At 32.4% G+C, this 70,360-nt stretch overlaps 8 protein-coding genes across 12 annotated transcripts; 3 read left to right on the forward strand and 5 right to left on the reverse strand.

Annotated features, from left to right (window-relative positions):
• Positions 1 to 4,508: 4,508 nt before the first annotated feature.
• On the reverse strand, positions 4,509 to 7,521 carry LOC114193761 (AP2/B3-like transcriptional factor family protein). Its single transcript, XM_028083691.2, has 4 exons — positions 7,265 to 7,521; positions 6,126 to 6,801; positions 5,258 to 5,442; positions 4,509 to 5,107 (listed from the first exon to the last, which is right to left on the reverse strand). The coding sequence occupies exons 1-4, from the start codon at positions 7,376 to 7,378 to the stop codon at positions 4,772 to 4,774; spliced, it is 1,311 nt and encodes a 436-aa protein (XP_027939492.1). The 5' UTR covers positions 7,379 to 7,521; the 3' UTR covers positions 4,509 to 4,771.
• Positions 7,522 to 23,820: 16,299 nt separating this feature from the next.
• LOC114194497 (uncharacterized) lies at positions 23,821 to 27,924 on the reverse strand. 3 transcript variants are annotated; one of them, XM_028084762.2, is made up of 5 exons: positions 27,782 to 27,924; positions 25,521 to 27,538; positions 25,216 to 25,439; positions 24,911 to 25,153; positions 23,821 to 24,706 (listed from the first exon to the last, which is right to left on the reverse strand). In XM_028084762.2, exons 2-5 carry the CDS (start codon positions 26,970 to 26,972, stop codon positions 23,968 to 23,970), a joined length of 2,658 nt encoding a protein of 885 aa, XP_027940563.1. In that variant the 5' UTR covers positions 26,973 to 27,538; positions 27,782 to 27,924; the 3' UTR covers positions 23,821 to 23,967. The 3 variants fall into 3 exon arrangements, with proteins under 3 accessions (XP_027940563.1, XP_085521861.1, XP_027940561.1); XM_085665735.1 differs by having other exon boundaries at positions 24,881 to 25,153; XM_028084760.2 differs by having other exon boundaries at positions 24,869 to 25,153.
• A 1,378-nt stretch (positions 27,925 to 29,302) lies between these two features.
• On the reverse strand, positions 29,303 to 33,165 carry LOC114194498 (B3 domain-containing protein Os01g0723500-like). The gene is made up of 7 exons (XM_028084763.2): positions 33,013 to 33,165; positions 32,663 to 32,891; positions 31,611 to 32,154; positions 31,216 to 31,391; positions 30,304 to 30,793; positions 29,874 to 30,043; positions 29,303 to 29,726 (listed from the first exon to the last, which is right to left on the reverse strand). Exons 2-7 carry the CDS (start codon positions 32,747 to 32,749, stop codon positions 29,412 to 29,414), a joined length of 1,782 nt encoding a protein of 593 aa, XP_027940564.1. The 5' UTR covers positions 32,750 to 32,891; positions 33,013 to 33,165; the 3' UTR covers positions 29,303 to 29,411.
• Positions 33,166 to 35,662: 2,497 nt separating this feature from the next.
• Positions 35,663 to 39,943, forward strand: LOC114193592 (uncharacterized). 3 transcript variants are annotated; one of them, XM_028083463.2, is made up of 10 exons: positions 35,663 to 35,921; positions 37,245 to 37,304; positions 37,416 to 37,524; positions 37,618 to 37,699; positions 37,825 to 37,910; positions 38,228 to 38,331; positions 38,463 to 38,593; positions 38,677 to 38,770; positions 39,227 to 39,282; positions 39,599 to 39,943. In XM_028083463.2, exons 2-10 carry the CDS (start codon positions 37,260 to 37,262, stop codon positions 39,693 to 39,695), a joined length of 804 nt encoding a protein of 267 aa, XP_027939264.1. In that variant the 5' UTR covers positions 35,663 to 35,921; positions 37,245 to 37,259; the 3' UTR covers positions 39,696 to 39,943. The 3 variants fall into 3 exon arrangements, with proteins under 3 accessions (XP_027939264.1, XP_027939262.1, XP_027939263.1); XM_028083461.2 differs by having other exon boundaries at positions 35,667 to 35,921; positions 37,102 to 37,304; XM_028083462.2 differs by having other exon boundaries at positions 35,669 to 35,921; positions 37,105 to 37,304.
• Positions 39,944 to 41,138: 1,195 nt separating this feature from the next.
• LOC114193246 (signal peptidase I) lies at positions 41,139 to 43,307 on the forward strand. Its single transcript, XM_028082968.2, has 3 exons — positions 41,139 to 41,363; positions 41,460 to 41,771; positions 42,320 to 43,307. The coding sequence occupies exons 1-3, from the start codon at positions 41,268 to 41,270 to the stop codon at positions 43,067 to 43,069; spliced, it is 1,158 nt and encodes a 385-aa protein (XP_027938769.2). The 5' UTR covers positions 41,139 to 41,267; the 3' UTR covers positions 43,070 to 43,307.
• Positions 43,308 to 50,155: 6,848 nt separating this feature from the next.
• On the forward strand, positions 50,156 to 56,673 carry PDE135 (Xanthine/uracil permease family protein). Its single transcript, XM_028084619.2, has 14 exons — positions 50,156 to 50,476; positions 50,875 to 50,972; positions 51,079 to 51,255; positions 53,948 to 54,048; positions 54,163 to 54,238; positions 54,433 to 54,492; positions 54,574 to 54,758; positions 54,854 to 54,950; positions 55,161 to 55,247; positions 55,361 to 55,419; positions 55,527 to 55,618; positions 55,708 to 55,785; positions 55,875 to 56,035; positions 56,181 to 56,673. The coding sequence occupies exons 1-14, from the start codon at positions 50,323 to 50,325 to the stop codon at positions 56,397 to 56,399; spliced, it is 1,644 nt and encodes a 547-aa protein (XP_027940420.2). The 5' UTR covers positions 50,156 to 50,322; the 3' UTR covers positions 56,400 to 56,673.
• A 2,246-nt stretch (positions 56,674 to 58,919) lies between these two features.
• LOC114194276 (putative disease resistance protein At4g33300) lies at positions 58,920 to 62,333 on the reverse strand. The gene is made up of 5 exons (XM_028084402.2): positions 61,582 to 62,333; positions 60,716 to 61,110; positions 60,243 to 60,598; positions 59,921 to 60,132; positions 58,920 to 59,835 (listed from the first exon to the last, which is right to left on the reverse strand). Exons 1-5 carry the CDS (start codon positions 62,279 to 62,281, stop codon positions 59,024 to 59,026), a joined length of 2,475 nt encoding a protein of 824 aa, XP_027940203.2. The 5' UTR covers positions 62,282 to 62,333; the 3' UTR covers positions 58,920 to 59,023.
• Positions 62,334 to 64,688: 2,355 nt separating this feature from the next.
• Positions 64,689 to 68,132, reverse strand: LOC114194683 (putative disease resistance protein At4g33300). The gene is made up of 5 exons (XM_028085047.2): positions 67,306 to 68,132; positions 66,705 to 67,096; positions 66,153 to 66,508; positions 65,842 to 66,047; positions 64,689 to 65,614 (listed from the first exon to the last, which is right to left on the reverse strand). Exons 1-5 carry the CDS (start codon positions 67,979 to 67,981, stop codon positions 64,788 to 64,790), a joined length of 2,457 nt encoding a protein of 818 aa, XP_027940848.1. The 5' UTR covers positions 67,982 to 68,132; the 3' UTR covers positions 64,689 to 64,787.
• Positions 68,133 to 70,360: the final 2,228 nt, after the last annotated feature.

A 70,360-nucleotide genomic window follows, 5' to 3' on the forward strand; every position in this document is an offset into this window, starting at 1 on the left:
GTATAAATAACTTTTATTTACTACAATATAAAAATTTAATGTAATTTCTATGAATATTTTTTTGTCACTATCCAATATATATTGAAGTTCAAAAGATACAAAATCTATGTCAAAATTTTATTATTATGTTTATTATTTGTTCTTTGTGTCATTTTGATCAAGTGATGTATTATAACTTTTATTAGTGTATAAAAAAGAGATTCATTGTAATTTAAAAAATTGAAGTAAACAAACATTTAAAATATATTTTAATTTGAATATTTGTTTTCCTTTTATTATTTGTTCTTTGTGTCATTTTGATCAAGTGATATATTATAACTTTTATTAGTGTATAAAAAAGAGATTCATTAGAATTTAAAAAATTGAAGTAAATAAACATTTAAAATATATTTTAATTTGAATATTTGTTTTCCTTTTATATTTTTTTAAAATATTTTTTAATTTTATCAACTAAGTTCATCAATGTTGTAGTTTGCAAATTTAATAAATGTTTTGGTTCACATGAAATTTTATTTGGTATTCTAATATAAAATGTAAACAATTATAATTTATTTTAAGGTATTTGGCATCGAAGAAAATCCTCCTAATATTGAATATTTCATAATATTATGTTTTTTTCACCGTAATTTTTTTTCTTTTATAAAAATTAATATTGAAGTAGTTAGAACACGGGTACGGGTATGAGATTATACCCGTTACCCGATGGGGATGGGGATGAGAAAAAAGTTTGATACCCGTTGAATTTGGGTATGGGGATGGGGATAAATTTTTTATGCGGGGATGGGTATGGGATAGCGAAACTCGTCCCCGCCCCGCCCCGTTGCCATCCCTAAATATAATACACCAAACGATAATAAATGATCATTATTTATTGTGTTTATTAATTATCACAGTCTTACGTGACTAAGTATTCAATTAATTAATTAATTAAACAACAAAATGGCGACATAGAAAGAAAACAAAAACGGGGTCCCTTTCACCAAGAATAAGCCAAGCCTGTTTCCCATGACGTGTGAAATTACTATTTTTAACGTTTTTAATTATTTTTGTGTTCCAAACGCGTCATATTCCTTTTTCCTTTATGATAACTAAATATGAAGATAAATCCAGCAAGAGTACCGAGAAAACAACAAATCCATGACAACTTTGTTTGGCTTTGCACCACCATTACTACATTACTTCCATTTGTAGCTTCATAAATTTTTATGCCAATGTTTAATACAAACTTAATTAATTGCTATACAAATGACCGTTTTAAGAAATCAATTAATTAGGAGACTAATTTCTAGAATATTTTATAACTGTAAAAAAAATGACAATTTGTGTAGTTAGTAATAATAGTTTAATTTAAAATAAGTTATATATCAATGGGTAAATAGTTAGTTTAGTATAGTATGTATTAATATATTTTGTTTTTAGTATAATAATCAATAAATTATATTTTCATTTTAATTTTAACTCGGTTAATTTTATTTGAACTCTAATAATAATTAATGTAGTTGAACATATATTTAGTCCTTAGCAATTGGCATATGTGTTTGTTTCTTTATAGTTAATTTACATTTATGTTATTTTTTTAAAAGAACCAAATTAATAAAGTTAAAAATTTAATATTAAAATTGAAATTTTTTTGTTGTATTAAAAAAAATATTTATTATATTAAATCGATTTTTTTTCATTAATTTATTAGTTTATTATTAAGAAATAATAGTTGTGTTGTCATTAGGTAGGTTAAAATATAATTAATTCCATTACTAGTAAAAATATAACTTATATTATCATTAATTTAATTGTGGTTCAAATGTGTATTTTTGAAAAAGTAACCTTTATATATAGTTAAATCATTTTCCGTCATATATTATTTATATGAAATACTACCGTTTCCAAGGGAAATACGTGTTTCTACTGTTTTTGTTATGTATTACGAAGTCATAGATTATATATAAAAAAAAACTAACCAAAAATTGGGCTTAGCATTTGAGAATAACACGGACCATAAGTTGGGCTTTGTTCGTTGACTTTTTTTAGTGGACCGGGTGGATAAAAGAGGGCGCCTTCTCCCTGCACCTCCCAGTCTTCTTCAGTACCTCCCAAATTTACCATGTTACCCCTAACTAATTTGTACTTGGCAATGGATGAAAAATGGTGGAAAAGCAGTAAATATTATTTACTGTGACAACGTATTTTGTCTGAGCTGCACCCCCAATTATTTTCACAGATTTTTTCTCCTCTTCGTTTCTTCTCCAAGCGAAATGGATTTCAAAATTCGTTTGTTATTTTTTATTTTTTTTTCCAGAAACAAAATTTGTGATCCGTTTCAAAAACGTATGAAACTGATCTCGAAATCCGTTTCAAAAGTTTCCATGTTTTTTTATGAAACGGCTTTTGGGATCCGTTTCATACTTTTCTGAAACGGATCACGAATTTCGTTTCACAAATTTTAAACTTTTTTTCCAGAAACGGAATTCGTAATCCGTTTCAGAAAAGTATGAAACGAATTTCGAAAACCGTTTCATAAATTTTCATGTTTTTTTATGAAACGGATTTCGGGATCCGGTTCATACTTTTCTGAAACGGATCACGAATCCCGTTTTTGAAATTTAAAAAACATATACTTTAAATAAATTAAAAATAGTTATAATACAATGAATAATTTTTTAATTTACAACTTAAGTATTTTTTAATTTAATTTATTTTACAATTTTTCTTTTATATAATTAATGAAGAAATAAATAAAATAAAAATTTAAAATGAGTTCAACTTTAAATTAAAAAAATTATATATATATATATATATATATATATATATATATATATATATATATATATATATATATATATATATATATATATATATATATATATCATTCTGTTAACCATGAAATCAAGAAACTAAATATTAAAAATGAAATAAAATAAAATAGAATATTAAAAAAAAACACAAAACAAATAGCAAAACAAATCTTAAAATCCGTTTCTGGAAATTGTGAAACAGATTGTATAATCCGTTTCATATAAAAAAACGCAATATTCAGAAAACAACTTTCCAAATTTGTTTGTAGAAATCATGAAACGGATTTTGTAATCCGTTTCATATAAAAACGTGAAACGTAGTGCAATTAAATTTTTTTTACTGTTATTTTTCTTTCTTCATTTAACTTTAACTGTGGGTAAAATTAGAAATAAAAAAGTTTTGGGTACAAGAAAAATGATTTGAGGTGCAGGGAGAAGCCCAATAAAAGAGTGCCAGCCCCATAAAAGAGTGCCAGCCCAAAATATGTTGAAATAAGAGAAAAAAAAAGCTACAAACTAAATCAGTTAAAGTCAAACTGGTTTAGTCATTTACTTTTGAGGTATTCTACAAATTGCATACACAAAATTAAAAGTTAAATATAAAATTAAAGTTTCCTTATTACTTTGACATTTAGTTTAAGCACCTAGTCTTTTAAATCTTTAGATAGAAAATACAGCATTTCAGAAAAATGTTAAATACAGCAAAACAATAAAATAGTAATAATAAATAATAGAAGGGTTTTATTTATATAACAAAATTGACCGCTTAACACCCTGGTTTTTAGTGTCTTCTAAGATTTCTATACAGAAATTAGAAAAATAACAATTTCTCTCATTTATTGTGAAATAGTCGTGAAGTTACTATTCTCTTTAACTTTCATCGTTTTATTTTCACAATAAATGCATTTTCTTTGTTGTTTCTTTCCACTGGCATGATAAAAGTATAAATTAATTACAAATTAAGTATAATAAAGTATAATTAATTAAAAAATATTAATGTTAGCTTGAAATTTAAAAATAGATAAAAAGAAAATTACTTTCCTTGAAATATTAATTTAAAAAATATACAGGATGTGAAAAACGGTTTCATTCAGGATGTTACTCTAAAAAGACTTGGAAAACTTTGACACTTCATCTTTTTTCTTATATCAAATTGCATTGAAATGCCACATAACAATTCAAAGACAAACTTGTTATGTATTTGATTTTCAATTTGAGAGCTCATATCCAAAATTTACTTTACATTGAAAGTTACAAACGATATTTGACAAATTTTTATTTTATTTCATTGAACTCTAATTATGCGTTGCTTTTAAAGCAAAACCATAAAATTTTTTGTTGAATGAGATCTTCAGTTTCATTCAAATTCAAACTTAATTTTTCCAACTACAATTTAAACACACCCTTAATGATGCACAACAAACCAAAAACAAATTTAGTGTCAACTCAAATTTCCATTTTAAGTACACATATCAGCAGGAAACACAAAAGGCACTTCATAAACACAAGCAAAACAAATTAGGCATTTCATGTCAGTTAAAATGAACATATTCATTTAAATTTGGTGAAATTTCTCTGGTGAGAGTTCTCCACTTTTCAAGTTTTAATAAACTTTATCTTCTCTTCATAAATGTCCTCAGATAATCAAAACCAACATCTTGAATACATATTACTTTGAGGCACTGATAAAAAAGACTAAAATTCCATCACACTAGATTTGTTCAACTCAAACTCAACACCTAAAAACTCTGCAGATATCAGTTCATATTTAAACCAGCAAGGTCTAACAGCACCAATAAGAAGTACATACATAGATATTTATATATAACTACACTACACCCCCTTAGAAGACTGATAATAAGGCTAAACGATATAACTCAATATCCACAATACACACAACTAGAGAACTTGGTCTGAGCTCCTAAGATAATTATCAACTTACACTGCAATGCTTTCATTCACCCTCATGATGATGCAGACTATGGTTCAGTGAGATTAACATTCTGTGCTGGTTTTCTTCCTCTTTTTCCTGTTGGAGACATGGCAGAAAGAGGAACAATCTCCTCAACAACTCTGAAAATGGTCATACCAAGGACCAAGCTCTCGTTCATTTGGCCAGCTGGTTTAAACACACAAACATCGTACTCTTCCAGGTTGTTGTCCAACACAAAGTGTTTCCACCCACCTGTGAGTCCACCAGTATGACGAATATTATGGTAGCTGTATCTAGCAACCCATTCACCCTTTTCCGTGCGCAAGATCACATCTTGAGACATTGGAGCGATGTGTTCTCCAATCCACTTGTTGGGCATTGACTACTCACACAAAAGGATTACTACAATCAATAACAAACACTTGGAATGGAAGGAAAGACAACATGGTAAAATGCATTGAGTTTCTGCATAGCTTATGTATGCACAAATCAAATAGTGAAACATTGTGTGAGGCACAAATCAAATGTTTACCACAAAGAATCTCTTGTAGACGTGAGAAGGTCGCATGACTACAACCAAACTGTCATCAGTGCGTGATGCCTGAGCCAATGCTAAGGCATTTTTAATCTCATCATCTGTGACAGGCCTTCTATTTGAAATATATACCTCTTGTGCCGCACTTCTAACCGCAGAAACAGGTTCAGCAGCTTCTAGTCCTGGTATTGATTCAAACAGAAACAGCAGTGTTATAAGGTCAATGTAAAAACAGACCATTTTTACTTTTAATCAATTTTGCAAACTGAGAACCCTCTGCTAGTCTAACTGATTTTCAAGAAAGAATCACTTGAATTTTTGAACTCCCTGAGATTTTGAATATAAAACAAGTGATTATTTCTCCATAATCAATCATGTTTTGTACATGCAAATCATCAACAAGTTGTGTCAAAATAATCACACAACATTTGAGTTTAAAACACGCACACAAGAAGCCTACACAAGCAATAACAGCAAACTATGATCAAATCAATTAGTTGATATCTGTTGTAGGCTTCAGGGCACAAATATGCAAAAGCGAGTCTTGCCTTATGCTATTACTTATATAACTTGTTTTCAAACAAAGTTTCAGAAAGAAATGTTGGATTTACCCTTAATTTGAATTAAGACATTTCACAAACGTAACTTGCTTTCAATCATAGGTTTGACCAACCATACTGTCTCATATGCTCCCATTATTTCATATCAAGTTCAAAGCCTAAGAAAAATATTGTGGTTTTGAAGAATAAAAAACTGGTCAGTAAATAAAAAATTCTCAAATTTAATCTTCATAAGACAAAAACAAAAGTCCATTAAACAGTAGTAATATCATTTCCTTTCACTTCTTCACAAGTAAACATGTTACCAGAAACCCAGTCAAGTGCTCTGTCTACAACATGAGACACTTTAGCTGGTCTGCCCCTGCCCCTCCGTTTGGTCTGCACATGCTTAACAACTGAAGCAAGCTTTCTGATCCTTTTCCCATTAGCAGTTTCGCTGGGAACAGCTGAAAGAGGGACTCCAACAGATGTAACTTGCTCAGCACCAGCAGATTCAACATCAGCATTGAAAGCCTCTTCACTAGGAGTAGGAGTTTCAAAAGGGACATTAATTGGTTCCTTGGTACCATTAGCATGCACCGATTTCCCAGGTGAAGCACATTCCACACCAGCTTTTAAAGGGATGTGACCTTCTTTCATAGGATCTTCTGTAGTGTCCCTTTTCTTGTTGAGACTTCCACCCACATGTTCTGCTTCTTTGTGCCCACATTTGCGAACAAAATAAGAACATGCCTTCTCACACAAGCTCCCCCCATCAAACACTAAAACATCAAACTGAGATTCACCATTGTACTTAAAGACCAGGAAATCATTCTCCTTCAAACAGTGGTCTTTCACAAACTGCTCCCAACCACATGCAAGGTACAAGGTATCTCCTCTAGTAACCATTGCCACGTTCCACGTAACACCACTAGGACCCTTTAGGGCCACATTTGCAGGGGGCTTCTTCTTTAAGTTATCTGAAAATGTCTTCGGAAGTGCCTGCAAACAAACTTCAAATTTCATCATTGAGAACGAGATACAATAACCTGTAAAAACATGCAGGTAGAATAGGATACACATCAAAGACTAATCACAACAACTTGATTGATAACCAACCATTTCCATATCAAGCATGCAAAGTAGATAGTGTCTGCAAACAAGGAACACAAGAACAGGGACAACAACAACAACCACATCACATGTTCTTTCTTTTCATGTTTGCCCTTCATCCATGCAGACATAGCTACACACACGACCACAATCATATCAGGGTGCATGCAATTTTTTTTACCAAAAAATCGAAACAAAAGAGATGATAGAACGAACCAACCAAAGGGTTACCCCCAAAAAAATGTGGACATAGAATGAAGTTCATGAACTCAAATGAAGCCCCATGTTCCACTACTTGCCAGATTTATCATGATTCACAGCAGAAAAGTAAGAGGTGGGGTGGAATACTAACAAGGTGTTGATCATAACCCGTTCGGAGAAACTGCACGAAATGTTGGAATTGAAAATGAGACCAGTAAATGTCCTCCTCCCAGGATCTGCAACCATTACAATTCTGAACCCCCATTTGAGAAACAACAGACAAAGATGAAAAAGTTGCAATCTTTAGTGGTTTGAGTCCAAGAGATGGTGCAAGGGTATGAGTTGAGAGCAAAGGCACACAGCCCAAAGAGTATGAACTGGAATGACAAAACACAGTCCAAACCCACTAATAGTTAGAAGCACTTGTTACAATGTAACAAAAGTAAGGAAAAAAAAAAAAACAAAATAAGTTTCAAGGGTGTCCATCAAATTCAATAACACTTGTTTCCAACACAAGAATCCTATCTCTCTAACCCCTAGGTCCAATTTCTTATATTGTTTTTCTTAAATTTTACTTCAGTATATAATTTTTTTAAAATTACTTTTCACAATTTAAAAATAATTTTCATCATCACATTAGTTTCACAGATATTTATCTATTTTCAAAACCTAAAGTTTTATTTAGAATATAAATATTTCTGCTTTATTAGATTAATTTTAAGACTTTTTTTAATGTTGTTTTAATATACATATTTTGTAAGACTTATCATTTATAATTTTTAATATATTTAATATTTTCTATATTCAAAAAATTAATTTCACTATTATATTAATTTTTTGTTATCCTTAGAGTCTTATTTATAATTTTCCTGTATAGTATTAACATGTTTCAAAATTTCTAATATAAATTAATTCTTAAATTTATAATTGTAACCTCTTTAATTCGAGATGTAATTAATGATAAATGGTAGAGTGATTAGTTACTGAAACATAGTTACTGAAACGGACGGAGATGATGTTACTGTTACCATTTTATATGTTTAAATGTATTTAAATTATTAAAGGATTGTTGTTTCATAGTTTTTTTTTTTTTTAATTTCAAATTTGAAAGTTTAACAGTATATTTTTAATATAAAAAAGGTGTAGGTTGAAAGTTTAGTAGAAAAATAACATAAAAAACTCAACAGAAATCTGAACAAATCTGAACTTTAATAAGATGATTTTAAAATCTTTAGTTGAGTATAATTGTTTACAACCTTTAAGTTAGTATACAAAATTTTCATCGAATCTTGACTCAAATAGTATATTTATTTACATTTATCTATATTACTTGATGTATCCCTTAATTTGAGTATCTTATCTAACTACTTAATAAGTAATACTTACATCACACTTTAACATACTTTCTTAGTAACTTTTGATATGTACAAAATATCACACTAACACCACACATATCACATGCACAACATATCAATCACACTAGATATTCACAGCTTATCACCACATTCAATGATCCACAACCTATTATCATTAAACCATAGATATTCACAGCTTATCACCACATTCAATGATCCACAACCTATTATCATTAAACCATAATATCTCGCATCATTAATCAAAAGGTTAAATATATTTTTATTCCTTAACTTTTAGTAAAAATTAGAATTAGTCCCTCTTTAAAACTTTGATCCAATTTAGTTCTCCAACTTTACAAATGTTTGGTTTTAGTCTTTTTAACAAAATTTTGTTAAGTTTATTTGACGTTTCAAACGTGTTTCAAGACAATTTCTTAGCTAATATTGAAGCGGGAATGTGTCAAACGGGGTAAACAACTCAAATGCACTCATGAAACATGTTTAAAACGTTAAATAAACTTAAAAGATATTGATTAAAAGAACTAAATCCAAACATTTCTAAAATTGAATAACTAAATTAGGCCAAAGTTTCAAAGAAAGATTAATTTCAATTTTCACTAAAAGTTAAGGGACCAAAAACATATTTAATCATTAATCAAATAACATTTTTCTCTGCTTGTATACACAAACATAATATTTATCAACTTCAAATATATAAAATTTATCATACAAAAGTCACTTAAGCAACACTGATTAAGCCAAATAAAAAAAAAATGCTTTCTACCATATTATAGTTCAAGTGACATTTTCTAGTTTAAGAAAAAAATATATATTGAGTAAGAAAACATAAAAGAAAATAACATATATCTTTGTCTTATTTTCATTACGGGTGGGAAAAAAATCCAATTTTTCTCTGATCCAATTCATTTAAAATCCATTTTATTAAAAATTCAATCCATTTAAAATCCATTTTATTAGATATGAATTTCAATCTGATATACATTTTATATATTTTATGGATTGGATATTCATTCTCTAAATCTACATTTTCAAAATGGATAATCTAAAATATCTAATCCAAATTTTCAATTTATATTTTTAGTTGAGATAGGTTAAAGATCGAGATGGACTAGCCTAAATTTAGTCGTATTTGACTGAGACGGCATGGCCCTATACGAAATTTAGTAGTATTCAATCGAATTCAGTCAAGTCGACCTCGATTGAAATTTGGACCAGCCGGTCCTGGACCAAATTTGGAAATATTCGGTCGAGTTGACCCCGACCCAAATTTGACTACATTGGGTTGAGTTAGCCCCACACAAAATTTGGTCATATTCGGCTGAGACGGTCTTGACCAAAATTTGGCTGTATTCAGCCTAGTTGGCTCCGGTCAAAATTGGGTTGAATTTAGTCGAGTTGGTCTCGATCGAAATTTGGTCGTGAATACCATGCAAATATTTATCTATATTTATTAGAGCCAAAAACAATATTTATAACCTTAAAGGTAAATATATCCATAAATAATGTAATATCCCGTTTTAGTAGTATAAAACTAATAAAATAAAACATTTCATAATAATATTCAAAAGGTAGATGAACGAAATAAAAAGTATACTAATAAAGTCTTTTAAGAATTCAAACTATAAGTATATCATTTATACAACAACACCAACCCTTTAAATGTATCCATATGTTAAAAGTACTAACCACTCATACCTTCGTCCCAATCTCACAACTCTAACTACGGAGTCATCATCCATCAGAGGTGTCTCTAAACCTACATCTTCATCCTGCTTCCACTAGAACGATGATCATTGCAAAAAAAGAACACATCACAAGACCATAAAGTGCAAGGGTAAACTAGTATACAAAATAGTTGTCATAAGACCATTTAAATCATATCAATTATAAGTCATACATGGGCAGCAACAAATAATTCACATAACTGCACACAAACAATTGACAGTAAACTCAATTATCTGGATACATGCATTTGGAATCGAAATCACTGAAGACTTGTACTTGTGGTAACCTCCATTGCTTTGTAGAGCTATTGCCAATGGGTTTAACCCTACCACACACAAGGTTAATCCATGATCATCTAAGGTCACTATCTTGTCTTAAACTAGAATCTTATGTTACTCTTATCACATGAATCATTATGTTCTATTTAAGTATGAATGATTATTAGAGTTTCAGGATGTCACCTTACTTGAATCCATAGTCCAATAAATACACTAAAATAACACCACCATAAAATCCCCTATGAGATTCATGGAATTATGTCAAACATATGCAATGCTCGTATATACCAACAAACTCATTATCATCACAATTTCACAATAATACTTTTGATGAGTAGATAATATATAGGTATATTCATGCATTAGTTTAGGGCATTTTTATTCATTTGTGTATTATTGGACTAATTTCATCATGTATTATCTAGTTTCGGATCATACATTTGGATTGGTGCATTGCTTGTGTAAACAAGTCTGAAGGGAGAAGTTAGACACAAAACAACATGTTCCACAAGTACCTGGTGGAGTCTTCCACAACTTGACTTCAAGAATACGAGTTTCAAAACAGCTTGATCCAAAAAGTGCCTGGTGGATTTTTTCATAACCTGTGGTTTTTGCTTCAAATGGGAGGATACACAACAGTGTGTTCCACATGTGCCTGGTGGGTCTTTCCACGACATGTGGAGTTTGGTTCAGAAGATCATGTGCAAAACGTGTTCCACATGTGGCCCTGTGGATTTTTTCACAACCTGTGGATTTTCTAGCGATAAATTTAAAGATTACGTGGACTGAGAAAGATTTAAAAGGAATAGAAAATATAAAGAGAAGAGATAAGGGAAACGGTTAGAGGATAGAGAAAATTACCTCAGCAAAGGAGGCGTGTTCACGGAAAAAATCTTATTCTTCCTGTCTATTTTCGGCAGTTGTTTTGCCTACAGTTTGGAATTTTTCTTTTCATTATGTAGAACTAATTTCCTTTTGTTGGAGGATTGATGTAAGACTTTGGATTATAGGTTCTACTATTTACATTTGATGTTTTGTTAATGTTCTCCATCTCAGTGCTCTGTTTATGGTTTTATCGTTTATTTATAAGCAATTTCACAATTGAAAAATTGGGGATGGTTTACGATTATAAAAAAGACAGGTTAGATTATGTCACAATTGGGAAATTTGGCATATCTAATTAGTTTGCAATAAAGATGATTATTAATTTTTCATGATTTTATTGAATTTTGTTATGCTAACCTAAGGAATTAGGGGTTCAAATTGAATGAATAGATTTTACCTATTAGGGGATTAAGGGTAAAATAGCTCTCAGTAAACTCAAGTGGATGATTACATTGCTTGCATCGATTGAAAATGAGTAGAATCCTATAGGAAAAAGTACGAAATCAATCCTTTAACAGTTTTTCTACTGATTAAAGTTTTTATTATAAATTTTATGCTTGCAATTCTATTGATTCGTATTTGCTCAAAATTACGTACATTAGTAATCTAGTATTCAACAAGTCAATCCTAGAGGACGATATTTTATTACTACGTTAACGATTGGTTCACTTGTCAAACATTCATCAAGTTTCACAATCATATACATCCTTAATCATATTTTCATATTCATATATCAATAATTCCATCTCAAATTCTAAATATCAAACAATCACATATTTTACAACAACATATCAAGTCAAGTCTCAAAATACCAACATTCTACATGCATAGCTTCATACATCATATTTTTAAAATTAAGTCAGTCAATCACAAGTTAAAAATAAGGAATTAAAATTCTAAAGCATTCTCACTTGAGCTATAAATTCTCAAATTCTCGTTTAAGCGACAGGGGCTCTCCCTTGAGCAACAAGGACTCTCACTTAAGTTAAAAATTATCACTTAAGCTAAAATAGTACATTTTCACCTGTTCTTAACATGCAAAATCAGAAAATACAAACCACCACAATTCGCATACACTCATCAATTCAACACCTAAAAAATAATTAATGATCACGATAAGCAATTCATTTCGTAATTTCAACAAAATATAGTTTTTCTTACTTCGAATGTAGACCAAGATTGAAACAATAAGACTTCAAAGATGATCCTGAACACCAAAACTCCAAATCAATCTCTAGAAACCAAAACCAAGGAATCACAAGGAGGAACGAGACTCTAATAAGAATTCAAACAAAAACAAAACCCTCAAACTCTCAAACTAAGAAAAAAGAATGTTGGATTTTTAACTTACACGCAGAGAAAAATTGTTCGGATAGATTTAATTTGAAAAGGATTCTGCAGTGATCTCAAATCTGACTTTTGTTTCAAGAAACGATATCAGAAAAGAATAGGAAGAATTAAAGTTAAGTTGAAGGAAGGTCGAAGATGATGTTACTTGAATTTTCTCTGAGGCAGCTGAGTTTAACTTTGAAGAAAACAAGGTTTTTTACAGATAATATTTTTAAAACTGAATTTTGAGAATTTGATACTAAATACCTTTTCTGTCATGCAAACAACGACAAAAGAAAACATATAAAACGAGAGGGAAAAAACCGGGAAACTCCTTTCCATCTAATTTCCTGTCTGGGGAAGAAAACATTGAGATCATAAAAAAAAAATTAAGAGCAATCGATTGGGAATTTAAACAAATATTTTTGACATACATTTTCTGTAAATGTTAAAAGATTACGTAGGAATGTTACAAAATAGAATGATGATTTCGATCTTATAGTTTAAATCGTTATGAATTCATGTCGTACAAATTTTATATATATATATATATATATATATATATATATATATATATATATATATATATATGAGATTTAATTTTTTTTTGTTGATTAAAAATTTTCTTATAGTATGTGTGCATGAAAACAATTAAAAGGGTCTACTTTTTGTAGAAAGTCTGTTTTTTTTTTCAATGATAAAATATATTTTTAAGTATAAAAAATTGATAAACTAAAATTCAAAAATTAAATAATTTTAAATGTTTTAAACTTTTTATTTATTTTTTCAACTCTGCTTACTTCCATCAAGGTTAATATGTTATTAATTTAATATTAGAGTGGGAGAGCCCAAGTCCTTATAAGGACTCCTTTTTGAGGTGACCTCCCCGATGTGGGACTCATTACATTACCACCCTCTTCGAAAGCCGACGTCCCAGCGGCTCTCACCACCACGACGGGCCTCTATCCCCGGCGGGTCTACAACCACCGGTTGGCCGGCTCTCAATGAAAGCACCATTTGTAATGAGTATAAGTCCTTAGGAGAACCACACCCCCAAAACTAGCTATTAGAGTGGGAGAGCCCCAGTCCTTATAAGGCCTCCTTTTTGAGTTGACCTCCCCGATGTGGGACTCATTACAAAATGACCGTCATAAAAAATTCCATATAAATTTGTGTTAATTTTCAATCGGTCTTAGTTAATTATTTTTCTCTTAATACAATCAATAGTGCTTCTTAACTTGTGTTAAACATGGTTATTTTCAGCTAATTTTAACTATAATTATTTTTGGTTGATGCTAAATGAAATTTTTTTCAACAAAATGATATTTAGAACTTTAGTTCGATAGAAGTTAAGTTAAGGATCTTTCAAAAATGACAAAAAATAGAAATAACTGTAAGACTGTTAGTTATTCAACCTTTTCTTCTTCTTTTTTTATTTTGTTAGGATTAGGTCAATGAATATTTTCATGTTAATTTTTATTGGAATTATTTTAATAAACATTGATTATTAAATTTGCATTATTTTTTGTTGTATCATTTCTAGAGCTCATCACTTTTGTCTTTGAATGAAAATGGCAGAAGCTAAACACAGGTCCGATTTCCCAGAAACTGTATCTGAAGAAGTCACAGACAGCACAGTGCATTCAATAAGTAAGCGATTGATGCTACAATTCAAAACACATTATTATTCCTGCAATTTTCAAAACCTAATTCTTTTTCTTTTCTTTTTTCTGCATGAACAGGTTGAAGTGTAAAACACACCCCTTTCAAATACAAAAAAGATAGGGAAAATTTTTCGTAACTTTAAATATATTTTTGAATAAATGAAAAATTTAGTTAATAAAATTGAAAGCACAGAGTAAAAGATTTTCTGTTGCAAACGATTTAGACCTATCAATAAATGTTGTTTTATGGTAAAAAAAGAAGAGTATCCTAAAAAGAAGTGTAATTTGGTGTTGGGGTGTGTTAATTCAACGAGCAATTATGGTTGTGAAGAATTTTGAAAGTAACGAATTACGAAGACTTATCCACGAATATTGATTACTCTGTTTGGCAGAAGAAGATAAAATAAAGTTCATAATTTTAAAAATAAAAATAAGTAAGTTTGGTCTTTAATTTGTTTTAACTTGTGAAATATCTTCTCTCTCTTTTTTTTCTTAAAATTGCTTTTGATGAAAATTGTAAAAAAGTTCAAAATATCATTTAATAAGCTATCGTAATGTACAATTTCACAAACAAAACTAGAATGATGGTCATAAGTTACAAAATTAGAAAAAAGAATAAGATGAAAAAAAAATCACAGAATAAATTATTATTATTTGTTTTTTTTATTATTATTATTTTCTCGTTACTTCACATTTCATGAATGATTGTAATTTCTATTGATAACAAGAATAAATACAATGATACAGTTCATAATCATAAATAGAATGATAAATGAATATGTCCAAACTCATTACGATTTTGATAGACAAATATTTTGACACAGAAATTTTGATTATGAGTAATACTTAATTTTTTAAACTGTGTATATTCTTCTAGTTCTTCTATACTCGTCTCATAATTTTGGTTTCAAATTATAAAATAATTTTAATTATTTAAAACTTAATATAAAAATTAATATTATATTTTCTTTGAAACTTATTTTTCGTAACTTATTTATAAGACATTTGATCATTTGTAATGTTCTGTATAATTATTTTACTCTTGTCTAATTGTTATTCGGTATCATATTTAATAATTATGTAATTATAACATTTTATATTTTACTAAAAAAATATTGAATGTTAATGGTATCATATTTTATTTGTCGTGACTTTTATTTGTGTAAAATATTATTTAATTAATAGTTGATATAGTCAAGAAAAAGTACAAAGAGATATAAGGGTATCCAAATAAGGATATACCTATTTTTAAATGATATTTTTTTCTTGTAAAGTATCAGTCGTTAGTTTTTGAAAAAGAAAATATATCATTTAAATATTAGTTTTAAATATTAGTTTAAAGATGAAAATAAACTTTCAAGGATGAATTTTCATTTTAAAGAATGAGATGAAATAGTCGACACACATTGTATTCCTATTTCGTTGCCATAATTAATTATAAGCAGTTCGTTAATGATTAGTAAAAGGGAGTGATAGATCTTAATCGAAAATTTTGAAAGAATCAAAAATAATATATTTAAATTGTATATATTTAATTATTTTTATTAATATAATAAATATATATATAATTTAGTATCGAAATCTTTTTATATTTTTTTTTAAAGAAATGATAGTGATGAAGTTATATTTGATATATAATTTATTTTAAATAAGTTTTTTTAATTTAATCTTTTTTGTTGGATATCCTCATATTTGACAATGAAACTTCTCATGATTTCAATGAATTGATATCAAATTTTACACTTATAATTATTTGAATATTAAAAAAGTTTCTCTAGTTTAACAATTAAATTCTTAATATCCTGTTTTGAAAATAGACAAAAAAATTGTATTGTTTTCATCTTCACCGTTATCTTTCCTTTTATCACAAAAAAAAATATTATTTTATTTTTTATTAATATACCTATTTAAAAAAAATTCAGGCTAAAAATTAATTTATCAAAATCTAATAAAAAATTAAAAAACATTTCTACTAAAATAATTCTAAGATAATCAAGTCACATTTAAAAAATGGTTATTAAAAAACATATAGTACATAACTTTTCTTTTTATATTCATAAAAAAATAAATATACAAAAAACTCATAAGATTCTTAAGATGAAAAAACAAAATTAAATATCAAGCTAATATTTTTATATTACGTGATTGAAGAGAATTATCTTTTTATTTTAAAAAAGAATGAATGAAAGCGAGAAAAATGAATTTGTGTCTGACTTTTTATTTCTTTTTAAAATAAAAAACAAAAAATAAAAAAGATATGCAAAAGTAATAAATAATTATAATAGATAAAAAACTTAAGATGAAAGAGAAAAAAAATCTCAATAAATTTTATTATTTTTTATTATATTTAATTTTTTATTTTATTATTATAAAAAAATAAAAATTAATCTAAAAAATAAAATAAAATATTTTAAAAATATTTTGAAAAAAATTTAAAACATTTTGGGGGCCATAGCCCCTGGGAGGAGCTTCTAAGCTCCGCCATTGGCAAAAGGGGTTGATTTAACATCTTTTGGTTTCTTTGAACAATTAAATAGAAATGAATTATATAAATATATTTAGAAAAAAACCATTAAGAGCGGGAATAATCCAATGCTTTAATGTAAAATAAATTATAGCATTTATTATCTTATTCAAACTCATAAGAAGTAAACAGTGAATAAATTACAAAGATTGATCCATTAAATGCTTTTATTCAAGTTTTAAAAATACATGGTATTATACATTTACCTTTTTAATTTTCTTTAAAAATATCAATAAAAAAGGTTAAATATAATATATATATATATATATATATATATATATATATATATATATATATATATATATATATATATATAATTACCAAAAAGAAAAGGTCTCAGTCACATGGCAAACACGGATCTAGTGGTAATCATACATTAAAAGACTATTTGTGTGGGAAATGAGACTTCAACCATGGTGAAGAAAAAGTGAGGGAAAAAAAAGAAATTTAAATAGAATAAAAAAAATAAAATAAAATTTTGGTTAATGTTTATAGAAAATTTTGGTTTCTTTAAGCAAACCAACAAATATATATTATTATGTGTAAAGGTGGGAAAAAAATTCAATTTTTATGATTTAATCTATTTTTTCATGATCTAATCCATTTAATATTCATTCTACTAAAAATCCAATCCATTTAAAATCCATTTTATTGGATCTGGATATCAATCTAATCTACGTTTTATATATTTTATGGATTGGATATCCATTCTTGAAATCTAGATTTTTAAAATGGATAATTCAAAATATTCAATCCAAATTTTCACTTTCTATTTTTTGTTAGGTTAGGCTAAAGGTTGACACGGACTAGCCCAAATTTAGTCGTATTTGATTGAGTTGGCGTGACCCTGTACAAAATTTGGCCGAATTAAGCCAAATTTTGTCAAGTCGGTCCCGATCGAGATTTGACCCAGTTGGTCCTGGACAAAATTTGGAAGTATTCGGCCAAATTTGTCAAATTCTTTGGTGTCAGTCCTATGGACACAAATTTGGATCCACATCCATTATTTGGATCCAAAATGGATGTGAATTATATTTTCGATAGGGCTGACACCATAGAATTTGACAGATTTTTTGTCGATGCCAACGAGGCCAAATTTCATCATGGGATGAACATGGATGACTGTTGAACGAATTTCAATCAAGGACGACGTGACCAAATTTGGGCTAAGGTCGACTCGACAAAATTTCAGTCGAGATCAACTTGACTAAATTCGACTGAATTTCGGCCAGGGCCGATTTTGCCTAATATGACCAAATTTTGGCCAAAGTCGACTTGGCCAAATATGGCCACATTTGGGTCAGGTCCTGATCAGGCAAATTTCGGTCAGGGTTGACTCCACTAAATTCGTCGGTCGGGACCGACTTGACTGAATATGGCAATTTTTGATCACAGCCGACTAAGTTGAATATAGTCAAATTTCGTTCGGGACTTAGTCGACCGAATACGGCTAAATTTGGGCAAGTGCTGACTTGACCAAATTTGGTCATGATCAACTCGACTGAATTTGGCCAAATTTAGGTTAGGACCGACTCGCCTAAATATGACCAAATTTTGGTCGCGATCGACTCTACCGAATACAACCAAATTCAGGTCAGGACCAACTCGGTCAAATTTCGGTCGAGGCCAACACGACCGAATTTTGACCAGAGCCGACTCGACTAAATTTGGCCAAATTTTGATCGTGGCCGACTCAATTGAATACAGCCAAATTTCGATCGTGACTGACTCATTTGAATACGACCAAATTTCACCCTAGGCCGTCTCAGCCAAATACGACCAAATTTGGGTCAGGGCTGACTCGGCCAAATCTCAATCGGGGCCAACTCGATTGAATTCGACCAAATTTTGACTGGAGCCAACTAGGCTGAATACAACCAAATTTTGGTCGCGGTTGTCTCGGCCGAATACGGTCAAATTTTGTCTAGGTCGACTCACGCCAATGCAGTCAAATTTGGGTCGGGGTGAACTCAACTGAATACTTCCAAATTAATTCCAGGATCAACTAGGCCAAATTTCGATTGAGACCAACTTGACAAAATTTAGCCAAATTTTGTATAGGGTTACGCCAACTCAATCAAATATGACTAAATTTGGACTAGTCAGTCTTAACTTTTAGCCTGACCTAACAAAAAATATAAACTGAAAATTTGGATTGGATATTTTGGATTATTCATTTTGAAAATCTAGATTTAGAGAACGGATATCCAATTCATAAAATATATAAAATATATATCAGATTCATATCCATATCCAATAAAATGGATTTTAAATGGATTGAATTTTTAATAAAATAGATATTAAATGGATTAGATCATAGAAAAAATAGATTGGATTATAAAAATTGATTTTTTTGCCCATCCTTGATTAGAATTTTGTGACACATCTCTTCGCATATTGAATGTTAGAACAGAAAACCAATAAAAAAATATTGTTTGTCAACATCTAAACACTTTTCTAAAATCATCCATGTAATGATAGCAAACATTTGCAAAAGCTTCAAATTATTGTTGTTGCATAAGGTTAGTTTTACAATTTTCGGTAAAATAATGTTCTTTCTCTTCTTTCGATCAATAAGAAACTTGAAGAAGGATAAACAACAAAGAAGTACCTTAGATATACTGCAACAAGTAAACCAAAGCACCATTATTTTATGAAAGAATTAAGTATTTCAGTGCAATAATGTGAGACGTGTGACGTGGGACGTAAGACGTGTTATGTGGGATGTGTTACGTGGGACGTGGGACATGCGACATGAGACGTGAGACGTAGGACATGGGATGTGAGACATAGGACGTTGGACGTAAGAAATGGGACGTGAAACGACGTGGAACGTGAGACATGAAACGTGAGATGTAAGACGTGAGACATGGGACAATGGACATGGGACGTGAGACGTAGAACGTGGGACGTGGAACGTGGGACATGGAACGTGAAACGTGGAACGTGGGACGTAGGACATGAGAAATGAGACGTGACACGTGACACGTGGGACATGGGACGTGAGATGTAAGACGACGTGACACGTGGGACGTGGAACGTGGAACGTGAAACGTAGGACGTGAGACATGAGACGTAACACGTGACACGTGGAACGTGGGACGTGGGACGTGAGACATGCGATGTGCGACGTGAGACGTGCGACGTGTGACGTGCGACGTGAGACGTGCGATGTGAAACGTGCGACGTGCGACATGAGACGTGCGACGTGCGACATGAGACGTGGGACGTGAGTTGTGAGACGTGTGAGGTGAGACGTGCGACGTGTGACGTGCGACGTGTGACGTGCGACGTGAGTCGTGAGACGTGAGTCGTGAGACGTGAGTCGTGAGACGTGAGTCGTGAGACGTGCGATGTGAGACGTGAGTCGTGAGATGTCCGTAAACACTAAACCTTGAAATTTATATTCATAAGCTTTAAAACTTACAATTTAATTGAAAATTTTAGAAGTTTAATAAAAGAATAGTTAATGTATCCATAAATTTGTACTAACAAATTTAAATTATACTCTTGTAAAAAAATTTATTAATAAAAAAAGATTAAATACATATAAAGTTGAAAGAATAAAAATATGAAGGTAAAAATAATAATTAATGTTTATTTAACTTATAAAAATAAAAATTATGAGGATAACAACAATAATTTATATTTATTGAACTCTTAAATGAGCGGAAGGAAGCAGAGGATGATCTGAAAAGTTAAACTAAGGATGGACAAAAAATCTAATTTTCATAATCCAATCATTTTTTATATGATCCAGTCTATTTAATATTCATTTTATTAAAAATTCAATCCATTTTATTAGATTTGGATATCAATCTGATCTACATTTTATATATTTTATGGATTGTATATTCATACTCTAAATCTAGATTTTCAAAATGGATAATCCAAAATACCGAATCCAAATTTTTAGTTTATATTTTTGGTTAGGTTAGGCTAAAGGTTGAGATGGACTAGCCCAAATTTAGTCGTATTTGATTGAGTTGGCTGAATTAGGCCAAATTCTGTCAAGTCGGTCCCGATCGAAATTTGGCCCAGCTGGTCATGGACAAAATTTGGAAGTATTCGGTTGAGTTCACTCCGACCCAAATTTGACTGCATTGGGCTGAGTTGACCTAGACAAAATTTGACTGTATTCGGCCGAGACAACCGCGACCAAAATTTGGCTGTATTTAGCCTAGTTGGCTCCAGTTAAAATTCAGTCAAATTCAATCGAGTTGGTCCCGATTGAGATTTGGCCGAGTCGGCCCTGGTCCAAATTTGGTCGTATTCGACTGAGACGGCCTGTGATGAAATTTGGCCATATTCAAATGAGTCAGTCACGATCGAAACTTGGCCGTATTCAATTGAGTCGGCCACGATCGAAATTCGGCCGAATTCAGTCGAGTCGGCTCCGGTCAAAATTCAGTCATGTTGGCCTCGACCAAAATTTGATCGATTTGGTCCTGACCTAAATTTGGTCGTATTCGGTAGAGTCGATCGCGACCGAAATTTGGTCATATTTAGGTGAGTCAGTCCTTACCTAAATTTGGCCAAATTCAGTCGAGTTGGTCATGACCAAAATTTGGTCGAGTCGGCACTAGCTCAAATTTAGCCGTATTCGGTCGAGTAATTCCTGAACGAAATTTGACTATATTCAACTTAGTCAGTTGTGATCGAAAATTGGCCATGTTCAGTCAAGTCGGTCTCGACCAACGAATTTAGTTGAGTCAACCCTGACCGAAATTTGACTGTATTAGGTAAAATCGGCCCTGGCCGAAATTCAGTCGAATCCAATCAAGTCGATCTCGACTGAAATTTTGTCAAGTCGACCTTGGCCTAAATTTGGTCATGTCGTCCCCGACCGAAATTCGTTCGAAGTTCATCACATGCTAAAATTTGGCCTCGTTGGCCCCGATAAAAAATCTGTCAAATTCTATGATGTCAGCCCTATGAATACAAGTTTTAAAAAATTTAATTTGAATTTATTTTATGAAAAATGGAGTTTGGATTTTGAACTTGATCCAAATATTTAGATTTGGATTTAAACTTGATCTAAATATTTGGATCTAGATTTTTAAAAAATCCAATCTATTTTTTTGAAAAAATGGATTTGAATCGAAAATCTAATCTAATTATTTAGATCCAAAATGTATGTGAATTAGATCATTAAAAATTCAATCCATGATCACCCCTAATTATGTGTCTTCTCTAGTTTATTTGCTAGCATCAAACATTCTTCGAGATTAACATTACACATGATTTCAACATTCATGTATAAAAATAAGGTATAAATACACATTTGGTACCCAAACTTTTTCGAAAAGTTCAATGTGGTACCCGAACTTTAGGAATGTTCAATTTGGTACCCCAATTTTCTAAAGAGGTTCAATTTGGTCCTCTCCGTTAAGTTGGAGTTAACACCGTGTCCGTACAGGACACGTGTCAAGCCATGAAATTTTTATTTTTTTTTAATTTTTTTTCAAAAAATTAATTTTTTTTTCAAAAAATTTAAAAAACTGCCACGTGTCAGTTTATCATCGTGCCACGTGGCAGCTTACAAGCATGACACGTGGCAGTGTAATAGTTGTTTTCAATTTAGTACCCCAATTTAAATTTTTGGTTCAATTTAGTACCCAAATTTTTTAAAATGATCCAATTTCGTCCTTTCCTATTTGAGACCAAATTAGTAAATAAGCTTAATTATAATTTATATAAACATGTTAAAATAATTGTTTTGAATTTATACATCAAATCACTACACCTAAATATTCAAATTATTTTATTTTTTACAAGTGTAAAAAATTTCATGTATAAAAAATTACAAAGGTTAAAATGAAAAAAATAAAATAATTTAAGTATTTAGGTGAAATGATTTGATGTATATATATTATAAAAAGTTATTGTAACATGTATATATAGGTTGTAATTAAGCTTATTTACTAATTTGGTCTCAAATGGAAGATGACGAAATTGAATGATTTTAAAAAAGGCTTAAATGGTCTTTTGGTCCTAGTTTAGGACGACTTTTTTCACTTTGGTTCTACTTTTGAAAATGTTTTCAGTTTGGTCCTACTTTTGGTAATTTGTTTTCAATCAACTCCTTTTCGTTAACTCCGTCAAAATCGTTAACGGAACAGTGCCAGCGTGGTAATTTTGTGTGACGTGGATACTGTTCATTGACATGTCCGTTTGCACTGTCATTGCCCAGATTTTAATTTGAATTTTAGGGTTTGTGTGTTCATTGTAGTTTAGGGTTCCATTTCAACTGAAAACCAATGTCTCGTGGGGCATCTTCATCTTCTTGCAACAGTTGGGTTAATCGGACTTGCAATTCCTGCCATGGTGGTTCTAGGGTTTCAGGGTCACCCCCAATTTGCGATTGCGGAGACATTGTAGTGGTGCGCACAGCTAGAACTACAAAGAATTTGGGTAAACAATTTTGGGGCTGTGCGAACTTTAAGGTTTGTTTTCCACTGTTCGAGGGTTTGGGTGTTTCTATCACTTTCAGTCTTTCAGTTTCATGTTCATGGTTTTTTTGTGTTGCAGAGATGTGGTGAAGATGTGTTGGGATGCAACTTTTTCAAGTGGTGTTACGAAGAGGGTGCTGATGAGCGAGATGCCATTATCGCTAGGCAAAGGCAGAAGATTGCTTATATTGAAAATGCATTGACTGTTTGGAAAAAACGGATGCAAATGTCATTAGCTGTGATAGGTGTTCTTATTGTAATGATTGTAGTTGGTTTTATGGGTTGTAATTGTCGTTGACTATGTTGAATAATTACTTCAATGAATGAATGATATTCCTTTATCTTTAATTACATATTCTGAGCTGTTTAAAATAGTTTAATTTGAATGAACTGATGAACGAACAATTCTGAAAAGTGGAAATGAAGAAGGCAGATAAAATTCTGAAAAGTGTAAATGATAATGCATTACTAATTAAGGCTTTTAAGCATTCCATCAAAATATCAGTGATTAAAATCCAGAAATTGTTAAAGTACATCATGATTTCCAATTGACAATACATAACAAAATATTCCCTCCCCCAAAATACATAACAAAATATTCCCTCCCCCAAAATACATTCATTAATCTGCTGATGGATGTGGTGGCCTTCTTATTTGCATTTTTGGCCTCATCTTTCTAATTCCATAAGATGGTTGGCTTGGCTGTTGTACTGCAGTATTGGGTGGTGGTCCTGGTGCTGGTGGGGTTGGTGCTGCAACTGGTGGGGTTGGTGCTGCAGGTGGAGTGGGTGTTGCAGGTGGTTGACTTGGTGGTGGTTCACTTTGTGTGGGTTGAGTTGTTTGTGGTTCACTTTGTGTGGGTTGAGTTGGTTGTGTTGCTGCAGCTTCAGTGGGACGTTCTGCACAGCCATGGACAGGAAGTGCTGGACAATTGTTCCTCTTGTGCCCAAGTGCGCGACAAATTGAACATCTCTTTCTATGACCACCTGGCCTCATTTGGTTGTTATCTTTTGTAAGTTCCCAAGCTTCCAGCCTTCTCTTCTTCTTTGGTCTCCCTGGCAGCCTTCTTTTAAGTGGTGGTAGAACATCAGGAAAGGCAGTTGTTTCCCAGAAAAGTTGGCCATTGGCAGGAAGAACTATGGAGTTGTATATCTCTTCATATGTTGTACGTCTGAACCAATGTGGAATGTAATCTTCTGCCTTCAAGTTGAGGAAGTTCAGTGCAGCAATTGCATGGCAGCATGGGATCCCACTAATGAGCCATTTCCTGCAGCTGCATTCCTGGCTTTCTATGTTGACAGTGAACTTGTCTCCAATTAATGAGACATGCCTAACTTCAAACAACTTCTGACCTGACCAACTGCAGGAGGATCAAAGTGAAATATTTTAAACCTAAAGTAGGACTATATTGAAAAGAACTTAACCCTAAACTAGGACCAAATTGAAATTTTTTAAACCTAAAGTAGGACCATATTGAAAAGAACTTAACCCTAAACTAGGACCAAATTGAAATTTTTTAAACCTAAAGTAGGACCAGATTCGAAAGTATCTTGGTATCCAATACTTAGTTTGGTCAGACTCTTTTGACAATCTGGCGCGAATCTTAGGGCATATATCTCCCTCGTACTTCTGCACCTTGGATCTATTCTTGGACCACCTTTTCATAATATACAAACGGATGTCTTCCAGCATTGAGATGATTGGCTTGGATCTTGCATCCACAATTACGCTATTGAAGGCTTCACTCATGTTGTTTACCAACGTGTCACATTTGGCTTGCATGGTAAACCTAGACCTGGACCAATATCTGCCAATACAAATTTGTTAATCCATTGTTAATCTGGAGAATCATTAATATTGATAACTAACCTTGGTGGTATTGCTATTAGGTATTTGAAGGCGTCCTCGTTCACTTCTTTAATGTTATGCATTTCTCTTTCCCATGCTCTTGGGTGCGTGCAGGTTGCAGCCTTCCACATCAAGCTTTTTAGTTGCTTGCTTCCAAACTTCTTTCTGAAATTGCTGTACAAATGACGCATACAAAACCTTTGCTCAGCGCCAGGCAGTAGGTCTTGTATGGCAGGAAGCAAACCCTGTGTATATACTAGTCAGTTAGTTTTCATATTACAGAAATAGAAGAACAATGAACAAAAAAAAATATGGAAACATATAACCTTTTGCTGGTCGGACATAAATGTGCAGAACCTACATACATCATCACCTCCCAGGTCCTCAATCAGCAACTCCAAAAACCAGGTCCATGTGTCTTTGTTCTCAACTTCAACTACTGCGTAGGCTATAGGAAGCATTTGGTCATTTGCGTCACAACCTACAGCAGTGAGTAGCTCACCCCCATATTGTCCTTTCAAAAAACAACCATCAAGGCCTATTATGGGTCGACAACTGACAAAGTTGTCCTTGCATGCCTTTAGACATGTGTAAATTTGCATGAAAATCTTCTCATCATTAACATCTTCCACTTTAACTTTAACTGTAGATCCGGGATTTGATCTGATTATCTCATGAGCATAATCATAAATCCTTCTATACTGATCTTTAAAAGATCCTTCAACCACCTTCGCTGCTAGTTGCTTTGCCCTATGAGCCATTGAAACTGACACCTTTGTATTCCATTTCCTTGCAGCTTTATTATGTATATCAACCAGCTTCAAATTAGGATTCTCTATTAATGTGTTGTCTAAGGTTTTACTCAACCATTTTGAATTCATCAAATTTATACTAAATTCTCTGCTGCACTTATGACGGTTTTGAACTTTCCTAAGCTGCCATGTTTGACAAGAAACCAGAAATCCACAATAAAGGGACCAGTCGCACTTTCCTTGCGCCCCTAAACATCTCACCCGCACTCTTTCCTTGTCATTTTTGTCAAACTTCAAGTTCCTACCAGCATGAACAGCATACGTTCGTACCCCATCAACAAATTGTTCCTTGTCCACAAAGGTTGTCCCCACCTCCCATTTGTAATCAGCCATGGACTTAGGCTTCTTAAATGTACCAAAATAACCACTCATCCCATCATGTTCTGTCTCACTACCACTGCCTTCAATGCTACATAACTCTTCTGACTCCCAACTATTATCAGACAGTCCTCTATCTCTACTCCTACCATCATTTTCTGATTCACTTGCACTGTCTTCACTATCATGGTTTTGTGAACTAGGACCAACTTCGCCTTGACCATAATCAACATCTATTTCTACATCAACTACGCCTTCAGTACCTCCATTACCACAACCCCATTCGTCTCCATCACTATCTCCTATACAGTCTGCATCAGAATCAATCCAACTATCAACCTCAACCCTTTCATCATCACAATCCCTTTCATTATCCAGCCCTTTATCAACTCCAACTTCTGCTTCAACTGTACCCAAATTCTCAACTCCAACTTCTGCTTCACCTGTACCCACATTCTCAACTCCAACTTCTGCTTCACCTGTACCCAGATTCTCACCTCCAACTTCTGCTTCATCTGTACGCAGATTCTCACCTCCAACTTCTGCTTCATCTGTACCCAGATTCTCACCTCCAACTTCTTCTTCACCTGTGCCCACATTCTCACCTCCAACTTCTTCTTCACCTGTGCCCACATTCTTAACTCCCATTTCTTCTTCACCACACCTCCTTAAACTGTCAACCACTTCACCTTCATCTGATCCAATTTTAGTGTCTTCGTTCCTAGCATCATCAACTGGAGCAGAAGTTACATCTTCAGGTGGAGCAGACCAGACTACAATCTCAGTTCCTAGTACCTCAAATTCACTAACAGCATGACTGTTTTCTCCACTCTCTACAGGTCTCCTATCATCTCCTTCAGGTTCCACTATATTATCATCTACCTAGGCCTCATCAACTCCATGCACAACAAACATATGCACTTCACCGTAATGTCTTGCGATATGAAGCATATTAAGTGCACCCCTGTCATCATTCAAAGGGTGCAACAACATCTCCACACAATAACATAATCCCTTTACGCTATGATACCCCATTTCCTTAAGAGACCCCAATATTTCGAAATAACTCCAGTGGTCAAGATCGCATGACCAATGAGTAGTTTCTCCACCAACATACTTACACCACTCATTTTTAGCAAATTCACCACGGTGGTGGACCACAACCTCAAACCTTTCATCAGACATTGGAAACACAAAAAAACACACAAAAAAACCTGCAAATGGTAAACAATATTTAAATAGGGGGAACAAATACGCTTTCTATAACCGATAAACCGACAAACCGACAAGTAACCATGAAACCCACCCACCACAGATAGCGACAACAGAAGCAATTAAAAATGGTGGGTCACCAGCGAAAACAATAAACAATGCAGCACCGATTATACAAAACCCTAATCATTAACACTAAACCCAATCAATTCTGACAATCAGTAATAACCTAAAGCACGACATACCTTCACGATGATCGCTTTTCCCTCCGCAGCGATTGAGCAAAGATGAGCGACGAAATTGGATGCCAGAATCCCTAATGCGAGCCCCAAATCCACAAGTTCAAAGAGCGAGGACGAAATCCCTAATTGGACCCCCAAATCCACAATTTCAAAGTGCGACGACGAAATCCCTAAACCTAAACCCAATTTAATCAGAGATTAACCCTAAACAAATCCACATTTTCAATTAAATGGTCAGCATAGTGCAAACGGACACGTCACTAAACAGTATCCACGTCACACATAATCACCACGCTGGCACTGTTCTGTTAACTATTTAGACGGAGTTAACGAAAAGGAGTTCATTGAAACAAAATTACAAAAAGTAGGACCAAATTGAAAACATTTTCAAAAGTAGGACCAAAGTGAAAAAAATCGTCCTAAACTAAGATCAAAAGACCATTTAAGCCTTTAAAAAATTGGGGTACTAAATTGAACCAAAAATTTAAATTGGGGTACTAAATTGAAAACAACTATTACACTGCCACATGTCATGCTTGTAAGCTGCCACGTGGCACGATGATAAACTGACACGTGGCAGTTTTTTAAATTTTTTGAAAAAAACATTAAAAAAAAATAAAAATTTCATGGCTTGACACGTGTCCTGTACGGACACGGTGTTAACTCCAACTTAACGGAGAGGACCAAATTGAACCTCTTTAGAAAATTGGAGTACCAAATTGAACATTCCTAAAGTTCGGGTACCACATTGAACTTTCCGAAAAAGTTTGGGTACCAAATGTGTATTTATACCTAAAAATAATTAACAGATTTTATAATTACTAATTAATTTACCTATTATAATTGTTGTGCATTTATTGATTTAATCTCATATAATAAAAGAACTAATCCTCATAGAAAGTGCAGAGTTAATTTAATTCTTTAAAATATTAAATGTCAAATTAAATAGTATGTAAAACAACATGACACAACTCCATCATCTTTTTCTTTCAAAAACTAAAAGATGAAGTTGATTGAGGAAGAAGATGAAGTTGATTGTGGTTGAGATTAGTGTTCGGTGTGTTGGATTTTCATAGTCTTAAGGGTGTAGCAAAAAAGTTCCTATTCTCGTTGGATTTTATTTTAATCGATTGAGATTAAATGAAGATTAAGAGCATAGAAAAAATACAATTTATTTTTTATTGAATTTTAGTTTTACTTCAATTAAAATTTCATTCATGAGCTTTAATTAAATTTTATTTAATTGAAATTCATTCACTAAAATGAATGTTGAGTAATTACCACCGACTAAGATAAACTTTTAATTGTATTAAATTTTAATTAAATTGAAATCAACAAAAAAAATTAAATTTTTACTATTTACTTTTAATTGGAAAGTATTGCAACTGATAATTTAAATAAAATTTATTTATTTCAAGTGTATTTACGATTTTGTAAGATTATACGTAGAATTTAATTGGTAAATACTATGTAGGATCTTACTATTTAAATCTCTCGATTTGAACTAAAATAGAACCACACACATATCAAAGAGGATGAAATTACTGAAATATGTACATAAAACAAAAGATGTTTGAGACTCTCAAAACAAACATCCTCAGTGAAGATTGATTCTGAGAAACAGAAAAGAAGGTTAGCATGAAGATGGAAGGATAGATAACCTGTCAGGTTTCAAGTGACCATTTTGATGTTCAGGCCCTTCCTTTCCGACCCCAGATATGTACACCTGCATCTCACATTGAGTAACCAATTCAAAAATGCACGTGTCTCCAAAATTTATGTCATTGTCACGAACAAAGGCCATCCAACCCCCACAGAAGGTATGAACTGTTCGCCCTTTTGCATCTGGAACAGAGTTCACAGTCCAACATTCACCTCTTGAATTACGAAGTATGACTTCAGTTTTGTAAGTTGGGAGATGTGCAGCTGAGAACTGGTATGGGATTTTCTACAATGTAACACCAATTAAATAACTTAACATTCATATTAAATATATATATATATATATATATATATATATATATAGAGAGAGAGAGAGAGAGAGAGAGATAAATAAAATGTAAATATGGATACTAAATGGTTGTGCATAACTCACCAGAGTGTATGAGCCACTGACATTGAACATTTTCATGATTTTAACAAAACTGGGAAAAGGGGAACTAAAAGCTTGAGCTACTCTTTGTTCATCGAGTGCAAACAACATTCTCAAACCAGATTTAGCCTGTGAGCTAAGTTCATCTTCAACCCGATGTCTCCTAGGATTAGCTGTCATTGTTTAGAGTTTAAAACATAAGTCATAATTTGGAAGTTACAAACCTTAATAGAAGGAAAGTATTCAATGTTTATTCTTTAAATAGTAAAGTGAAACAATTCCAATTCTCAAGGAATTGAGTTATGCTGTTTTCCTTTTTATTTTCTGAAAAATGAAAGAATTTCATAGAAATTTGTTGCAAAATAAGATATAAATCGAAATGGAATTAGAATGTGAGTGGATCACAAATTGGGCAAACAAAGAAAAAACTTACCCAACTTTTTATGGGCAGCTTTGGACTGAGAGCACAGGCCCATCTTCTTAGAAGTATTTGAAGCTCTGCCAGATTTCTTAAGGTCAATGGATAAAACAGTTTCTTGACCAATCTTGGGCCATTTTTTATCTGATAGATCAACTTTTCTTATGGACTTTGAGTTTACTTTAGCATTCATTGGCATATATCTGGTAGTTCCAGCATGTCCTGCATTCGCTCTTCCAACCTGGTCGTCTAGATCATCTTTTCCAACCCCAGCAATGTGAACACGTAATTCACACTCTTGCACAAGCTCAAAAATACAGATATCTCCAATCTTAATGTTATTACCACGAACGAAAGCCATCCATCCTCCACAAAGTGTGTGACTAGTATGCACTCTAGTTGTTGGCACAGAATTAACAGTCCAATGCTCTCCTTTCAAATTATGAAGAATAATCTTTATCTTGCAATTGGGAAGGTGTGCCATTGAAAACTGATATGGGATATTCTGCATTACAATATTTGTAAAACAGCATCAGCAAGAAATTGATCCGCGTACACACGCAGGGAGAAGCAAAAATAACTACTTCAAGGTTAATGGCAGGCACAGTGAATAAGAAAATAGATAATGCTAGGTGTGGGAAAATCACTCCAAGATGCATTTAAGTGCAAGGAAAATAATAGTTCCAATCGACCAAGGTTGACATTCACTAATTCGGATTTGTATGGATGAAAATTTCAATGAGGGCATCTTTTAATAATATACATCTGAAATGCTTTTCATCCTATGTTTATGAATGATGAAGGACTTTCAAGGAAAAAAGATAATATATATCAGTTCAATTTCTCAAGCCAATGAAGCACCACGAAAGTAACTTAACAGTTAGTGTAGAGTCATAAAACAACACTATTTGGAAACTAACAACTCACCAGAGTATATGAACCACTGACATTGAAGCTTTTCATGATTCTAACAAAATACGGAAAATTGGAAGTAAAAGACTGAGCAACTTTTTTCTCATCTTGTGCTGATACATTTGATAATGAAACTCCACCAAGAAAATAATGACCATCTTCCTTTCCACTTCTGTACAGGATGGCAGCCCCTGCATTGCATTGAACAATTCCAGCGATCATGAGTTTATGACTTTGTCAATATACTGTATTTTAGACGGCATTTTCACATATCAAACTTAAAGGAACAAGTACTAAAGAAAAGTATACTGTTGCATATAATTAATGATTTTAATGAAAAATAAGTTTTTTTAGACGGGCATAGAAACTCATTTTGTGTGAGAAACAGAATTTGATCAAATTAACTGTACCTTCATTTCGATTGTCCATGTGAAAAGGCACAAGGTTATTACTAGCCAAACAAGCTTTAGAGGTTTCTTCAGTTTCTCTGAACATTCTAATCGGTCTTACTACCTCATACCGCAATAGTTCTTTACCAACAAACCCTGGTTCAAGTTCCCGGTTGTCATATTTACAACCTCTCCTTTTCTTTGCAACACCATCAAATGCAATATCCAAAGAAGAACTCTCCTTCGCGTCTCTTTTCTGTCCAACAATTTCCTCAAAGTCACTCGAACTTTGACTACATTCAGACGTAAATGCTGCCTCTTTCTCACATGCATCCTTATCAAATACTTGGACAGTAAAATGCAAGTGACCTTCGTATCTGAAAACCAAGAGGTCACCACATTCTAGACTATGATCCACCACAAATGACGACCATCCGTGATGGAAGAAAAGATCATTGTCCTGCTTAAGTAATTGCACTGTCCATACATTTCCACTGGGACCAGTCAATGAAAATGAGCCGTGCGTCCTTCCCTCCATCCGACACACAAATCCATCTGGAATTTTCTGCATAAAAAATAACTTACTTTTAAACAAAAATATTCCAACAAGCAATTTATCATAAACATTATTCAAGAGCGACATCAAATATTTCTCAAGCCCTCTTTAAGACACGGCAACCCTAGAACATGAATAGGATAATCCAACTAAGAGTGTTGTGAAAAATAAAATTACCGTTGTCGTTCTTCTAGACAACTGATAACAAACAGTGCCTTTCAGGACAAAAAAGTTAAGAACTTTATGTTATCCAGAATTTTCTTTAAAGAAAAAGCACAGTTGTTCCTATTTAAACACACTTTAGCTTGTTATTGTTGCAGCAGCAGAATGATGCTTATTCATAATACATTGTGCAGAAAAGGAAAACTAGTACCATAGGTTGTAAAACCTAAGTTTCAGATTGAATCTCCTGGTTTCATTCAGAAGGGTAGTTAAATATATTAGTTTGAGAACAGGAAGCTAGGTCTACGGACACAGCAGAGAGTGAGAAAGATAGAGAGAGAAATCGGAGAGTTACCAGTCTGTGAGAGCTGAAGGCAGAGGAATAAACCTCATAAAAATGAGGCTTTCTCAAATTTAACTTCCCCCCACAGTCACACCCCATCAATCAAACCCTATTCCTCTCTTTCTCTCTCGATTTTGATTCTGACAACGAAGTTTGAGTAATGCGTTGGCACTTCTCAACATCAACAACCCCAAAGCCTCTGATTTTACTCTTATTTCGTTTTCTGGATAATCACTTGGTCCTGATCATCGCCAAATCGCACATCAAAAGTGAGAGAAATGTGAGCAATTAACGAAATTGAAAAACAATCAAAATAATAATAATGATAAAGAAAAGAAAGAGAGGGAGTGAGAAGAAGGTACCTTTGGGTAGAGTAGAAGTTGTGATCTGTGGAACAAGCTTGGTGTGAAATTTGTAATGTTAATTTCTCTCTTCTTTGTCGTTTTCCTTTGGGTCTCATTCTATGCTTCTGCAACAAATTGAGTTTATCATGTCACGTGGGCGCGTGCAAATTTACATCCATGGGAACGACGCCGTCTCTGTTGGCCAAAGGGCGTGAGACCTTGATTCTCAATCGAGCGGAGTGCGAGTAAGATAGTTATGATGTGCTATTATACACTTTTTTATATATATTTTTTTAATGTTGTTTCTTTTGTCATTTAACTAGCACATATCCAGATAATTTTTGTTTGTTTTATATTTATATATTATAAATAAATATTTTAATTAATGATTTATTAATTATTTAATTTTGTTATAAAAATATTTCAAAAGAATCATAGTGGCCACTCTTAACTAACATACAAAGCATTATCAAGACAAAAGAGTCATAAACACATCATATTAGAAATTAAATGAAAAAACATGAGTTGAAAAAGAATTGAACATGAATGTGTGCACTTTTTTTTGAAGTTGTTATCTATTTTTTCAAGTTATTATTTATTAATACAATATCGATAGATGATAAATTTAAAAAATATATATTTAAAAATAAAGTATATTTGTAAAGGGAATAGTAAGAATTAATTGTTTTTTTCTTATGAAAAAGTATGCATTATAAATATCATACAGCTAGTATTTTTATCGTACACCAAAATTATTTCAATTTAATAAAAAAAAATATTTGTCATCATCCAATTTTATCCAGATAAATAAATTATATTTTTAAAAACTAAAAAATAAAAAATAAATAAAAATGGTTGAAATAGAATTTATAAAAAGAAAATTAAAACTTTAAAAGGACATTAATTGGTTAAGTTAATTGGAATTTAAAATAGAATAAAAAAATAATTTTGGTCTATCTTTTCCCCCAACTTTTTTAAAAAAGAAGTTAACTCATTTTCATCCACGGACCCTATTTTTCTATTCACACCACCCATTTTTCTAAGCCAATTTATTTTTTCTTCAACACACACCCCAGTATTTTTCTATTACACTTCCTTTTCCACCAACATTTTTTATCCATTACCAACCTGCTACTTGGCAACCCTTTTCTACCTCTACCAATTAACCTCACTCACCACACACCTCGTTGGGAATAAATCCATAAGAGGCAATGATTGGAGTGATCGATATAGCTGCATAATTATGACAAAAGAAATTATCAAAGAAATATATTATGTGAAAAAAAAAATAAGGGACATTCACCCTCAATAAAAGATTATTGAGAATAGTCTAAATGTAAATCAAAAGTCTCACATTTAATATAATAAACAAAGTTAAATATTATATAAAAATATTGACTCATAACATTATTATCTTCAAGTTTTGAGAATAAAATTAGTGTTAAATACCTAATATCATATAGTCATATAAAAGTTTTTGTATGAGTATAACTAAACCATATAAAATATAAGGTTAAAATATTTCGTTGGTCATCGTTTTTTATCAAAATCTCAATTTGGTCCTCATATTTTTATTAGTATAAATTAGGTCGACATTTTTGTAAATTAGTATCAATTAGGTCATTTCTGTTAGCATAGAACTAATACCGTTAAGTAGGTACCACGTGTCAGCTCTTCGTTTTTTTATTTCTTTTTTGAATTTTTTTAAGTTTTTAAAATATTTTAAAAAAAAGTTATGCCACGTTTGTAGTGTGTCACGTGTCAATCTAATATGGTGACACGTGTCAAATTATTGTATGAATCTCAATTTGGTCCTCATATTTATTAATTTGATTTGATTTTAGTCCCAAATTTAAAAAAAAATTAATTTCATGTGCTACAAATTTAGACCAAATTTAATTTTTATATAAATGTAATGATGATACTTTTATTACATTATATTTCATTTACATATTTTTAACAATATTTAATTTATTTAAATTTATATTTTACATTAAACTTTATTTAAATTTTATTTTAAAATTATAAATATATAGATTAATAAATTTATATTCGAAATATTTGTATAACATTCTATATGAACAATATTTTAGAGTTGGCTTAAAATAAAAATTTAATAAATTCAAATGTAAAATTTTAAAACAATTTTATAACAAATTAAAATAAAAATATTTAAAATTTTAATATTAAATACAATTAATATTATTAAAATATTTAATAAAAATATCAATTTTAATAAAAATAATCATAACATTATATAAAAGTAAAATTTGATATAAATTTGGAGTGCCTGAAATTGAAATTTTTTTAAAAATATTGGGACTCAAATCAAATAAAATTAACAAAATATGAGGACCAAATTGAGATTTATACAATATTTTGATACGTGTCACCAATATTACATTTACGCGTGGTACATTACATATATGAGACATGACATAAATATTTTTTAATAAAAAATTAAAAAAAAAATTAAAAAAATAAAAAAATTAAAAAAATTAAAAACAAATGAAGAGCTGATACCTGATACTGGATGAGTTTTATAATAACCTAATCGATATTAATTTATAAAAATATTAACCTAATTAAAATTAATAAAATACGAGAATCAAATATTTTGGTAAAAAACGATGACGAATCTAAGTATTTTAAACAAAATATAAACCCATCTCAGATACTTACGCGGGAGACACTTCGAGACCTAAACCTCCTCACTGACCACTGATCACTTTCTTTTTTTTCTTTTGAAAGCTGCTTCCAGCAACAGCGTCAACGGAGACCCAATCACCATCATCTAGGAATCACTACGCCAACGTTTTCCAAAGCTCATTTCTGTGTCGCTACAAGGTTGTCTCCTTGCAGTCTCGGCTCACCAGTGATTGGAGTTTGCAACCTTCTCTGTGTCATCCATTTCTAGAGTTAGAAAGGTGAACCAATGGTTTCTCATTCACAGTAATCACCCCATATGATGCCATTTCCTCTTTCTTTTCTTTTTCTTTTCTTTTTGGATTCATGGTTGGAATGATTGGGTCTGATTTGGGTCCTGATAATATTCTTGTTTTTTCCACTGATTTCCCTTTCGATATGGGTTTGAATTGTTGACGCCTTGTATGTGCCTATGGCGCTTGGGGCAGAGGCGATTCTGGGTTTGTCTATGAATGCGATGTTCATGTTTGGTGATTGGGGTTTTCTTGTTTTCTTAAGAAACTCTGTTTGGGTCAGGTCATCTGTTAATTCTATAATTGTCGGTGAAATTATGTAGTCTGATAGATGGTTTGATTTTATATGGATTCTTGGAGGTTTTGTATAAATGTGTAACTATAGATAATGGCCAGATCAGTGAAATGTGTAGTTGAGTTTGTTTTGTTTCTTGTTCCGGATTTTTGATTCGTATTGGATTGAGTGTGTGAGTTTACTGTGATCATAGTTGATGCATTTCTCTGCCGTTGCCCAGGATTATGATAATGTCTATTTTGTATTTAATTTGTTGCATTGCTCCTTATGCCTCTCTGCTTTATTACTGTGGTTTTACATAGTTTTCTAAAATAAATTATAATAACAAATAAACTATAGTGACTCTCAAAATTATATTTTATTTTAAAGTATTTTTTATTTTTATCGAGATAGGGATCCTAGGCCATTTAGGTTGCGACAACCATCTAACAAAAGATGCACCATAAACTATTAAAAAAGCTTACATATCCTTTGTATAATTTTTCATAAAAACACACAGAAATAATTAATTTTAAAATTACATGACATAATTTGAAGATGTAAATTGTAAATTTAATATTCATAAAACACACATAAATAAATAATGAATTTTTATTTTATTTTTCATTATTATTTTCCGTATAAGTGGCACTCACGCCATCTAATTCATTAAAAAAAAATCAACTAACACGCTTCTCACGGGTTTTGTTAACATCATCCAAATTCATTAACTCATTTATTTGCATTTTACTAAACTTAATTTGTTTCTTAGCACTGCAATCGATCAGAAAACCCAAACACTGAACCACAAAGTGGAAATGAAGCGATTTTTTTTTTCTTTTTTATATTTTACTCTTTTTTGCGTTTGATATTTGGTATGTTCATGTTTTGTAGTAGTGTGTGGTGTATGGCCTACAGTGATGTGGTGAATTTGTTTTTGGCCATTGCGGTTTGGTGTACTGCTTACATTGCTGTTGCAGTTCTCGCTTCCTTTCAAGCAGTCAATTACCTCTGTACTTTCTGAAACCTCCTTGCAGTTTCATAAGGTTACCATGGGTTATGCACAACTTGTGATAGGTCCTGCTGGTAGTGGCAAGGTAACTCTATTGCTTTCACAAAATTTGCTGAGTTAAACCACATACCAAGGTTTTAAATATGCTATTTAGCAATAATGCAATTATCTGTGTGTCTTGTTTTTGTGCAATCAGTCTACCTATTGCTCGAGTTTGTATGAACACTGTGTGGCTTCGCGGAGAACGATTCATGTTGTGAACCTTGATCCTGCTGCTGAAAATTTTGACTATCCTGTTGCAATGGGTAAATAAAGTGTTATTATGTGGTTATTTCTTTTGAGGGTTTGGATTTTTGTTATCCTTGGAGCTTTACTTTTCTGGGCTGCGATGCTGGCAGATATTAGGGAACTCATTTCTCTGGATGATGTTATGGAGGAACTTGGATTGGGTCCTAATGGTGGCCTTGTTTACTGCATGGAGTATCCTTTTTCCTCAATTATGTTTAGCAGTATAGTTTCTCTCCATGAGTACCCATGTTAGCTTTTTGCTGTTTTAAAATTTTGATTTTGATTTAAAATTTGGTTGCCTTAATAATTATATTTAGGCACCTTGAGGATAACCTGGATGATTGGCTCACGGAGGAATTGGACAATTATTTAGATGATGATTACTTGGTTTTTGATTGCCCTGGTATTCACGATCTCTTCTCTGCCTCTATTGTTATTTATTTATGTTTTAGTAGCGAAAGTTTGATGTTTGAAGTTTTTGGAGGATATTGTGATTATGAGGTGGTGATAATATTGTTATAGTTATAAAATGCAATAACATATATGGAAGGCTAGAAATCAGAAGGGGTGGTATAATGAACTATAGTTTTGTTCTTTTAAAACAGATCGGTAGTATGGCCGTTTCTGTAATGTTGAAGTCTATATTACGATTGTTTATCATGATTTTTGGTTGGCTTGACAAGTTGTGATAAATCAGCTTTGCCTTGTGATGTTTTGCAGGTCAGATAGAACTTTATTCACATGTTCCAGTGCTTAAGAATTTTGTGGAACATCTGAAACGGAAAAATTTTACTGTTTGTGCTGTTTACTTACTTGATTCCCAGGTTTGTGGTAGTTTGCTGAAATCATATTTTCTTTTAAGCTTTTGGATTTCTCGTATTTCTTTAGGCTTCTAGCTGTTGTTTATTTGTACTATCGTGTTTGTTGACTGGTGGTGATTGTAAATTGTTTCCAGTTCATGACAGATGTGACCAAATTTATAAGTGGATGCATGGCATGCCTTTCTGCAATGGTTCAACTTGAACTACCTCATGTTAATATCCTCTCAAAGATGGACCTTGTGACTAACAAGAAAGATCTTGATGAGTAATCACTGTCACTGAATTTTCTTTCCCAAATTTGTTTTCATATTTTCGTTCATTCAAGTTTTAATATACTTTTACTCTTAGTTTTTTGGATCCAGAGCCCACCTTTTTACTGTCTGAATTGAATCAACGGATGGGTCCTCGGTATGCAAAGTTGAATAAAGCTTTGATTGAATTGGTAGGTCGTCTATGATTTTATGGAAGTTATGTCATTTTCCTCCTTTCCCAATAATATTATAAGTTAATATAATGTGTACATGTTGGTTTTCAATGTTAAACCGTTTATTAATGTCTGGGTTATATACCATGTCATGTTATATTTTCACAATTTGATAACAAGTTACACTTCCATCATATGCGTGCTGGTTTTGTGTAGAATGTTGGACTACTTCCAAGGAACATAGAACATAGATAACTATATTATTAGAATTGCTATAGAATGAAGTATAGTGGATTTTTGTAGACGACAGTGTCAATTCTAAATAAGCAACCATGAATTGTCATTGAATTTCTGGGCAATATTATTGAACTGATGTTCCTTTTCTAAATATCATATTTTTTCTGAGTGCAATCATACTCATGAGGTTCAGATAGGCCACCTCAGTTTTTTTAACTATTTCCTCTTTCTGAACAGGTTAATAACTATAGCATGGTGAGTTTTATACCACTAGACTTGAGGAAGGAAAAAAGGTATGTTTCTCTCTTTTCCTTGCATATCCTAGCTACGGTTCATTTCTTGAATAATCTTATATCTATATAGTTGGCATATAGCGGATATAATTGTGCATCATAGACTGCTATTGGATATCTACCATGGGTGTGATGCTGAAATATTAAATCTGAATGGTATGAACTGAAACAGGTGTAAATTATTTCTGTGGTAAAAAGAAAAAAGATAGAATAACATAAATTAAACTATTATAGTTGAAGATAACACCAAGATGGTCCTAGTTTATACCTGATTTCCTATTTTTTTATACTTTTTGTTGGATTCTTGTATCTACAGTATACAATATGTACTGGGCCAAATTGACAACTGCATCCAGTATGGAGAAGATGCAGATGTGAAGGTTAAGGATTTTGATCCTGAGGAAGATGAGTAGCAAATGCATGTTTTTTTGTATTTTGTTTTACATGAACATGATGGTGAATGAAGCTCACTTACATTGTTAATACACTGCCTCATTGGAAAGTTTGAGGTTGTTGTTTGGTTGTAACATGAAAAGTATTTGGTTACCACTACTTCAGATATAGCTTTCTATAAAAAAAAGGTGTGTCAAAGTAGACAATTAGGGATGACAATGGTTATAATTTGGATAAGGTATATATGAAAATAACAATTTTAATCTCATGTTTTAAGTCAATAGACATTTATCAATTTAAAACAATACTACAAAGGTGCACTGCTGAATGTATTCATACATGTGTTTGTTAACAATTTTGGGATATTCTTTCTGCTTAATGTTAATACTATGATACACCACAGTTGGATTAATCTTCAAGAAGTAATTGGATTTAATAATTAGTCTTTATTTTAAGCTAATATAGGTGTCTTTAGTGAACTGAGTAAAAAGTTAGAAGCATATTTTTGTTTCTTTTACTTTTGTGTCTGAAAATATAGAGATAAATTTTGATAGTTTTTTGTTAGAACGACACATGATAGAAATTATATTTTCAAAACTTTTAAAAATTCATGATGAGAAAACTATCAAAAGATGGTAAAAAAATGAATAAAAAATCAGGGGTAACAGACATATTGAACTTAATTTATTTTGTTAAATAAACAAAAACACTACCTTACATTTTAATAGAATACTTCTGTTTTTCTAATATATTGAAGCATATTGTAATCTCATTTCAAATTATTTTATTTTTCTAAATATTTTTGTTTAAATTAAATAATTCAAATTTATTAAATTATAGTTTTCTCTTTTAAGATAAAGCATTGCAATTATTAGAGATGTAAAATGTTATTTCCATGTCAAACAATTATTAATAATTAAAAAATTTTAATATTGAAGATTGTTTTTAATCAATTTTGTATATGGAATCACTACACAAATAAAACTACATACACGTATACGCTTAAAAAACTGATTAAGAATTTAACTATAAGTGAACTAGGGAATCAATATGGTGAATTTTACTCAGACTTTTAATTATCTTTTGGTATTAAATATATTTTTACACTAGTCAAATAAATAGATTTGTATTTATAGTCATTATCTCTAAATTTGTTTCAATTTTAATAAAAAAATACTTGTATTAGTTAAGATTTATACTCAAATTTTGTAAAGTATGCGTAAAAGTAATATATATAAAGAAAAAAAAATCATATTTTCTGTTGAATTTGTTTGTGTAATTTTTATCGAATAATAAAATATACTGATGCATATAATTTTTTAATATAATTTAAATGTCAAAATTAATAATTTAAAAAAATATAATATAGGAACAACACAAAAAAAAAAAATCAACTTCCAACAAAGAATCTAAATTCAAAAAAAAAATTTAAATATATAATAGGAATGAATCAGGAATGAAAATTTATTTAAAAAACCATATACTAGGTCTCAGAAATTCAATTCAACTTCATCCTCAGCAGTTCCCAACACGACATCACGACACCTCTGCTTTCATCGGAGATCGGAGTTACCCAACGTTTGGCATCGAGGATGATCAAAGCTCGTTTCCCTTTCCCCTTCTTCATCATACTTCTCCTTCAATTCACAGCTTTTGCATCTTCTTCCAACCTCACCCTCATTCTCCAGGTACTCTCTCTCTCTCTCACACACACACACACTCCACTTTTTCATTCTCCAATTTCTGAATTCGCTTATTCACTTTCACGATTCGTGGAAACCAAGGATGTTCTGAGGGCGGTGTCGGCGAAACAGAAGTGGGATTCGAACGACGTGAGAGTGGCCAATTTGGATGTTGCAAAGGTCAGATTCGGAACTTCCCGGAGCTACGAGTTCCGAATCGGATTCGGCACTGGTAACTTCACCCTCAAATTTGCCGACAAAGTTGCCACGTGGAACAAGTTCAGAACACCCTTTCCCGATTTACCCTCTCTCGTTCATCGTCTCGGTTCCTTCCCATTCCTTCCCACACTCAAATTAGAAGGTCCCTTTTCATTACGTGTTGATGCCCTTCATCACCTTTCGCTATCCCTTCCCGTAAGTAATTTTTTTTCCTCTTTTTCAGTTCAGATCTCAGTATGCTACGTCCTAAAGTTTTCTTCTTTCATTTGGAACTTGTAGTTTGTTTTACTCTGATTGCTGAAACTCTTATCCACGAACAAACAAAAAACTTACGCATGAAAAGTACTGAGAGGAGTAATATCAGCCGTATTGTTAAAATAGATGATTAATATTAAAATTAGTTATAACAATCTTGACCCATCTAAGTATGGACATATGGTCAAGATTCACTTCAATCACCATTCATGTATCCACTTCAGTGTTTTTTTTTTTTTTTTGCTAACAGCCTAACATAAAATCTTTCGTCTGTAGCTAGTCATGTCTCAAAAGTTGAAGATATTTTACTATTATTTTTGTTTTATGTAGTTCTGCACTTAGTTCAGTTGGCAAATTTGATGATTATCCTGCTATTGTTAAATGATTTTTTTTTTCTGAGCAATATATGATATGTTCTAGTTAATTCCTATGAATAACGAGTGGTATTGATATTTCAATAAAATCTGAGTCCTGTCTCTGTCTGGCAGATGAATGTTTCGTACACTGGTTTGAAACAAATCCTTGTTGGTGAGGGTATTACAGTAGAAGTTAAAGGAGCTCAAGAAATCTCTCTTTTTTACTCTTCTGATATCGATCTACCAATGAATGGAAGTGCCATGTGTAGTGGAGGGAAGAGTGACATTTGGCCCTTTCTGCATTCAACTTGCATGGCTCTGATTCCTATTCGCATATCAGGGTCTGCATCTTTGGTTGCTTATAGAGCTCGAAATCCTTATGCACACATAGCAACTACATTGATTTCAGAGGATGTGATTGAGCTGCTTCCAGAAAAATGTTACCATGGTCGTATGTTTAAAAAGCGAGCATGTCCAATTGATTCCTTAAGTTTGAAATTAAGTATGTTGGAGAAAGTTTTGAGGAGTCTTCTTGGTCGTAACATACTTCAAGGTCAGCTTTTTGGCCTTCTCAAAGCAAATATTAAAGCATCAGCTGTTGTAAAGTTCCACATAGAATTAGAAAGAGACATAAGGAATAATGTCACTCTTAATCGTACGATTCCTGATTGGAGAACAAAGCCTGGTTTTGAAAGGTTTTTGTTTGAGATACTGGCCAGAGTTGAGGAAAACAGGCTCAAGCCTCTTTTAATCACGAAGGTAAAACCTTTTACTGGATCTGTTTCGGTTTCGTGGGCCAATTTGATGTCGAATATGTCATATACAAAGTTGAGACCCGTTTTTCTTCCTCCAGAACCTCTTACACTGGATGTGAAATGGTAGGAGAAACCAAGTTATGATATCTTTTTTAACGAGTTTCTAGATCATGTTTGTAGATTCTTCTGCTGATCTTGTTATATGCAAGAGTTCACCAATTCTTGTAAAATATTACACTCATGATTGGTCCTGTAAATACCAACATAGGATAGGAGAAAGAAGTGATTTTACACAATTTATACAGTCTTCCATTATATGAACTTAATTCTTTAATTGGTACCTCTGATGAAGCAGTCTGGACTAAGGTGGTGTGCTACACTGCTTATGCTAAGTGGCTGCGCTTCTAATGTGCTTTATGCAGGATTATAAATATAATCTGCAAAAACTTAGTTATCCTTAGTGTAAATGTCACTGTTGACATAATGAAATTTTTAGGAAAGTCTTGTAACCATGGATTTTGGTCTTGTGCTTTTTTTCTCTCCCTGGGTCTTTACATCTGATCTAAGAACTTCATAGTATCTTTCCCGGTTGGCTCGAACACAATGAACAGTACATAAAAACCTTAAAATAGACCCAAATTCAATGGCACGAGCAGTTGCAATTATGCACCTTCAATACCAGCATGATTACCTTCTAATGACACAGCTCAATTTCTGAAATTTTAGTTCCCAGATTTGGGAATACTATACAATCCATACCATTCAAGTTGACCTCTATTCAACTTCGTACTTGCCACCCACCCTTTACTGATCTTGTTGATCATTGTTTGGTAATTTAATGACACTATCTAAGGGATTGCTATGCTTAGTGACTTCATCCCTGCTAGAATCTGCATTAACAAAGCTCCAAAACACCAACCAAGTATACCATAATGGAAATCCAACATTTCTTAACATTTTGAGTCATTTGTGATAGAGTCATTAGACTTAAAGGTTAGAACACTCTCAGAATGCAAAAAACCATGCTCGAGTCTCTATAGCCCCTCTAATTGTCATGAAAATAGCCGAATGATCCAGATATGCTCCAATCTGCTGAAGATGTGAAATTTTATCAGTAATTCCTATCATTCTTCTCAGAGAGGATAAAAGTGGTTATACAAAGGATTAGGAACTAAAAAGCCTAACCTAAATTGGATCTCTGATAGAAACTAAGAATGAATTGAATAACTAGGTATGCATTATTTGATGGATGATGCAGTAAAACTGTGATGAGCGTATAGCTCTATAGCAACAAAGTAACTCCAGAGTCACAGACTCCTCCAGAGAGTAACTCTCCTCTCAAAACAGGCCAACAATCCCCGATCTTCAGGCCCATATTTTGGGCCTAACTACCCCATCTATAGTCGTTCCATGTTGAGTACAACAATTCCCCATCTTCAGGCCCATATTTTGGGCCTAACTACCCCCATCTATTGTCTTTCCTTGTTGAGTAACAGGCCCATGCTCACTTCTCAACGTATGGCCCCTGTTAGAAGTTCTATCAATGTCTGCCAAGTCCAAATGCTTCAAAGGACTCAAAAAGCAAACATTGACCAAAATAAATACTGAGAAGTTCTTTTTATACTCAACCACCTTAAGTAAACAAAAGGTATGACTCAGATAAATGGAACATGAAATTAAAACAAACCCCTTGATGTTGGGTTCTTAGTTTATTGGTTCTGTTACATAGGTTTGGACTGAGCAGAAGGTGTTCACAAATATGTTGTTAAGTACCATTTGAGGCTAGAGAATTACTAATTAAAAGAAATATGAATCTGGGTTGTACTATTTATTAAAAAGAAGTAATAGGACAAACAACAGGTTTGGATACTTCAATATCCACACAATGCAGTTAATGTATATATTTTTATACAAAATTATAATGCATTTTGAAAATTTTGTATAAAATATATATTATTGATTTCCAGACATAATAATAATGTGTCCATGCATATAAGCAGAGTTGTGAGTATGGATGCCACTGCTGGTACATAACTGTACGTACCACCCAAACTTCAATCCCATACTTAAAACTCATCCAAACAACCAAATAATAAGGTATGACTGAAAGCAGCTAATTGGGGCCCTTCATCAAACTGGTCTGAATGAAATTAAAAATAAAAATAAAATTAGAGTGTGTTTCTTAAATAGGTCTTACTTTATACATAGAGTAATAGTTTTATAGACATAGTAATAGTGAACTATTTTTTTAGCATCTTTGCATGTACTTCAGATGTGAGAAAAGTCTAAATTGTTTATGAGTCTGAAAGATTTTTAATTGTATAATAATCTGAAAAGTTATTTTGAAATGTGCAATCTAAAATTCTCTCCTTATACCTCAGAAAATGTTCTACCAATGATCTTTGAAGATGTTCTAACACTGATCCTTTAAAATTGTATCTAAATCACACTATTTGATAATTTGTGTGGTGTTTGGTTGAATTCAAACTCTGAATTCAGATCAGAGATGTGTAATAAAGAAATGAGAAATAGCAGTGAATGGTTAAGGTCGGTGGCTATATCTTATGGCAATAACATTGCAAATCTCAAAATAATAAAAAATTGAAGAGAGTATATAGTGATTTGGTAGTACACAGATAACTGGGTATGAATGAAGCATTTCCAAGGATCACATGGCTCATACGTGATCTTTCATATTTTAAATCCTTCACAGACTGTTTCTGTCTCATTTCACTTCCTTCTCTGTCCTCATTCTGCTAATCAAATTACTATTGCATGTGCATGCTCTTCTCTTCTGATTTTAACTGTTATATAGGATTTTCTGTAAACTGCACAACTCTGAGCAGTAAAAAGTAATTCAAAATCAATGATTTTGAATTATATTCAACCTGATATTACACCTAACATTCACATTTTTGACCACTCATTTTTGTAAGCTTTATAAACATGTTTGGTACAAGGTGAATGTAAAACTTCTAAAATAGAACACACACACACATATATATATATAATATTGAGAGATATGATGGAATAACTATAAGAAAATAAGTTTTAGTATAATTTAATAATTTAGGTCTAAATTAATTTCACAATTAGTTTCTGGTGTGAGAATTATTTCTCACTTATATACTTTTTTATATTTTTCTTATTTAATCAATTTAAAATGTAGTTTTTTCTCAGTATATTAATGAAGACTTTAATAGTAATAATTTAGAATTGTTCAGTATTCATTGAGATGATTATTTGAATTTGTGTTTATTAATTAAATTGAAAATAAATATACTATTTTATCATGTCAATAACATTCCATAACAATATTGTGGCAAAAAAATGTTAAAATAAATTGTAATATTATAGAGATGATATAATTGAAATATATATTGTGTTGCTAAACTTGTTCTTGCCTTCGATTTCAACTATCTTATGTTTTCTTTTTTATATTTTGGATTGATATTCAGGTTCACATCTAATTGTAATTATTTTTATATAACTATCTTTATTCTACATTATTTGAAAATTATTGTAAATTACGATCAAAAATTTGTTAAATATAAAATATATTGATTAAAGTGTACGAAGGGTGGATTTTCTTAGTGAGGATAAGTTAGACCTTTTAAATGATGACACACTCATATACAAATCAAATAAATTGTCATGAATAAAATGTTTTTATAAGAAAATGCATTGTCCATCTATCACTACAAAATAAAGAAGATATTACTTCTGATAAACATAAAATACAAAAAAAAAACATATTTATTTAAATGATTATATTGTAGAAAATAAAATTTAGAATATTAAATAAATATTCAAATAAAAGGTAATCCCAATATAAAGAAAGGATGAAAATTTTAATGAAAATAACATTAAATCTGAGTCATACACAAAAAAGTGTCTTGTAATTATTTTAATATTAAGCATTTGGGGGATAATGTTAATAATAAAAAATAAACCTTAAATGCTAACAGCAGAGGAATATGTGACCAATTGTTACACCTTATCCTAATTTTTAAATATTAAAGTGGAAGTGACAAAATTATAAAGTAAAATATAAGAATAATACCTATTTATTCTAAGGATTTTATTTATAAGTTATCAGCTTTTTGTAAGATCTTATCACTGTATTCAAATAAAACTCAAAGTTATTATTTTTGCTTAAACAAGTTAATCTAATCATATAATTTGGATGGACACTTAATCATGAATATGGACAAAGTAGTTCATTATCGAGAAATTGAAGATCTTGGGTTGTACATGTGGGAGAAGATTATAAGAGAAAAAAATTTCACAAAAAGAAAAAGAGATAAGATAAGAGAATGATTAAAGTTGCACGAATGATGTATGATGAAATGTTCTTTTGTGAATTCTTACATTATATTATATCATACTTTCATTGATTGCTGTTTTTTCATTTAGATGTGAAAAGCTTTTGAGATCAAATCTTTTGAAAAAGTGCTTTTAATTATTTATATTGTATTAATGCGTGGTTCAATTTATTTGTTTATTTATATTAAAATCTTGATTAAGATTCCAATTAGTGGATTAATAGGACAAAACTCATATAATTAGCATCAACTACACTTATTCTTACTTTGAAAAGTAAGGCACAACTAAAAAAGTTTAATTAAGAGGTTGGTAATCAAAATATTAAAATCTAATTATTTATTAAAAAATAAAAAATATTTGGATGCAATATTTATAAGATTAGTAAAGTAAAATTTAAAAAAAAGATTATAGTATGAAAAACTTTTCTTAAAATACTTACCAGAAATAAAAGTTTTGGTTTTTAGAGAATATTGTAAAAAAGAAAAAGAAATATTTACATCAAGACTATAATCATTATTACTTGGGTGAGGTTGCTTTAGTGCGTACATTAATCATTGAAAGTTGAATAAATCAGAATATATAAAAATTATTACTTTGGTAGATAGCCTTTAATTAACTCAAAAGTTTCATGACATGCAAAAATGGAATGATGAATAAAAATGAACATGAAAATAAAAATGTAAATTGGATAAATAATTTTTGTGAGTAGTACTTTTTTACTCTCATTTTTAGATTATTTATTAATTTTATAAGATTAAAAAATAACTAACTATGATGATTTATGACTAATTATGAATATTCTAATTATTTATAAAAATACTTTAAAACATATAGAATAGTAAACAGTTGTATTCTATTTTGACCTACAAGTGAATATTACTTTCAACTCTCACAATCAGTAATTTACATAAACAAACTACAATGCAACAAAAAAAGTTCTTCTCACAAGTTACTCTAAATCACTTAAAGGAAAAATAAAAAATAAAAAATCATGATGACATGTTTTACATAACTTTTTTAGTGATGCCAAATAAATTTGTATAATATTTTTAAAACATTTAATAATATTATATTTTTTTAATAGTGTGAGTAATTTTTAAATATTTTTTTTCACTCAATTAGGAATTATAATTATAAGTATTTGTGTGTATGTATAAATAATCACTAAAAAAATTTAATGTACACTATTATGAATTATATATTATATTAACTACAGCACGATAACTTTATATAAATTTTTAATTGGAATAAAAATATATATAATTTGGTGTCAATTTTAATAAATAGATAATCAAATAACCCCTATTATGATATTTTAAAAATATATTTTAAACTGACACAAAAAAAGAAAAAATACATTCTGTGTTATTTTGATGCATGCTAATGATATATTAAAAAATATTAAATTATTCTAATATTTTATAATTAACATGGTATACATGGTATGATATGAAGATAGTAAAGGATGTTTTTCATAATGCATTGCCGCACTATATTGCTACTTTGAATTCCAAGTAAATGAGGTAAATTTATTTTTATATTAAGATATGTTATATACATATAATAGTATTTTATAGTCTGCACTCATTTGTTTATTTTATCAAGCTCTATAACTGTACATGAATTATATATATATATATATATATATATATATATATATATATATATATTCAAATTTTAAATATTTTTATGTACTATTTTAAATAAAAATCTAAAAACGAATAAAAAATATTTTTATTAATATCAATATATATGAAATAAATTACATAATATCTTAAAATATACATTTTAATAAGTACTTAATATTTCAATATATATATATATATATATATATATTTGAATATAAACAGTCATAAATTAATGTCCTACTAAACAAATTATATTTAATAATATTATTGAATTGAATATATTTATGTACCATTTTTTTAGTTTAATAATTATTAAATATATAGAAAGTCATACATTTAATAAACATATTGTAGATAACATTATGAATGATAAATAATATAATATATTTACTAACTACAATAACTAATATATTATCTAAAAAAAAAAAACTCTTTAGTTATACACTTCTGAAAATAACTCATTATTGCCAACAGGTGCAATATTAATGTCTGTTTGTTTTTCAATCTTGTAACTTCTAACAACATTAAATGCTAAAGTAGTTCTGAATTTGAAATCTTCAACAGTAATAATCTTTTCATCTATCCTAGTTATTAAAGGAAGGATGTAAAATAATTTCACTTAATAATTGAATAGGGTGAATTATAGACTAAAGATTAATCACTCAACTGTTTCAAACAACTAAAACTTCTTGAAAGTGTAACTGTAGTTTTTATTGCTCACCACATTTTTTTATGCTTATCTGTTTTTTTGTTGTTGACTGGTTTTGTGCAATTGTCAAAAGAGCAAAAAGATGTGGACCATAACAGTTTATGCATCATCATATGCATGAGTTTAGTAACAGTTTCATATTCACTACAGAAAAAGACATTGTATCCGAAGAATGAAGAAAAAGAAAAAGAAGAACACTGTGCATTTGAATTGAAAGATTAAAATGTGTCACAAAATGGCAAACGGTAAATTTTGAATTTTGGAGAAGTGTTTCAATGCAAAGTGCGTGTAATGTGAAGAGGTTTGAACATCCTCGAAGACTGTAAAAATTCACTGCAATCCACGTGTTCATTCAACCCATTCTCTCATTAATAATCTCAAACCAAACAAGAAAGAAGAAGAGAAAAATACTTCCCCCAGAACACGACAACAATAAAACGCAACCTTAGTAACTCCTTCCTCACTATTTCCTTGTACTTTTCTGGAAAAAAACAACTCTTTACTTAATTATTCTAATAAGCTTATAACTCCTTTTTTTCGAAATCAGAAAAAGACTCTGTCTTCAATACATTTTACTTTCTTTCCTTTGTTTCAAAGACACCCCTTTCATTCAGCATAAAAAAAGACCACACTTTCATTTCACAGCTTTTCTTTTCATTACCCACAAACTGAAACAAATTATTCTCACAAAGACTCTCTTTTTCTTTGAAAAAAAAGATGGGTGAGGAGCACCACCATGCACCGCCACCAGTTCAGGCGCCTCCGGCTGGTCCACCACCACCGAATCTTGCACTTTCTAGAGGTCCAGTGTGGAATCCAGCTGAACAACTCTTGCAGCTTCACTATTGCATCCACTCAAATCCTTCTTGGCGTTAGTATCTCTCACTTTTTTTTCCACCCTTTTTGATTTATTTTTTGTGTTACAAGATGAAAAAAGAGAGGATACCCTTGATGTCAACAGAAGTTAGGAAATAGGAATCTCTTCATGTAAAAGTTCCTTTTTTTTTTACTCAGTTTTGTGTCTCTATCATAAATAAAACAATTTTATGTAACTTGGTATGTTTGCAGATTGCTTTATGTTAACCTTTATTCCACTCTGATTTTATTCTCTTAAGAAAAAAAGGTCCTTTGTTTTTTTTCTCTTGTCAGTTTTGAGAATCTTTTAGGTGAAAAGTTTATTAATTTAATTCTGGGATTCAATCTTATGATGATATTGATGCATGTCTCTTAAAGTTTTCACCTTTTTGATTGCATAAAAAAAATTGATAGCGGAGGCGCTTCTACTGGGTTTTCAGCACTACATTGTGATGCTTGGAACAACTGTTCTGATTGCAACCACGCTGGTTCCTGCAATGGGTGGGAACCATGTAAGTGAAATTTATAATATAAAGATTGTATTATAGTACTTACTGTTCTTGTTTTTGTTGTATAAATTATGGTATAAGTATATGAAACTTTGCTATTTTTGGACAGGGTGACAAGGCCCGTGTTATTCAGTCATTGTTATTTATGTCTGGGGTGAACACACTGCTTCAGACTTTGTTTGGATCAAGGCTTCCAACTGTGATGGGTGGATCATTTGCTTTTTTACTCCCAGTGTTGTCCATTATAAACGATTACACAGACAGAACATTCCCTTCTGAGCATGAGGTTTGTATATGATTATATTGGTAGTAGCTTTTAACTTGCAACTTTTAATGATATACTTATGTTGATTTCAAATATTCTAGGATATTCAGAAATTTGAATCTTACCTTTATTTGAAAGAAAATGAATGCTAACTACTTCTTTAAGATTCATTATTCAAGATTCTAGGGTGAAAAATTTACATTGGAATGTGTGACTTTTTATTTTTATTGTTACCTATGTTCCTCCAAATTGGTTTCCAAGAAAAACTTTCTATCTATTGATTTTTCTAAGTAGTGGGTAAATCCTTGACTCTTCTTTTTTACTTGATTGCCAATGTCTTCTCTTTGTTTCAAGCATTATGCTTGACTTTCTTCAACTGTTTGTTCTGAGATTTTGTTGTTTTTCCCTTAACTGAACACTTTTGCACTACAGTTTTGGTGGTGTATGCGCTAGGTTACTGATAGATCAAACTGATAATTCTATCTACTCTACTCTCTAGTGCTATAGAAAATAGTTTTCTCTCTTCCTCCATTCCATAAAATGGTTTCTTTATACACCACCAGAAAAAAGAAAATTTAACAATAATGAACATTTGCAAATAACTGTTGCGGACAGCTACAGCAATTCTGGCTCGAAGTTCAAGTGAGTTTGACCTAAATTGCTAAATTGCGCTCATATTTATAGGTGAATTCACTGTGAAGCCTGAAGATTAAATACCCAAGGCATTTGGGAAAATCACTGCTTTAGAGGAAAATCTTATTGGAAAACTGATCTTTCTGTTTTTTTAATTGAATTCAATTATGGAATCCCTAATCTCCCCAACAACGAAACATCTTTTTCTAATAGTAGACCATCTTTCCGAAATTAGCGCCAAATATGTTTCTATACCTGAGTGAATGAGTGGATGAACATCAATGGCTCTCTCTCAGCTTGACTATGCGGAACCACTGACTTATGACGGATTATGTCACTAACAATTTCTCCCACTGGGGAAAAGACCTTGTCCTCTCAATGTGATAGTGTATGAATTTCATCCCACCCACTTCTCACAAGTCATGTTTTCAGAAGGAAGGCCCAACTTGTACGTAATGTTGTTGAGCCCAACTTATCGGTAATGTTGTTAGGGCCCAATTGGGACATTGACATGAAATATTCCATTGTGGCCCATGTGTTAAAAACAGAAGCTGAGGGAGTGAGATGGAAGTCCACCTTGATTGTGTTATGTGGCCCTGTATCTAATGTGATGTTTGAGGTTGCTCTGCCACCTAGGGGATAGGAAACCTATTCCTTTTAGTCCGATTCGCCTGCCTCGAAGACTGGCATTAGGCCCCTCCGCTACGGCGATGCTATAAGAAGATAAGCCCTTGGGTGCTAGTACTTACCATTACACAGGTTAGTAGCAGACAACCCTCAATTACATCGACCCTTGCAACAACCAAAAAGCAGTAAGCCTTCTTACAAGGGTAGGGTTTGGATTGGAATGCTTATGGAATGGAAAAAGGGCTAGGACGAAAGGGCCAGCATGAGACATAGGGACTACGGTATATACGTAATAGCCGGACAAGTGCTGGTGATCTAAAAGTGAACAACTCCCAACATAACATAGAGAGAGGATTTAGAAACCTTGGGAAGGCCAAGGTGTTAGACAACACAAGATTGCACAATAAAATGTCTGCTGCCACTTTCAATCTGGATCATGACACAATAATTGTGAAATTAGCAGTGGATGCGAAGTGTGTCGGAACCTGGTGTTCTAGAGAGGCAGATAGGAGGAATGGGTGAGAGGCCACATCTTCAAATAGAATTGGGAATGATGGGTCATTTTTTGTTTAACTGATTAGAGGGAGGAAATGTCCTCTATGACGATGATTTTCATCGGAGACCCTCCTCATGTTAGAGGTGGTGATTTTCTAAGATTGGGTTTTAAACAGAAGCTAGTACAGGGTAGATTTAAAAGCTGGATCGGTGGGGGAGGTGATACTGGGAATTGACAAGAGCACCAAGGAATTGTGACGCCAGTCTTTGAGCTTGGTTTCTCAAGTTTCGCCAAAGTTATGGCTTGAGGAAGTGAAAGGGATTGGTGAGCTTGTACCTCATGGCGGATCTCCGAAGATAGACCTAATACAAAGCAGGTCATTAGGAATGCTGGTGCAAGAATAATTGGCAATGCACTCAAATTTGGTATGGTAAGGTAGTGATTAAAGATCCATTTTGGGCAAGCTTAAACAAAGTGCCTTTAGGATCATTGTAGTGGGACGAAACTAATTGAGTTTAGAGAGCCTGAAGAAGTCCCAGCCATGCCGCAATAAACCTTGTTCTGGAACACCCATCAGTACCAGCTTAAAGCAGGAACCTCCGTATAGAAGGAGGCAATGATGAGCTGCACTTCCTCCAAGGTTCCTTGATAGTTGATGAATTGCAAGATTTTGACCATCCATCCCAAGGGATCGTGGCTGTCAAACTGTGGAACCTCAAGTTTAATATGAGGATGATGCAAGGAGGGTGGTGTTAGTGTTGTATTGGATGGTGTAGTGGTAGTGAAACTAGAGATATAATCCAGAATGGTCTCAACCTTGAGGGGCTTCTTTGTAGTCATCTTAGATTGGCCATGTTGCTAACATTATACTTTGTCTTTTTTGTTGAGCAAATTGTTTTCTCTAACGTGAAAATGGTGAATCAAACTGCTAATGAATTATTACACCGGCGCTTGTAGAGGTTCGTCTACACTATCAGAACAATTCAAGGATCCCTCATTGTTTCTTCTTTCGTCAATATCTTCCTTGGGTTTAGCAAGACATGGGGAAACTTGACAAGGTAAACCTCATGACTTGTTTTCCCTTTTTATTTTAAGTTCATGGTCAATGTTTAAAGTAACATCTTTAGTTATTTTTAATTGTAAATTATTAATTAATCTTCTTATCTGAACAGGCTGTTTAGTCCCATTAGTATTGTACCTGTGGTATGTGTGGTGGGTCTTGGTCTGTTCTCCAGGGGCTTTCCATTGGTAAATATTCCTAATGATCTTCCTTTAATATTATTGTAAAAGACATAAACAGGTTATTTAGTAAATTTTCATGTGATGGCAAATGCTTGATGGACTTTGGGGTGCAGCATAGCTGAGATGTCAAAGTTCATAGTGATGCCTAACATGACCTTATTTGGAAGAATTTGTGAACTCATCTTTCCTCTTCTGTGCAGCTTGCAAATTGTGTGCAAATTGGCTTACCTATGCTCATTCTACTTGTCATAACACAACAGGTTTATATCTTGTCCGAAACAATTTCTTAGATGAGTTTTTTCTTTGATACTAGTATGCCCTTTTTCTTTTCTGTATGACAGTATTTGAAGCGTCTTCATCATGCTGCACATCATGTACTTGAGAGGTTTGCTTTACTTCTCTGCATCGCTGTCATATGGGCATTTGCTGCTATCCTTACTGTCGCAGGTGCGTATAATACTGCTAAAGCTCAGACCCGAGTGAGTTGTCGCACTGATAGCTCTTACCTTATGTCTTCTGCTCCATGGTATGTTCACAAAACAATCAGTTCAACAGTTTATTTGAGTTTCAGTGCTGTTTCTGGAACTTTATAACAACAATTAAATTGATTTTTTATTCCAGGATTAAAGTTCCATATCCATTCCAGTGGGGTACCCCCATTTTCAGAGCTAGTCATGTCTTTGGGATGATGGGGGCTGCACTTGTATCTTCTGCTGAGGTCTATCAACTATTCCTTAATTTTTTGAATGCTACATGTAGCTCTAATAATTTATGTTCATTCTCACTTTTGAAGAATTTGACAGCTTTGCCCTGTGGAAAATTATTATTATTATTATTCTTTCTGTATATATGCCATTATTTTCTGTCAATTTTCATCAAATTGATAATCTAATGTGGAGTTTTCTCCTTGATGAAATTTCGAATGCAGTCAACTGGTGCTTTCTTTGCTGCAGCCAGGCTTTCTGGTGCAACACCACCTCCTGCACATGTGCTCAGCCGAAGCATTGGGTTTCAGGTGATTCTTGCTTCTGAACAATTAATTTAGTTGTTCTTTTATATTGTTGCAAAATCTTGATATGCATGTAACACTTATCACTGACTCATGTTTCTCACCCTTCCAAATGGCAGGGTATTGGCATGCTGATTGAAGGCATATTTGGTTCTGTTGTTGGTACTACTGTATCTGTGTAAGAAAGCAGTGTCTTAAGAACTCCACATGTCCCACATGTCATTTTTTTATCTTAGATTAAGAATTGTATGAGTAATAATCTAACAAATTTTTTGACGATTGCAGTGAAAATGTAGGCCTACTTGGTCTAACACATATAGGGAGCCGCAGAGTTGTGCAGATATCATGTGGTTTCATGATCTTCTTCTCTATTTTCGGTACTATATTCCACCTGAAACTCACGTGGCTACTAGATTTTTCTTTCAGTTTTACATTTCTGGTGTAATCAATTTACTTCTTCTTTCAGGGAAATTTGGAGCCTTTTTCGCATCGATTCCCCTACCGATATTTGCTGCTATATACTGTGTTTTGTATGGTATTGTGGGTAGGTGCTGCTGCTATGCTTACATAAATCACAATAAAGTTGACCTGCAGAAGCAGGCCTTATATTTCATTATTGATTTTTTTTTGCAGCTTCTGTTGGGATTTCTTTTATACAGTTTGCAAATACCAACTCCATAAGAAACATCTATGTTCTGGGGATAACCTTGTTTCTAGCTATATCAGTTCAACAATACTTTGTCACTAACACTGCACCAGATGGTCATGGTCCAGTTAAAACAGATGGTGGATGGGTAAGTAACTCTTAAAAATCTCATTTTTCGACATTCAATGTCATTATTAGGCATATCAGCTTTCCTTAATCCATGGTTAAGGTTGTAACTATGTGTTGATTTACGTGATTTTTGATTGATCCTACCTTGTTTTATGTGACAACAGTTTAATGACATTTTGAACACCATATTCTCTTCTGCCCCAACTGTGGCTATAATTGTTGGAACCCTAATTGACAACACACTTGAAGGAAAATCTAAAGCTGTGGACAGAGGACTTCCATGGTGGGGTCCTTTTCAGAATAGAAAGGGAGATGTTAGAAATGATGAGTTCTACCGTTTACCTCTCAGGATAAATGAGTATATGCCCACCAGATTTCTCTGAAGTACTCATATATGCTTCTACTTAACCCCTTCTGTGAGCTTAATTCTCAAAATTTCATGTACAATGAAATGACCTTGTAAAATATGGGTAAACAAATTTTTCCTCCAGTGGTCTCAGAAGCCAAATTTTACCTTGTATAAATGGATTGGAATAGTAATTCTTTGGATAAACTACTCCAGAAAGATGCTCAAATTACTTTTTCTCCTCTTATTTAAAATACTCTTGATTTTTTTACGAGATAAATGAGATGCAGTTTAGTTCTTTATAATGCAAATGAACTTAACAGTACTGAATTATTGCTGATGTGCTTTTTCCTAAGGTCTTAGAATGATGAATAGCTACTTTTGAAACATTTTGTTATTGGTTTCAGTATTTCATGAGGTATGATGAACTGCTAAATACTTCTACTGTTGCTTTTAAAGTTTCATTTGTTTTGTTCTGAGTTTTCAAACTTACTGCTATCTCTGTTGAGGAAAAATCTAATAATTTCACTTCTATAAGAATATAGTTAATTGTAAGATATTCATCTTTCAAGTGAAAAGAATGTGTATTTGATGATAGCAGGTGAGAAAAATGTAATATGAGCATTTCTTTTTACTGCAGGAGAGTGCAAATTATTCCAATTCTTTATATAGTAGTTTCTTTAGTGCAAAAGTTCACTTTGAGATGGTAGATTTTGTTCATCACCAAGTTGGATGATGCTGATGCTCTAATCAAAGACTTGGAATAGAGTATTCAATTGTATCACTGACAGTATTATTATTGTTGTTTTTCTTAAGTTTAAGGCTTTATCTGTTTATGTATATTAAAATTGAATTGTGAGTTCATCATGCATTGTGTTTTCTCTTCGTTTGACACACACACACATACAGGGAATAAAATTTTGAGGAAAATTGACTTTCCTAGAATATCAAACCTTTGATTTTCAATTTCCTCATCAGAACACGGTTAATGTTCTTAGTTATCTTACACTGATGGTTTGGTGTCTATTTTTCTTATTTTATTCAAAACTTGAAAACAATTTTGGACTATATTCATTAAATTAAAGAACATAAAGATATATTTCTTAAAACAGACATGTTTTATATGTTTTAAATATAATGTCCAAATTTATATGTTTTATTTATATATTAAGTTTTAAATCCGATTGTTGGTCCAAGTTGATTAAGTCTTACCCTAAGAAAGTGACCTAACTAAAATAAATGCTATTAATTTAAATTCAGTCCTCGATAATCAGTTTATCACCCTATAATAGGATGAAAGAAAAATCAACAGATTGAGTGGTGTGATTACATTTTTCATGTCAATTGTGTCGCTGTTTATGACATATATATTTCTTAGTTGCATCATCATGCATAAGGCATAAGCATGGCGTAATGCTACCCTAAGAAAATAAAATTATTTGAAAAATCTTAATGCAGATATTTCTGATTGTAACTTCTCAAATAAACCTTAGCCACTTATTTTTAAATACCCAATAAGGGTTAGGAATAGTGTAAGTTTCATATTTGTTAGAAATAAGAAAGTAGAGCACTATATCAAAATAAAATATCTATAAATTTATTGTCATAAGATTTTGGGTTGAGAGTGGTGTCAATTTTTTATATGGTTGAACTCAGGTTTCATTGGTGTTGTATCTTTTCAGTGAAATCTCCTTTCTAAATCTAATAAGTGGTGTCAAAGCTGATGGTTAAAACCGACTCAGATGAGTGCAGTATGTCCTGGGTAGGTGTGAAAGGGACTCACCCTTGAAGGTGTAGTATTTCACATATATATAAATAAAACTTCTCTTATTTTGAAGTACAAGTCTCTCTTATGCTTCATATTCTGCGTTAAAAAATTGCTTGACACTCATACACAAGGGTATAAGTGTCTTTGAAAGTCAGGCACAGGTGATGCAAAAATTAATTTTAGAAGTTTTGATGATGATGATGATGTTGACTTGGGAGGCTTGACTTGCACTATATACGGATTGAACAATGTGTGAGGATAAATAATGAAAAAAAGACATTGACCAAAACCTCAATAGTGAAAAAGAAGAAAGATAAGAAGGAAGCTTCAAGGTAGACACATGACAGCAACCTTTGCGAGTGTGGTGAATCAAAATCCAAAGGTTGCTTTCAGTTTTTGTCTTTATGTTTCTCTTTACGCGTTTTCTCATCTGAATGCACAACATGGCCTTTGGGTGGAGGCATGTGATGGAAACTGGTCGCACATGTACAATGTATATGTACACATGTACACAGACAATGATGGTGGTCTCAAAATTCCAACATTATGGTCTCAACTTTCCAACTCAAAATGGGAAAAGCACTTCCTTTTGGAAATCTAACTCGTCCATTTTCATTTTTTTTCTAGCCGCCCCTGGTATATGTGTGTGTGTATATACTTTGATTTTTGTGTTCTTGTTTAACTCATCTCAAACAATCAACATTGGGAATGTGGTTTTTGAAAAGATGCTTTTAAAAATTGAAACTTTCTGTCTGTTACGGTTATCTAACTAAACTGACAATAACCAAGTACAGGAACCTAAGATTGTGTCATACCATAACTTGTGGGAAAAAAGAAAATTTCCTTTTTCTATGAACAAGTATATACAATGAATTGTGGGAAGTGATGCTTCTTCATTCTTGAAGCCAGTCCAGATCAAAGTGTTGTTCTGGTACCTGAATGTGAACATTTGACTTGGCCATCTCAGCAACATCTCTCCATGTTCCATACACCTCCTCGTCACAGATTACAAGCTGCAGAGAGCGTAATGACACTGCAGACTTTGGTAAATACCTAATCATAGGGCATTCCCTCATGTCAATCTTCTCTAAATTTACTAATCTACCAATCTCTTTAGGGAAGCATGTGAGGTTAGTGCACTGAGAAATGTCAATGTACTTCAATTTCTTCATCTCACACATGCTAGGAGGAAGTGTTTCTAGATCAGGACAAGCATATAAACGGAGGATCTCAAGAGATTTTAGATTGCCAAATTCAACAGGTAGTTGAGACAAATTGTGGCAGTCTGTGAGGCTCATGTTTCTGAGTGACTTTATTCCACAGATGCTTGAGGGCAAGTATGTTAGATCATTGCAGTGATCAAGTGTGAGCTCAGAGAGGTTAGGGAACTGTTTCCCATCCAAACTGTTGTTGATCTGGCAGAGGACTATGAATAGTTTGCTCAAGTTTTTCAAGACAGTGCCTGAAAACTGAGGGGTGGAAACCTTTTCAAGCCAGAGACTCCTCAAGTTGGTCAAATTCATAAGAACTGAAACATTGTGAAGGCGAGCATATGAGGTACTGTAGTTTACTATTATCAGTGCTCTCAAATTTGGCATCTTGCTGATGAAGGGAGGTAAAAAGTAATCACTGGATGTGAAATTGATGATCAACACTTCAGCCTTGGGAAAATCCAGCTCAAACCAATCCATTTCTGTCATTTCACCTGCAATTTGAAGTTCATCACAGATGAATCACACAACCAGACAGAAAGTTTATGATAATCATGAGTTGTTGATATTTGTACATACCTGTGTTAATTGAAACAATCTGTGCTTCAAAGGGTCGGTTCTGGAATCTTGACCATTCTTTTGGGAGTAGTCCATTTTCTTCTCGTTGTGCCATGACTAACCTTCTGTGTTCATGAATGCTCCCGCGCTTGCTCAAAATAAGAGCAAGGTCTCTCAGTGTGTCATGCTGAGTCACAGAGATCTCAAAGCAGCTGCTATACATGCCCCCGGCACTGAATGGTTAAAATGATCAAAAGGGTGTTAGAATAATGCTTCTGATAAGAGATAAATGAAAAGAAAATGAACACATTGAAATGCATTTCTAAGTCTGCAATTTGCGTACCGTGCTTCTTTCACTAAGGTTAGAAGGTTCTTGTTCGAAAGCTCAACCGCAATGGCATATGCTTCCGCCTCACGAATGTCATGGATTTCAACCCACATATTGATTAGAATTTCGAGAGGGATCTTCCTATCCTCAGGGAAAGAACACAGGTCCAAGAAGCATTCTTTGATCTTTTCTGGCAGGTAGTTTGTACTAATTGCCATTCTATCAATCAGATTGATTTCATAGGACTCACCAATGCTGTGACCTTGAGACAGATTACTCTTAACACTCAGCCAAAACATTTCATTCTGGTCTCGCAAAGAAGCTCCAATCACCTTCAGAGCCAGTGGAAGTTTTCCACACTCAGCCACAACCTGTTGATACAAACACAGAACAAGAGAAGGTAAACGCGTCATATATCACAGGATTTTGGTTTCTGCACTTAATCAATAACCAGGGACATAGAACACAACTTCAGTTCCATCCATTACCTGCTTCACCAAGCTCACATTAGCACCCAAAGGAATTGACTTCTCTCCAAAAGCATGGTGGCAAAACAGAGAGAGAGCATCCTCTTCACCCAGCAATTCCACGTGATAAGTCGCACTGAAGAATGTTGGGAATCTGAATCGAGACACCACGAGGAATTTGCAGCCAGGGATTTTCCACACAAGCTGCTCCAGCACGGAGAACGACCACACATCGTCAAGAACAACAAGAACTAGAGCTTCCCCTTTGCATTCGAACTGTGGCATCCACTGTGGAACCACGTAATTTCCATTTAAGCCTTGGTTGCCCATGATGTGTCCCCAGATCCTCGCTCTCAGCTGCTCCACATTCGGAGACTGTGACACGGTCAAAAACAAAATCCTGTCCTTGAAATAACCTGCAAAAAGCAACTGTCACACTCTCGAAACACTTTTAAACAAAATAAACAGACAACAAATGCATTCACCCTTTTCAAGTTATAAAACTGCAATCTTGTCAGACACGAATATACAAGAATAGGATTGTCGGTTATCAAACGTGAAACTAACATCATAAACATAATCTCCCCCGAGGTTTTTAAAAGTTCTGTTCAGAACCCGATTCTTTTGAACAAGATTAAATATTTTTCACAGGAATAATCCTGCTCCTACATACTGAAACTTTAAATTCAAGAACACAATTTTGTATCAATTGATTCACGATAACTGCTTGTTAAACTGAAACAAGTCTGTGTCAGTTGATTCATGCAAATCACTTTTTAACTGAAACAACTGATTTAGTGTTTCGTCAGCTGCATTCACATTACCAAGAAGGAAAAAAAAAAAGTTTTTCTTTTTAATGATGGGTGAAGGTGGAATGGTGGACTTACATCGGACTTGGTCGTCTCTGCAGAGCTCTCTGGCAAGGGTGGTTTTCCCGGAGCCACCAATCCCGCAAATCCCGACAATCCAATCAGCATCATTGTTAGAGAAAACCATCTCCATAACCTTCTTCTTCCCGAAGTCCAACCCAACACTGAAACCGTTATTCCCGTTACACCCTTCCACCCACGTCTCATCTTCCTGCATGCTCTTCACAGCCTCCTCCACCCACCCACCCCCGTTCACTCCGATCTTCATCTCCTCCAGAAACCGCTCCATCCGCCGGTTCGACGCCTCCACCCGGTCGAACCGCTCCGCCATCTCGAACCGCGCGTGATGCACGTCGGCGAGTATGTGCGCCTGCATGGGAACCTGCAGGAACCTCGTCACGTGCTTCTCCAGCTTCTCCATCTTCTTCGCCAGCTGGAAGTTCCGGTACACGTTCCAGCGGCTGGACGACAGCGCCTGGTGCGAAAGCTCCACGCCGGAGCGCAGAATCTCCGAGAGACGGTCCAGCTGCGACTGCCTCGGCGCCGGAAGCTCCACGCCGGAGTACTTTATTTCCTCGATGGTGGGAAGAATCTCGCGCACGTAGGTGATGAGTTGCTCCGCGCTGGACTTGCAGCGGAGAGCCTTTCGGGATATTGTTATGAGCATTTTCCAGAGATCGGAGGCTATCTCTCCGGTGAAAAGGTCCGTTAGGGCCATGGTGGTGGTGGTGGAGCTATTCTTCTCTTCCTTTTTCTTCTTCTTCTTCTTTCTTGGTATTAAAGGAGTCAGCAATTGGTGGCTCTTGCGAAATGACGGTACTGTCCTTCAGTTGCCAATCATAGTTTCTCAATTCTTAGTACACCAATAGCGTTCAGGCACACGTGACGTGATCAACTTTTGTTGGGGACAACAACATTCATTTCCAACCGTTGGATTTTGGGACATAGATTTAACTAACACCGCTAACTGTTAGTTAACTCTCGTACTTAACTTAGCCCTCGTATACTTCATAACTTCAACTGTTTCTGGAAACACTTTGGTCTTTTTAGGTTTAATAATTTCTTTTTCAATTTTATTTACTAGTAACCATCAAAATTGGTAAAAAAAATTGTAATAATTACTTTAATCATTACAAAATTTAAACAAAATTAATAACATTGAAATTCTTAAATCAAAATCCCAATTATTTTATTTCCAGGATGTTAATGAATCTTAATAATTAAAAATATTAGTAATCCTTAATATGAAATGACTAAAATAAAATCTCTAAAGAAGCCTTTAAATAACAGATAATTATATACAAGTAATTACGTAATATCATTTGCTTCTTCTATTTTTTTAATCTTTCTTTTTGCTCATATTATATTACCCACTATCTTTTGCTCCTCTTTCTCTCTCTGCCCTTAGAATATTCATGAGCCTTTGTCCATTTCCTTTCACTATTAATTGTATATGATATATTATGTAATCTGTGTCTCTTTTTTATCTTCGGAAATAATTTTTTATAAAAGGGATGTTATTTCTGACTAAACTAAATTAAAGTAAGTCTTCAAATTCAAAAGCTGATAATGTTTATTTCATTTTCAACGATGAGATTAGGGACTTAAATGTGTAATTTTGACCTATTTCATGCACTCCATTGGTTGGTTTTTGCAATCATGAATGACACTGATAGAGACTTTCAATATGAAAATGTTTTTGTCAAATTTGGAAGCAGATTTAGGATAAAATGCATTAGTTTCTAATAATATAAAATTGAGTTAAATATATTTTTCATGGTTCAAGATTCATAAATTTTTTTAAATTAGTTCATTTTCGAAATTTTATACCAATTTAGTTTTTTATTTTTAGAAATGTGTGAATTTAGTATTTTTTACCAAAATTTGTTATTTATTTGACATGATGGTATATTTTATGATAATATTTGAATTAACATTGAAGTAAAAATATGTCAAATAATGTAAATAATTCAAATACTATCTTAAAATGTGCTTGAAATGTCAGATAAACTTAACAAAATTTGGTTAAAAAGACTAAATTTACGCACTTTTTAAGATAAATGACTAAATTGATTAAAAATTTTAAAAATTAATTAAATCTAAATTTCAATTGAAGAATTAAAAACATATTTAACCCTATTAAATTTTATCTTCATTTTTAAAACTTTAAATGTTATATACACACGTACACTTTTAAATTTAGAAATAAAAAAAGTGCTGTAGAAAAAGTTGAGTGATTAAAGTCACATGTATTATTTATATGAAGACAAATTACAATCGCACTTTGTGCATTTCCACGAAAGTTCTCACTCCACATGCCCTTCTTTGTTTCTATCAATATAAATTTCAATTACTTTATATAATAATATATAACATTCGTACCGTTTTTCCGGTTTTTCCGGCATGAGATAATTTTTTCGACAAGAGAAAAATTCCTCAGTTTTTTTATAAGTATATGTACAGAAAAAACAAAAAAATATTGTATAAAGAAGAAATGAAATATCAAGTATAACTTAGTTCAATCTCGGAAAGTGTAAGTTTAAACAAAAAGTAAACTATTACAAAATTAAAGAAACTAAAAAACATATTTTACTTATTATTTAAAATATAACATAAAATGTATTCGTATAGATTGAAATTTATCCGTGCTATTGTATTTATTCAAGGAATAAAATAAATGTGTTTTTAATCCAAATTTGAAGGCAAAATTGAATTTTCTTTATATCTCAAATTTTGATAGATATTGATTTTTAAACTTTATAATTCTTTTAATTTAGTTGTATTAAATATTTTGATGTATTATTTTAATTGTTTATACTATTTTACACATTCAAAAATTTAAAAGTTAATTTGTAAAACCGTTTTACAAACTTAAACAAATTAATATCATTGGAATGTTATTGAATTAAAATAATTGTATCTATTCAATTTTAAAATTTTAAAATTAAAATATATTAAAATTAAAGACAAATTTTAATTTTATTCAAATCTAGAGACTAAAAATATATTTAACTTGAATTGAAATCCTCTCTCTTAATAGTATAAGATAATGTTGATAATTTTTCTCAATTTTTTTATTTTTATTTAATATTAAAACTTGGATTCACCGTTGTATTTTGAAAAGGTTTCTGAAAAAGATAATTTCCATAAAAAGTAGAAGTTATATACAAGTATTCACATGAAATTGGAAAGTAAAACATCACAGGAAAATACACACAAATGAGTCATTCTTTAAGCCAGTCCAAGTCAAAGTGCTGTTCTGATACTTGAATGTGCACATTAGGCTTCGCCTTCTCAACCTCTTTCCAAATCCCAGAAACCTCTTCGTCACAAATTACAAGTCGCAGAGACTGCAACGACAATGCAGACTTTGGTACATTTCTGATCATAGAACATTCCCTCATATCAATCTTCTCCAAGCTCACTACTTTACCAATCTCTTCAGGGAAACATCTCAGGTTCACACATTGAGAAATGTCAATATACTTCAATCTCATCATCTCACATATGCTATTAGGCACTGTTTTCAGTTCAGGGCAAGCATATAAACGAAGAATCTCTAGAGATCTTAGTTTCCCTAGTTCAAGAGGCAATTGATTCAGATTGTGGCAGTTGGTGAGACTCAAGTTTTGAAGTGATTTCATTCCACAGATGCTTGAGGGCAATTGGGTTAGATCATCACAATGATCAAGAGTGAGGTCAAAGAGGTTTGGGAAGACTTTGGCTAAATCTACCTCTTTTTCAACCAAACTGTTGTTAATCTTGCAGAGGACAATAAAAAGTTTTCCCAAGTTTTCCAACACAGTGCCTGATAATTCTGGGGTGGAAACTTTTTCAAGCCAGAGGCTCCTCAAGTTGGGCAAGTTCTTGAAAACTGAAATGTTGTGAAGGCAAGCATATGTTGCACTGTAGTTTATTATTATCAGTGCTCTCAAATTTGGCATTCTGTTGATGAACTGAGGTAAGAAGTACTCGGTGGATGTGAAATTAATGATCAAAACTTCTGCTTTTGGAAACTCCATATTACACCAGTCCACATCTTTCATTTCACCTGCAATGTCAAATTCATCATAAAAATTGTTACTTTAAACCTAATTCAACTTCATAGAACTGGCTTGTAAGTTGAGGTTTGTATTTACATATATACTCTAAATTCTCTAAATTGACCTTATCTTGGTCTTATCTTTAATCGATGTGAAACTTACAACAAAAATGAACAAAAGAAGCAAGAATAGGAAAGATAAGAAAGCCATTTTTCAGAGAGTAATTGGTATATACCTGTATGAACTGAAACAATCTGAGCCTCAAATGGTTTGTGTTTGTATCTCAACCACTCTTTAGGAATTGTGTTTTCTCTTTTTGGCATTACTAATCGCCTGCGTTCATTAATGCTAGCACGGTTGCTCAGATTAATGGCTAGGTTTCTCAGTATATCATGTTGAGTAACTGATATCTCAAAGCAGCTGCTATACATGCCCCCTGCACTGGTAGATTAAAACATCAAAAGGGTGTTAGAGTGATCTCATTGCTTATTCCAACAACAGGAAAAACAAGAAAACCAAGTTAAGAGCATTTCTCATGTTGCATACCGATGTTCTTTCATTAAGGTGAGAAGATTTTTGTTGGAGAGTTCAACAACAATGGCATAAGCTTCTGTTTCAGGAATGTCATGGATTTCCACCCACATGTTGATGAGTACATCCAAAGGGATTTTTTTATCCTCAGGAAATGAACACAGGTCCAAGAAGCATTCCTTGACCTTTTCTGGAAGGTAATTGATACTGATTCCCATTCTTTCAATCAGATTGATTTCGTGGGATTCACCAATGCTTTGGCCTTGAGATAACCTGTTCTTAACGCTTAACCAAAACATCTCAGGTTGATCTCGCAAAGAAGCTCCAATCACCTTAAGAGCCAAAGGAAGCCTTCCACACTCAGTGACAACCTATTTGCCATCACACACAAGAATCATAAAAGTGAATGAGGTCCATGCATAACACTCTACTTGTTCAGTGCTTCAACTTAGAACCAGTTTTGGAATTAAAATCATTCTTAACATAGAAACAAACATGTGTGCATTCACCTAAGATGTTTTAGATGGTATTTAGCATTATCTTTTACAGTTACAAACAACACATTACCTGCTTCACCAAACTCTCATTAGCAGCTGAAGGGATTGATTTCTGTCCAAAAGCATGGTGACAGAACAGAGACAAGGCATCCTCTTCACTCAGCAATTCCACTTCATAACTCACCAACGTTTGGAATTTCGTTCTGGACACCACAAGAAACTTGCAACCAGGTATTCTGCACACAAGCTGCTCCACCACAGAGAGTGTCCACACATCATCCAACACAATCAGAGTTCGAGCTGCTTCAATTTTGCACTCAAACTGTGGCACCCACTGTGGAACCACATAGTTCGAATCCAATCTCTCATTTCCCATAATGTACCCCCAAATCTTCGTTCTTAGTTGCTCCACGTTTGGAGACTGAGACACAGTCAGGAACAAAATCCTCTCCCGGAAATAACCTGCAAAAAATTTGATTCATGCGAAGTAAAACTCCACACTGACTAATCTATGCATGGAACAGTATCGTACAAGTTGAACCACGATAAACAGTTTCCTGATCATGTATGTTATGTTATCTTTTTTATTGCACGAATTACGAAGGAAAAGTTTGATTCTTTGAGCATGAATAACTTTGACGAGTTTAAATTAAGGAACTTTATGAACTCACATCTAACTTGGTCATCTTTGCAGACCTCTCTAGCGAGAGTGGTCTTCCCGGAGCCGCCAATCCCAGAAATCCCGACAACCCAGAGATCCTCCCTCCCGACAAGCATCTCCCTTACCTTAATCTTCCCGAACCCCAACCCCACGGCGGAGCTGCCGTCAACAACATTCTCGTCCACGCTCCTAACAGCCTCCTCAACCCAGCCGCCGCCGCCGACGCCAATCTTAATGTTCCCGAAGTACTGCTCGAGGCGGCGGACGGAGTTGTCAACGCGGTCGAAGCGCTCCGCCATCTCGAAGCGCGTGTGGTGGACGTCGGCCATGATGTGGGCCTGCATGGGGCCGAGGAGGAACTTGGAAACGGTCTTCTCGAGCTTGTCCATCTTCTTGGCGAGGTGGAGGTTGCGGTACACGTTCCAGCGGCTGGAGGCCAGGACCTTGTGGGAGAGCTCGACGCCGGACCGGAGAAGCTCCGAGAGACGGTGGAGCTGGGACTGGCGCAGGGCGGGGAGCTCGACGCCGGAGTACTTTATCTCCTCGATGGTGGGGAGGAGCTCGTGGATGTACGAGATGAGTTGGTCGGCGCTGGCACGGCAGAGGAGCGACTTCCGGGAGATGCTGATGAGCATTTTGAGAAGCTCCGTCGCGATCTCGCCGGCGAAGAAGTCGTTGAGGGCCATTGTGTGGTGTGAGAGTGGCCACACTCTGTCTCACTCTCTTATGCTCTGTTTTCCTCTGTTTTCTGAAACATTCTTAACTCTCGTTTCTTTTCCGTTATTTCGCTCTTCTTTCGTAAACTAACTTCTCTCTCTGAGTCAATGTCCAAGACTTTTTTTTTAATCTCGTTTACTAAGATAAGTAAACTACAATAAACAATTATTCTGTGCATGGTTAGAATGGGAAACTCTTCAAATTAGGGTTAATACATTAAACACTTTATATCCAACCTTAATTATCCAAAAAAAATTAAGCATTTTCGTATAATATTAATAAGAGCATGAATCTATTTATTTCAAGAATAATTAGAATGACTTACTCTTAATCTAAAACATTCTATTTAATCTCAAATTAACAGTTCAGAGTAATTATCAATAATGATAATGAAGTGTGTTCAACTTTGCTCTTACGAAAAAAAAAACATATTCTATAGAAATATGTGTATATATTTAATTTGATATTTTCTCCCTTTCTTTTCCTATGATAAATATACAAGTATGCAAAAGTAAAGATGGAAAAGAAAACATAAAAAAGTTAGACAATATGCAATTTTCAGTAAGTATGTAAAATAATTATCCTTCCTCCTTAGTTTCTTTTCCCTTGAATTCATTCCTTTTTTTTATTCACATTTAACAATTTTTTCTAAAATATTTTGTTCCTACTTTTTAATAAATAATTTATTAAGATGGAAGACATCAAAATATAAAAGAGACGAAAAGATCCAATTTTCAGGAACTACACAAAACAATTGTTCCTTTCTATGCATATTCATGAACTAAGAGTTTCTTGCAAGTCTTATTGTTATGACTATATTGAATCATAAAAATCTAATTGGATTCCTCATTTACTATTATAGATTGTAGATACTTATTTTTTAAACTTACTTTATTCGAATAATGGTTTAATATTAATTTATTCAATTAAAGAATTTAGTAATATAACTTATTCAAAATAAATTGTTGTATTAGCATATATAATTTCATTTAAAAAAAAGTCATGTAAAAATATGAGGTATGAATTAAAGACAAGTTCTAAACATACACGGAAGAAAACAAACCATAGGTCTCATCAATCGAGAAAGAAAAAGTATAATATGCTTCAAATTTTTGTTTTTCTTCTATGCGATCTTATAGGAAATAAGTGAATGCAAAATTTAGGTTATTGTGTTTAATTGAATTAAGTTTAAAATTTATTTTTTAATATTGTATAAATGTTATGGATTAAAATTTATTTTATTTAGATTTGTTATTTATTTATTTGTGTTACTCCTTATTTTATCGAAAAATTTGTTATTTGTTGGGTCTATCGTATTACCGTCAAATCATTCATTAATGTTTATTTTCATCGCTTGAGATGTATATGTTTCGGTGTAAGAAGTATATCCACATCAAGTAAAGATAAAATGATATAATATATAAATGGGAAATGTACAAACCTCATCTTATAAATTAGTTTTGAATAATAAAATTTAACTTAAAATTCATTTCTTTTATATATATATATATATATATATATATATATATATATTAATTAATAGGAAGCGTAAGAAAATGTCCTAGATTTTGGCCTTTTGTTATGTTGTTTATTATCTTTACTTTTAACAAACCTTATATGTATTATTATGAAGCGAAGAGAATAGAGAAAATTAAATCAATTGTAATATATATAATTGATAATATACATATTTTTATGTAGTTTTATTTCTTACACATAATTATTGTTAATTAATCTAAACTGCTACTTTCAAATTAAATAAAAGGATTAGATTAAAATTTTTGAAACTAAATAAATGATTAGATTAAAAACAAATCATTTCATTTAATATTGGTATAAATAATAATTTGTTATAAATGATATTTTTTGTAAAAATTGTTTTAAGGAAGCATGTAATATTTTTCTAACTAGTTACCCTAAGCATATATTGAAACATATATTTAATTTATTGGGAGACCTTTTTTTTTTTTTTTTTATCTCTTCTAGGTAAATAATGTGAAGTTGTTAACCTAAAATTGATTATACAAACTTAATTTTAAGTAGTTTTTGCCAACATCTTTTATTTATACATAAAAAAGTGTTAGTGTGAGTTGACTACTTTCCTGTTATCTTTCCAATTGACCAAATCCTCAATGCCTTTTGATGATGCTTTTATAGCTCAAAAAATGAGATTAAAAAAGAATAATAAATTAAACTAAATATAACATCTAACTCCAATTTAGCAAATTGCAATGCATTTCTTATACGTTTAAAGTTCTCTTTATAATATAATACTTTAATCATCACGTGAAATAAAAGAAATCTTAAATTATATACATGCAAAATCAACACAGATAAAATGATGGTAC

Source organism: Vigna unguiculata, chromosome 8 (genome assembly GCF_037176805.1).
Source record: "Vigna unguiculata cultivar grain cowpea cultivar isolate G323 ecotype 2 chromosome 8, ASM3717680v1, whole genome shotgun sequence".
NCBI lineage: Eukaryota > Viridiplantae > Streptophyta > Magnoliopsida > Fabales > Fabaceae > Vigna > Vigna unguiculata.

Excerpts from the sequence above, each read along its gene's own strand:
- LOC114193761 (XM_028083691.2), bottom strand. The coding sequence starts at position 7,378 with ATGGGGGTTCAGAATTGTAATGGTTGCAGATCCTGGGAGGAGGACATT. Across the intron at positions 6,802-7,264 it reads CGGGTTATGATCAACACCTT|GCACTTCCGAAGACATTTTC; the intron begins GTTAGTATTCCA and ends GTTTGTTTGCAG. Across the intron at positions 5,108-5,257 it reads TCTACAAGAGATTCTTTGTG|TCAATGCCCAACAAGTGGAT; the intron begins GTAAACATTTGA and ends TTGTGTGAGTAG.
- LOC114194497 (XM_028084760.2), bottom strand. The coding sequence starts at position 26,972 with ATGGGAGTTAAGAATGTGGGCACAGGTGAAGAAGAAGTTGGAGGTGAG. Across the intron at positions 25,154-25,215 it reads CTAATAGCAATACCACCAAG|ATATTGGTCCAGGTCTAGGT; the intron begins GTTAGTTATCAA and ends TTGTATTGGCAG. Across the intron at positions 24,707-24,868 it reads CGAATCTGGTCCTACTTTAG|TTGGTCAGGTCAGAAGTTGT; the intron begins GTTTAAAAAATT and ends ATCCTCCTGCAG.
- LOC114194498 (XM_028084763.2), bottom strand. The coding sequence starts at position 32,749 with ATGGGGTGTGACTGTGGGGGGAAGTTAAATTTGAGAAAGCCTCATTTT. Across the intron at positions 31,392-31,610 it reads CATGGACAATCGAAATGAAG|GGGCTGCCATCCTGTACAGA; the intron begins GTACAGTTAATT and ends AATGCAATGCAG. Across the intron at positions 30,044-30,303 it reads AGCTGCCCATAAAAAGTTGG|CTAATCCTAGGAGACATCGG; the intron begins GTAAGTTTTTTC and ends AAACAATGACAG.
- LOC114193592 (XM_028083463.2), top strand. The coding sequence starts at position 37,260 with ATGGGTTATGCACAACTTGTGATAGGTCCTGCTGGTAGTGGCAAG. Across the intron at positions 37,700-37,824 it reads GGCCTTGTTTACTGCATGGA|GCACCTTGAGGATAACCTGG; the intron begins GTATCCTTTTTC and ends AATTATATTTAG. Across the intron at positions 37,911-38,227 it reads CTTGGTTTTTGATTGCCCTG|GTCAGATAGAACTTTATTCA; the intron begins GTATTCACGATC and ends GATGTTTTGCAG.
- LOC114193246 (XM_028082968.2), top strand. The coding sequence starts at position 41,268 with ATGATCAAAGCTCGTTTCCCTTTCCCCTTCTTCATCATACTTCTCCTT. Across the intron at positions 41,364-41,459 it reads ACCTCACCCTCATTCTCCAG|GATGTTCTGAGGGCGGTGTC; the intron begins GTACTCTCTCTC and ends GTGGAAACCAAG. Across the intron at positions 41,772-42,319 it reads ACCTTTCGCTATCCCTTCCC|ATGAATGTTTCGTACACTGG; the intron begins GTAAGTAATTTT and ends TCTGTCTGGCAG.
- PDE135 (XM_028084619.2), top strand. The coding sequence starts at position 50,323 with ATGGGTGAGGAGCACCACCATGCACCGCCACCAGTTCAGGCGCCTCCG. Across the intron at positions 54,759-54,853 it reads CTTATGTCTTCTGCTCCATG|GATTAAAGTTCCATATCCAT; the intron begins GTATGTTCACAA and ends TTTTTATTCCAG. Across the intron at positions 54,951-55,160 it reads CACTTGTATCTTCTGCTGAG|TCAACTGGTGCTTTCTTTGC; the intron begins GTCTATCAACTA and ends TTTCGAATGCAG.
- LOC114194276 (XM_028084402.2), bottom strand. The coding sequence starts at position 62,281 with ATGGCCCTAACGGACCTTTTCACCGGAGAGATAGCCTCCGATCTCTGG. Across the intron at positions 60,599-60,715 it reads ATGTGAGCTTGGTGAAGCAG|GTTGTGGCTGAGTGTGGAAA; the intron begins GTAATGGATGGA and ends TTGTATCAACAG. Across the intron at positions 60,133-60,242 it reads ACCTTAGTGAAAGAAGCACG|TGCCGGGGGCATGTATAGCA; the intron begins GTACGCAAATTG and ends TTAACCATTCAG.
- LOC114194683 (XM_028085047.2), bottom strand. The coding sequence starts at position 67,981 with ATGGCCCTCAACGACTTCTTCGCCGGCGAGATCGCGACGGAGCTTCTC. Across the intron at positions 67,097-67,305 it reads CAAAGATGACCAAGTTAGAT|GTTATTTCCGGGAGAGGATT; the intron begins GTGAGTTCATAA and ends AATTTTTTGCAG. Across the intron at positions 66,509-66,704 it reads ATGAGAGTTTGGTGAAGCAG|GTTGTCACTGAGTGTGGAAG; the intron begins GTAATGTGTTGT and ends GATGGCAAATAG.